Genomic DNA, 60,331 nt, shown 5'->3' with positions numbered 1-60,331 from the left:
ATTCCACGTTACTTAAACTAAATTGTCCCACGGTCTTTATTACGCCGAGTATGCATATTATGACTAAGTATAACCGGGGCTACACATAACACATATAAAAACATTTATTTAAAACTAGCTGGCCTGGCGGACATCGTACCGTCTAACAGTCGATTCTTGTTTTTTTTTAAATACTTATTCTGCTATTCGGGACCGGTGGTCTAGCTAAGATAAAAAAAATAAAGTTGATAAGACAACAAATACATTATGTCAAAAAATAAAAATTTACCTTGCCGGAACCCCTCCACTAACACTTGAACTTTATGTTATGGTATTTAAGTTCAAATTGACTTTTAAGTATTATTACGAATATTATGTATGGAAATATAGAAAAGTGTTGTTTTTAGACTTTTTTACTCATTTTTTTTAATTTTTCTCTCCGTAAGAACCATCCTCGTACTTCAAAGAATATTATAAAAATAGAATTGACCAAATTGGTCAAGCCGTTTTCATGTTATGTTGTGACAACGGAAAACGGGTTTCATTTTTATATATATATAGATATAATTAACCAGAACCACTTTGATTCTGGACTCCTCTCCCCCCTGGACCGCGGAAGCGTTTAGACGTGTGCATTCTATTTGTTTTATAACTTAAAAATCAAATTAAAAATAAATTCCGTGCGAATAAATTAAGGTGTGTACCAGGAGCGCATGAGTTGCGTTGCAGTAAGTGCATCTGTGCGAACGGGACAACACTTGTGAGACAGCTTAAGTTGTACGCTCCGTCTGCGCGCATCATCGATACGCAAGCTTTGTAAGTTGCCGTAATTCATAAGCGATAGCGGGTAGCGAAAATTTATAGGGGGCTGGTCCAAGTTTATTTTTTCGTGTACTCTGGTGTCATCTTTTGTCAGAAATATGCCTCTTAAGCGCACACCTCCCAGCACCCCCACTCCCGAAGACTTAAAGGAAGCTAGGTTGAACGCGCCGAAAGCTTCTTTTTCGGGCTCCGCGCCAGATTTATCTAATGAGGAGCGAAGCAATGTAACTATGAGGCGCAAGCAGGATGAGTCCTATATTAAAAAATTCATAACCGAAATTAAGGATATGCTTGCTAAAGCAAACTCTCAAAATGAAAGTAAATTCACCTCCTTGCAATCCTCCATGAGAGAAATCTTGACACAAAATACAGAAATAAAAGACTCCATTGCTTTTGTCTCTAAGCAGTACGAAGACATGAAAGCTAAATACGAGAAGTTGGAAAAACAGAGGAATGAAGATCGTCTGTATATTGATCAGCTTGAAAAGAAAATCGAGTCGCTGGAACGAACGTCTGCCTCAACTAAACTTGAACTAAGAAATATTCCTAAGATTACCGGTGAAAATAAGGATAGTTTATGTAAAATTGCTTCAAAAGCTGCAGATGTTATTGATTTTCCCATACAGAAACAGGATATTAAGGATATTTATCGTACAAAAAGTAAAACTGGACATGGAGCAATTATTGTGGAATTGGGCAGCGTTATATTGAAAGATGGTATTATTGAAAAGGCACGCAAATTTAACAAAATGAATTCTGCTAACAAATTGAACACGGCACACTTAAGTTTGGAAGGACCAGCAAAGCCATTTTTTATTTCAGAATGTCTATCACCCTGCGGAAAACGATTAAATTATCTGGCTCGTGCATTTGCTCAGGAAAATGGATATAAATTCTGCTGGACCTCATTTGGAAGAACCTACCTGAGACAAGATGAAGGTAAACGGCATATTAGAATTGATAGTGAGGGTGATTTAAATAAACTTCGTCTAAAACAATGACTTTTTGAGGCCCCCAGGAAACTCCGCCGGCCTACGATAACTTTCCTGTTTGTGAAAATCCGGCACTTAATTATTGTTTTTATAGATATTATTTTATTTTTTTATATATTATATTATTGTTTTACTTTATATACATACTTATACTCTGTTCATTGTATTGTATTTTACATAACTAAAAAATTATACATTCTTAGTCTAGTGATCATGTTGAAATCGAGATCTTATCTTTGTAAAAATGTCAGCATTTCTCAGACACGAGTAGCTGCGACAAAAAGCTTAATATTTTACAAATGGCTAGATTTATTGATAATATAAATAATGATATTGATAATATAACAGTGGCAACTGCCTACAGTTGTGATATAAATAATTGTAATGATTTAGTAAAAAAATCAGGAAACTCCCTAAAAATTATAACACAAAATATCCGTAGCGTTTACAAAAATATTGATGCATTCTTGGCCCATATAGCTCGTCTGTACTTTGATCCAGATATAATAATTTTAACTGAATGCTGGTTAAACGATAATAAACCCATACCCAGTCTCAAGGATTATAATTCTTATTTCACAAAAAAATGCTTAAATCAAAATGACGGTATTATAATTTATGCTAAACAAAATATAAATTGCGAAATTGAAGAACCTAATCCTAAAGATGCTAACTTTCTGCTAGCTAAAATAGTACCAGATATTGTACTTTTAGCTATTTATAGATCACCATCCTTTTACTACACTGAGCGCTTTTTGAATGCTTTGAATGATATTGTTAAATCTATAAAATCTAAGAATATATTTTTAATAGGTGATATAAATATCGATATAAAACCTGGAAACGGTGACAGAAACAGTAACTCTTACTTAAATTTAACCAGCGAATTGGGTTTTCTGCCAGGCCACACATATCCAACACGATTAAGCAATTGTCTCGATCATGTAATGGTTAAAACTGTTTTACAAACTAGTGTTATAGTTATAAATTCCACCGTAACTGATCACGACTCTATTCTAATAAATCTATCCCTTAACAGTAAACGGACTAATACTCAGTGCCCTTCCATTGTTGAAAGAGTAAATTTTAGTGAAGCTATAAAATATGTTGAATTGGCTGATTTTACTTTTATGACTAACAAGCAAGACGCCGAGTCTGCTGCGACTCGATTTGTTGAAATTCTGTCATCTGCTATTAAAGCTAACACTGAAAAAGTCCGTGTACCCAGGCGCAAAAAATCTCTTAAGCCCTGGATGACTCCGGGCCTACTTCGCTGTATCCGTCACCGGGATAAACTGCATCTTAATTTAAAAAGGGACCCCCAAAATGAAATTCTTAAAATAACCTATAAAAGGTACAGGAATTTTTGTTGCTCATTACTTAGAAAATTGAAGCGCGAACACGATAAATTCTTATTAAAAAGTGCAAAATCAAATAAAGAAACCTGGGCTGCAATAAAATATGTCACCGATAGTTCAAGTAAAAAATCTTCTGCCGATGAGTTAATTAGGAATTGTAACGCATTGGATGCGGTTGAGGACATAAATAGTTATTTTTCTAATGTTGGTAGAGAGCTAGCTGAAAAACTTACAGGGTGTAAGTATAACTACATATGTACAAGATCTAATTGCTTGACTAACTCCTTCGTACTAATGCCACCAGATGAGGTTGAGGTGGAATCTCTCATCTTAAGCTTAACAAATGATTGTGCCACTGGTTGGGACTCTATACCAGCTCGATTTCTAAAAATGGTAAGACATGTCATTGTATCGCCGCTTACTATCTTGTTTCAGACATGTTTTAGGGAAGGCTGCTTTCCAAAAGTCTTTAAAAGGTCTCTCATTACTCCTGTTCACAAGGGTGGGGCACGGGATTGTGTTGCAAACTACAGACCGATTTCTGTGCTTACAGCACTATCAAAAATCCTAGAAAAGATGCTTAACGTGAGGTTAATACAGTTTTTAAATCGGTACAATATTCTGTCCAGCTCACAATTTGGTTTCAGAATGGGTATGTCAACAGAAGACGCTGTGGGTAGCTTGATTGAGTTTGTCACAGAAAAACTTGACAGGAAACAAAAGTGCCTTGGTGTCTTCCTCGATCTTGCCAAGGCATTTGATACCGTCTCAATACCTATACTTGTGGACAAATTGGAGCGAATTGGAATAAGAGACTCAGCCCTGCTTATTTTTAAAGATTTCCTTAGTGGTCGGGTGCAAAGGGTTAAGATTAATAATTATATTAGTTCCGACGCAAATGTAACTTTTGGAGTTCCGCAAGGCAGTATTCTTGGTCCAAGTCTTTTTCTTATTTACATAAACGACCTATGTAATATGTCCCTAACTAGTTGCAGGTTGTTTACCTATGCCGATGATACGGCTATAGTTTTTTATGGGGACACCTGGACCGAGATACAAAATATTGCCGAAAGCGGACTGCAGAAGGTGGCTAGATGGCTCAGGGAAAATTTACTTACTTTAAATATTTCTAAAACTTCGTATATTCAGTTCCAAACTATTAATTCCCATATGACTGATATTAATCTTAAAATACACATATGTGTCTCTGAGCGCAATTGTACTTGCATTAATATAACAAAATCCAATACCATTAAATACCTCGGTATCGAATTAGATAATAAATTGAGTTGGCTTCCTCACATTGAGATTATAACGGCACGCACGCGAAAACTAATCTGGACATTCAAAAAATTACGTTATGCCGCGGAATTTGAACTACTCCGCACTGTTTACTTTGCCTTAGTAAAATCGGTTATTGGATACTGCGTGAGCGTGTGGGGTGGAGCGTGCAAGTCACATCTAATTCAGCTTGAAAGAGCCCACAGATCTTTACTAAAAGTAATGACTTTCAAACCCTACAGATTTTCAACCACACTTTTATATAAACAGTGTGAGCTCCTCAGTGTTAGACAGTTATTCGTCTTTAATATAATAGCCAAACAACATGTCCATACCCCTTATAACCCAGAGGTTTGCAGTAACAAACGCTGTATACCAAATGTACTCCCCACAGCAAAATTCCGTACTACCTTCGCAAGGCGACAACGAGCATATCTCTCAGTCTTTCTATATAATAAAATAAACAAAAAATTAAATTTCTACCCTCTTTCACTACATGACTGCAAATCAATTGTTAAGACTTGGCTTTTGTCCTTAAATTATGAGGAAACAGAAGATCTATTTAACTAACATGCTACAATAATATTTTAGTTATTTTGATTCATTAATTATGTGTATAATTTATATATTTATACTAGTGTTACATATACCCATATGTAAAATGTATAATTATGTATATTTATGTATTATGTATATTTATGTATTTTAGTATTTTATGTGTATGTACCTATTTTATTACCTATTATATTCATTTGTAATTTATACTGAAACATTTTTTTTTTTTTTTAATATATGTTATTTTTGTTTAAGTATATTGTGTGTAAGAAGATAATTAGATGTAATATCTGGAATTTACAAATGTCTATAAAAAGTATTGTCTTGTAAAATTTTGAATAAGCTCTCTTGACACTTGTTACGAATTATATTGGGAGAAGCCACTGACTCCTGAGATACAGGCACTAAAGCCTAGTTTAGGTGTCAGAGTCTTCATAGGATTTCTGTAATTACAAATATGTCAATAAAGATTATTATTATTATTATTATTAACAAACTATTATTACTTATTAACTTCTCTATGAAAATTTAATGTAGTCGTAACATTGTGTGGTCATCATTTGTATTACATATAACAGGTTGAATATCAAAGCATCTGCACTAATATTGCTGTCACAGTGCAACATTTCCAATAGTGCACACCGTTAGTCTCAGTTAACTAATTCTGTGTTCTACGTCCGTGAATTGCTAAATTAAAGATCTTTATGTGTATATATTAGCGTATTTGTGTCAAGAAAAGTATGAAAGCGCTGAAGATTAGACAATCGCAATTCTATAAATTGTATTAAAAATAATTAAAATATATTCGAAGACCTAGTTTTATTATTCATCAAGCGAGCGATTAATATTCATGTATTATGTTCACTTTAAACAGGAAGCGTTGCCAAATCACATCCAGTTTTTAAAACTGGATTTCGTGTTTGGCCTTTGAGGCCGCAAAACAATAAACATTTTAAAACTACTTATTCAATATAAAAATAATACATTTGAAGTAATGAAAACAAGACAAAAATCCACGGTAAAAAATCCTAGCTTAGTAATTGTTATTGTTAAAATTGGCAGCAAAAGCGCTCGGTCAGCACTTCAATCAATGGGCGTAACTCAAAGCCGTGTTCAGTTTTACAGTGTCGCTGACGAGGCGATTCTGACCGTTCAGCTAAATGTTAGCTTACCATTGTTTACCTGTCAACGACCGCCGCTACTCCTGTGATCGAACGGTACTCGTTAGATCCTTTAATACGCTCAACAGAATAAACTGTTTGATGTGTAAACTTGTAGCCTACACGCTAGTGTTAATTTCATTAAGTCTTTCGATTTTTGCATCTTTTTAATAGATACCTTGGGTTTGTAAATAAATTAAATTCATAGGCAAAAATGAAGTTTCCCATGCGCCACTTTTAATTTTTCTTTATATAGAATATAAATAATTACAAATTGACATAATTATCATCATTGTTGTATTCTGATAAAGGATCGTTTAATTCTATATAAAAAAGATAATAAAATTGAAGCTTAGTAATAAGAAGAACGTATAAACCAGAAGTCATAAATTCGATTCCAAACGAAACAATAATAGTTACAGGTTTATAGGTTTGCATATAGGAAAAGTTGTAAAACAGATGCAGAAACAGTTGTAAACAGAGTAGCGAAACTTAAAAGATTTAGCGTTAAGTATTATAATAAAAATACATTAAATGGCGGCTTGTAGCGTGAAATTAGGCATGAATCACTTTTGAAGAACTTCACTCTTGTGTTATTTCCTTACAGTATATTATTTACTCCACAATAAAAAATATTTAAACAGAATATAAGTTTTAATATTATAGATTGTCACAGAATCCGGCATTTTCAATAAAATATTGAGGAATAAGTTCTTCACAATATGAAAGCATAGATTGGATGACAAATAATCGATAAATTTATGTCCGACAGCGCTATTGTTTATCGGGAGAGGTTTTCATTAATACGACACCTTATAATGATTCAAAAGGTCCAAATAAATTATAATTGTACAGATTGCTTGCAAGAGCCAAAATTTTTAAAAGCTTACGGTGATTGTAAGTCTGTGCTGTATTCCTTAAAATAAACTCCATACTTCTTATTTTCGGTTTCTTGTTTTTCATTAATTAATAAGTTAAACACTTTTACATATTTGACAAGATTATGGAATTAATTCATTTGTTTTAATATCGAAACCTAGCTAAAATTTTAAGAGTAATAATTTCATACAATTAATTGAATATATTCTTCTTCAATTAAAATATTAATATTTATGAGGTATTCAAATCGTAGCAAAATTTTAACAAATTACAAATATTTCTTAATTTCTATTTTTTTTGCATCGAACAAAAAAGCTTCCGAAATTAAAGGACGCAAATAAAATCGATTTAGTTGTAAACAATTAAATATGTGAGGAAACAGGAATATTTAGTTCGTTTGCTTACATTACAAAAATGAAACATTTGAGGGATGATGACGGAAACATTATTTAAGTCGAAGTTTGTTGTTATTGTAACCATGAGTGCTTTACATCAGTCAATCAGGAACAGTCCCACTATTTGATACAACAATATCAGCCTATGAACCTTCTAGAGACTGTAAAATGGGTTATTAAACGCATAAATAGGAAAAAATCGGAATAATATTTTTAAAAATAAGTGAGAATGTTAAAAAATAGATTTCATTACACGCTTATATTATTTATTTATAAGTATAGAGAACCTTTTTATTTTTAATTAACAAAAAGAAGTCAACTATTATTTTATAATATTAAATATTGTATTAATGATAAGATTGTCAAAGTAAAATTATATATAGAATAATCTTAAAATATTGTGTCTGCTATTTTGGTTTGCTTATTTGGACAATTGGGCCCTACTAATAAAACTTCGGCGATGAAGGACCCATAGAATGTGTTATTTAATAACATAATATTATTAAACGTTGTAAGTAGGGGTTGGATGTGATATATTATTTTCGGGTGACTATGAAATAATCAGCGGTAACTAACATTTATTTTTCTAGTCACGCGCGTTCCCTTATACATATATCCTTATAAATATTACCCACATCTTTTTGTGGTCCACCCACAAGGATAAATTTCTCTTTATCGGTAACACATTCAAGTATATGAGTTATTTAAGTTGATATAATACAAAATTAAATTACGATTTCATTATTATTTATGATCCTTTATTTAACTGACATCAAAAACCTGAATAGCTCTGCCGCCCGTGGACAGATCTGATTTATCAAAGTGTCAAAAAATCAGATAGATAGTTTTCCAAATATTGGATGAAAGTACTTATAAAAATACTTAGACTCGCGCTTAACGATTTTGTATTTAAGATTTACGGCGCCGTACCGTAGTATTAATATAACAAAGAAAACGTTTCTTGTCCCTGCGAATAGAGTACAATCTCACAAAAGAATTAAATATTTCAATAGTCTATCTTTATCGACTTTTATTGGTCGTATTTTAATCCATAACTCCTTAGATTTAAAAACAAATACCTATTAAAGTTAAAATAAAGTGGAATAACATTGTCTTTTTATTCAGTGCACTGCAAGGATATGTCTTAAAAATGTAAACCAAATACTTATGAAACTCTATCAACTTGATTTTTAATCAGGAGAACTGAATAAGATACGCCTTTTGGGATGTATTGAATTTAAAAGTAAGAACACAAATAATATAAAAACATATTAATTCCAAACTTGTTTTCAGTGAAAACCTTATCTTTTCTTTAATTTTTATGTAGCGGATTAGCCACGAGAAAAGGCAAAGTTAGGTTGCTTTGATTATAAATATATATTGAATAGGCTTGCATTATATCGTATAAACCTAAAGAATTTCTAAAAGAGCAATAACAATGGAATGATAAAAAATCCCATTTATCGCGTGCTCCGTGAACGCTATGTTGAACCATTTCTCTACGTCACTGTACAAATAGTTTCAAAGAAATCCACTCGGATCCTACGAAGTCACTTGAATTTCTTAGATTTTTTATAATACTAAATTAGGTGAGTAAAAGTTGAGCCTAAAAGTTTTTTCTTCCCTTGTAAAATGTAGTAATAGAACCGATGGAAACATAGATATAAATCAAATTAAATATATAATCTGTCATAAAAAAATAATTATTGGAAACGTTTTAATAAGATCATTATGTAATTTGTCTTACCTTCCAACCTTCATGTGTGTTAATTTTTTACATATTGGATATTGGTTTACGTTTTAAACTACCAATTTAATTTATTAAATTAATGTGATAATACCATACTATATGAATCAATCTAACGTTATTAATTTGGTATCTGAAAAATTTATTGCATAACTATTAATATGGGTGAACATTTTATGAACCACAATCGGTACTTTAGTTAGAAGCATGTATGTAATAAATGTTCCCCCATTGAAACTTAGGTTTTGAGGGCGGGCAATTACCAAGCCCGTATGGCGTGAAATATTATAGAGATAAGACCATTTTGTAGATACGTTATAGTTTAAACGAAGTTTTCCTAACCTTATACTGAATATATGAGATTTTACAGCTGTACGACACGGGTCAAATGATATGCGAGTACGTTATTGATTTTTGCCAAATGATATTACGATGATTAATTAAAAGCCGCTAATAATGAAAGAATTAAATATAAACAGGTAAAGCAGATTTATTTTAAACGATCGCTCTTCAATTACACAAATCATTAACTAAAGTAAACTCATCTAGACTAAAGGACCCACTAATGAGTAAGTTACAGCTCATTTCTTATTACTAAAAATTATAAAAAATGTCTGAGTATTTTCTAGCAAAAGTTTTCACATTCAACATAACCGTGCACTGTAAACAGCAAAGGTGATGATGACATTTTGTTCATGTGTTCTTTTAATTGCTACGCTTGCCAAAACAACCCGAGCTGAGCTGTAAAGGCCCTTAAGGCAAGCCAAATTCCATTTAAAAAAAGAACAAACTACTTAATATAATAAATAACATTCAGTAAATTGAGCTACGGTACGCCTCTCGATCGCCGGCAAAGTAAATACAAACAAGAAGGCAAATGTTGTGGGTGTAAATATATTCTCTACATAATAATTTAGTTATATTGTTGTTATTCAGATTAAATTTCGGACAAACAGGCTCGACACAGCTGCACAAGTTGAACTAATTTCATCATGACATGACAAGGGTATTAGTCGGGCGACCCTTTTCATAACGGAGGTTTTTATAAGTCTTTAAGAACGGGTTAAATTTTTAATGTAAACTTAAATTAAAGGTTTACCATTATTGACGATATGTTATAAGACGTACAACTTATGTAGTCCAGTACATTTATAGGACTATACTAATACTGATCTTTATGAGTACACCCAATATATGTTAGTATAGTTTTCGGACACGTTTTACGTAACTCCAAAAAATATGAGCTCCTTCAACTAATCATACAAGGCAAAGTGGCAGGTAGAAGGAGACCTGGCCGCAAAATATTGTTATTAGGAACGCGAACTCTTATTTTGTATATAATTCAATATTCCACCAGTATATGGTAATATAAATTATAGAAGGGCAAAAATCACATCATTTTTAAGGTATAATTTTTTTTTTTTTTGTTTTTGAGTAAAATAATAAATAGTATTAAATAAAGAATGGTTTCAAAGTCTTAATACCTTAAAATGAATTCATATAACTGGCCATACCAGTCGTCTTTATCACTATCCACTCTGTAAAGATTTAAGAGTCATCCCCCGTAGAAATGAAAGAGATAACCCTAGATCTAAACTAAGCCCCTGAATTATAGGCTTTTGAGTCACCCCTCTCTTCAAGTTAAATGACAATGTATGTGAATTTATTTAAAGGAACATTCCTCAGAGTTCGTACAACATAATTAACTTGGCAATAATTGTAATGAAATGCTCCTAGCTCGGCAGTTCGTGACCCAGCTGTGTTGGATTAAGACAATATTAACAATTTCATCATGATTCAGGATTGTTCATGAGCATTTAACGTCTATATTACTGACGTTATTCCTTTGTAATAAATTGTTTAGATCTGCTGCCAGTTCTGCTCAAATACATTTAATGTGTTAATCGTTTGCCTCAAATCAATAGTGTTAGAAGTATCGCCATTTTTATAAGCTTTCACAATGGCCTAGATAAACTAATTACCAATAAAGTGCATTCATTCAATAATAATTAAACGTTATTAAATACAGATTTATTAAATATTATTGTTTGGATTATTTATACATTATCTGTCCACGTATTTAAAGTCTAAAACATGGCAATAGGATTAAATATTGTTAAAATCGTGAGTCAAATATAGTTCTACTAAATATTTTATTGAAAACCCTATACTGTTTTAATAAATAATATCTGGAAAAGATGTATAGGTTTCTTTGACAAATACGCGTACCGTTCTCATAAGGAATTCACCCCTGTCGCTGGCGCGAGGCGGTTCCGTGAATTATAACATCAGAATGGGCCAACTTTTTGTGTCAAAATTAACTGCGTGTTACGCGCCTAAAGTATTCTAATGAGATCGTGTCTTTGGATTTCTAAATTACTTAATGTTATACTGCAGACGATTATTACCGATAATTTCTGCTGATTCTTTTAGAAATCTTTGATTTAAAATATTGGACGTTTAGTCTAATGTAAAAATCTTTCATTTTAATCATATAAAAATATATTTTTTTGAAATCCTACAAATTAAATCGTACAAAATTGAAATAAAATTCGTAATGCCGTGATATCTGTTTAACTGCTTTAAATATCAGACTCTGCACTTTTAATGAATATGAAAGTGGAGACACAATAATCTTCCTTTGAAATATTCTCTGTAAAGCGATTCAAATTAACTCGTAATTAATACTCACAGATTCGAAATAATTATAACCTTTCTAAGGTTTATACAATACGTCTCGTATTCATAACTTTTTTAATATGAAACACTTCACATCGTATAACATTATTGAATTGAGTGTATAAAATACTTTGTACTTGACTTCGATTAATTAAGTACGTGACAAGAAAACATTAAATATATTGTGTTCATTTCACTTATCATTGTAAAAAAGGTCAGTTCTTTGCGAAAACCACAAAGCAATTTCTACGTCACATGGTTGCTACATTAATATTTAACCATCTAAATCTACAAAAAAGTAAATATTATTTTTTAAACTGCAAACATTGGGGTATGTTATTATGATCAGTTGAATAAATGAATGGGCATTTTGGATATTTATTTTTATTGGTTGGTTAGGTTTAATTTGTTTTAAGTGTTATACATGCAATGTATAATTGCACACTATACCACTGATGGTTTTATAAAATCAAAGCAATCTAATTTATCATCGAATTATACAAAGTAACGAAGATTACAACAAACAACAATTTATTTTCGACAAGCCACCCTCTGTTATCAATGTCAAACGCCATACCCTTAACAGCACAGATAATGCTTTAAACTGAAACGGTTCATCAGTATTCAGCGGCGAAGCAATTGAAACTACGGTGGTGCTCGGTCCTCCCACTCAATTTTCCTTGTTCCGACGGCTCGAGTTATTTGCATCACAAAAACACAATGTCGAGGGAACGCGGGACCATTAATCACGCGTAGCGGAACTTAGCTACCGTGAATAGCGTCAACCACACGCAAATGATTCAGACGTTTACCAAGTTTCGAAGACAACGACGCCAGAAGTACAGTGCAGTGTAGTTTTTGGCTAATAGGAGACTCCTATCGTGTCGTCCATGCTTCAGGTTGTCGTGTCCCTAAAATATGGCAAGGGGGCCGATGGCTGGCCATGCGTCATTCTCGTGAACGGATGCTACTTGTGGTGACTGGTCGAACTTGAATTCGTGCATGCGGTGATGTTAGTTATTTCGACTATGTATTTGCGTGTTGTTCCCACGAGAATGCAAGTGCTTGATCCTATTTCACCATGCCTACTGCTGATAGAGGACAAATCTTTGTTTTTATTTTTTGTATTATTAATTAACTATTCATTACTTAAAATGCCATGTGGAACGTGGTGTAATGGTTGCAGCTGCTTAATGTGTGTAAGACAAAAAACTTGGCGCTTAAAAAGAATGGCGAAGAGTTTATTTCCAGTTCTTCTCGTCCATTCTATGCCCTTGATAAGAGAACTGGCAGTACCTAAATGTAAAATTAGAAACATTTAGCATTTAATTTTTTTTCATTGACGTTCATACGTGTACACTGTGTTACCTAAATGAATAAATGATTTTCACTTTGACTTTGACTTCCTATAAGCCAAAACCAAAGTAATCCTCACAACGAGGACATTTCTTGTCCTCGATTATTAGGAATAATCAAATCATGACGTTATTAGCTGACGCTAGTGTACGTACCTAATGTTTAAGATATTGTTTACTTAAAAAATAAAAAGTAGCAATAAATAACGAAGTCAAGAATAACATAAAAGTTTTATGGCAACAATACACGAAAGCAGTTTTAAATTGTCGGTGTCCATACTTTAAAAGTTTTTTAAGTGCCGGAACAAGCAGTCGTTTTAATTGCGCCAACAGGAAGGGGGAACGATGAATGGAAAGAAATAGCAACAGCTTCACCAACATTATTAAAACTTGCGTCTTACATAACGATACGCCAGCAGCAATACAATTATCGCAGTGCGTTTACTTATAAAAATATGGTGTAGATAAAATATAAATTTTATTCAAAGTTTAAACGCGCTTTTCGCTTAATATCCAGGACATTAAATCTAACGTTTAATACGTTTAAGTACTTAGTTATGCAAGCATAATATGAACTATGATGAACGCTTCACAACAACTTAATTACGTAGAAAAAGCTCGCGTTAATATCAGCTCTGCAAATGAATCCAGTACTTTCCTCAACTGAACAAGCTTCGTTACGATAAAATACACCGCGCCACAAATAGAATTACGCCAGCAAAAACACGTGTGTTAAACTAATTGTTTTCTCGGGGCGTGAAGGCGCGTATACAATGTTTGTAAGTGGGGGCAAGCATGACCGCCTTATTACATTCAACGAACACCTTACAAAGCCTCCGCCGTGCCTTATCTGCGGTACCGCAAGAGCCTCATAACCGTAGTTACCTGAAAACATATTGTTACACATTATGCGCCAACGCGCTGACGACCCTACGCCGCTATCCGCACGTAATAACAATCTTGGTTAAAGTTTTCCTTTCGTTTGTTACATATGTAGTACGATGACAAACCTACAGCCTTTAATCAGGTAAACAATAGATTATTATTAGACGTACAATTCTATTTAATAAGTGTTATAACTTAAAACATACTCTGAACACTGCCTTCGGTTATTAAAGCTTTTAGGTTTCTTTCTTTCTTTATTATCCGTTCACCATACTTATTAGACTTGGGCTTTATGGTTTATAATTAATGAAAAACATATTTTTGTGTTTTATGTCTATTATAATTACAAATATCGGTGTGGGTAACACATGAGATTCCTAGGGCTTATATTATTTCCATGTATATAAAATTCTCGTGTCACAATGTTCGTTCCCACTCCTCCGAAACGGCTCAATCGATTCTTATGAATTTTTTATGCATATTCAGTAAGTCTGAGAATCGTCTACTATATAATTATATTTCAAACCCCTAAGTGATAAGCGTGGCCCATCCCTAAATATTTATGTTTATTTTTTAGACAAATTTTTTTGTTTTTATTTTTTTATGATACAGCATACAAAAATACATACGACCCCTATTATTTGTTATTTAAAATCTTACGATTTGAACTCTTGAGGTTTCTGAGGAAAAATTCGCAGAAAAACCTTAAAAGTTTTCATTCCAGAAAACCGAACAGTCTCTGGGGTAGCAAAGCAAAATGTTCCATGTTGGTATACTAAAAACAGTAGGTAGGCTGAGTAAAATCACATTAAGGAGAAACGAAGTTCGCGGGGGCATCTAGTATATACATATATGGCCGCTATTCGTCATAACCAGGAATCCATACAGAACATATATGTTCTCATATAATCTATTTCTCTTTAATACGAAGTTGTGTAGACGCGATAACATGTCGCTGCGCTCAGAATGCAAAACTAAGTTTTAACCTACTCCCGATTTTCAATTGGAACACTCATGTTTACTAACTCTACAGCTCCTCTAACGATACACAACTCAAACAATACTCACAATTCATCTGCTATCTACATACACATTTTTCCCTTTTATTTTTGAAGCTGGCCTTTTTGTTTGATTGCGTAGGTTTTCTAGTATAAAAGAAATAAACTGTGTTTGTTTATATGAAACAATATTTTACAATATACTTACGCATTATAGAGTGAAGTTCATAGTGAGAAAAAACAAGATATGACAAAATTCTGCGTTTGCTTTTCTCGTCATAGAAACGTATTATAGATTTTTGTATCAACAATAACGCAACATGTGTAACACAAATTGTTCAAATATAAATGCGTAGCAAGCAAAAAAGTTATCGTATTGTTATAGCAAAGAATTCTTGACAACACCATCGTAATGTTTGGGCGAAATATTCCATTATTTTTTATACAATTTGTTATACTTATGAGTATAAATCAAGTTCAGCGATTAATTCATTTGGCAAGTGAGTGATAAATGATTTTTTATCCTTTTAATTGTGCTCGGAGATTAACTGAAAAAAATAAAATTTCAGTCGATTAAGCACAAAATACTCTTCAACCGATACAACCTAGACTACAACCTACCACAGAAATAAAAATATTAACGAAACACTTGGCGAATAGTAGTAAAATTATCATAATACTATCAAGAAAATAACTTTGTATTCGAAATAGCACTCCTGTGCCAAGCATTGTACAATGTAAACTGTGCTTGCACATTTATATGCTTATTCGCAGCGACTACGAGCGTACGTACTCAAACTTTTCCTAGCTACGTACCACTGAGTGTACATATTTTTTTTTAATTTTTAAACTAAGAACGTATTTTCAATTAGTTTATGAAACCAATTTCTATTTAAGCAATTTCGTAACCATTAGAATTTTCATAATTCTCAATTCTTTTAAAACAGATTATCAAAATTGTTAGTATTTTTATTTCATTTAACATAGCGATACAAGTCGAAAGGATACTATAATATCAATTAAAGTAGAATTATGTATAGGTATCCAGACATATTAATTACATATACTCATTCGTCAATATGAGTATATGTGAGAAAACATATTTATGAATAAATAAAAAAGAGCATCCAATGTCCGCACCGACAAAAATGGGTGTCCATGGGCTTTTTGGGCGTCCCGTAGGATCGTTTGCCCCGCTATGCTATAAAAAATAAAAATAACGAAAGAGATAACACATAATCATATCCCAGATATTGTTAAACTACTATCCCTATTTATTATTTATTTACACGGTTTAGAACGGGCATCAATTTTCAATTAGTAACTTTTAGCCTTTACATAATAATCCTATTACAAAAGGCCAGTAGCCATTGGTCAAAACGTCAATCATTATACGGTAACCAAGGTTAAAACTGAAGGGTTGGATTATGAGGGTCTAATTCGAAAGGGAATTATTAATATTCAGGGTGGATTTAATTCACTTTTATTCCATATTTAATTTTAAGATGCTTTTGTAAGCTGTGACGATACATGTTTGTTTGTGTTTTGTTTCATGAGACCTTTGTACTTTAGTTGTTGTTTGGTTAATTAATTACCGGTACCCCGATGAAAATAATACATTTATTTGGAAGGTACAGAATGTTGACTCACTTATAATATAACCATACTTGTACCTTCTCGAGTTGAAGTTGTTTTTTGGATCGCGGTTTTATTCCAAGTCCACGCGATTTTCCGAGCCATAACCGGTGTTTTCTTAAACTGATAATTCAAGTGTGTACAAGATCTTGGCGTCGTGACTACTCGTCTTATTAGGGGTTTAGGCGTGAGTACCACACCACGCCTCTCAAGATCAGTGTCTCTGTGAAAGGCCAATATAAAATTTGCTTTATCATATTATTTTATTAAACTAAATATATATAATTGTAAAATCTTAAACTTTCACAAACGAAATATAGTTTATCATTCTTGTGAAAGAAAAATCAACCATTGCTAAAATAATTTCTAAAAACAAACATTGAAAGTAATAATTATCTAAAGTTTCTATTAGATAATTGAAAACCCTTATTTATAATGAAAATATTACGCTTCATGGACCTTTCCCTTAATTGACCCAAATTCAAGTAAATAGGTAAATTTATCTCCGTACATTCTGTAAAGGCATTCTAAACCATATTAGTGTAATCTAATTTATGCCAAGGCTATTTATAAAATAACCACTCGAATACCCGCGAATCTAATTAACTAAACCGTATACAGATTGCATGTTTGTGTTGTTATTATATATGCTCCAACATTTAATACACATTAAACCTCATAATATCTTTTCATTAAAATAATATTTATGCTGACGTACAAGTTCAGTTGCATCTTTAGTTATTTAACTAACACACAATCTTATTGTACCGAAGTTTAGAACTAATAACGGTAGAAAAACATTGAGCGTTGGGGGAGTGCTGCGGTATAATAGACTTCCACAAAATATAAAAAGTGCAGATAGCCTGGCAATATTTAAATTTAGATGAAAAGACCATCTCCTGAGTGATCCCAGTTACCTGCATAAATGAAAGTCCACCCAAGTTTTACTTCGATAATTGATCCCTGAAGCTTAAGCACGACGTGATAAATTGTATCTTTAGTATATAAGTTCTCATGTAAGTGACTATTGTCTGTTATGAGAATAAATAAATGGCTTTAAACCTAACTAAACTATAAACGACTCCAAAATGCTCTAAAAGTATTATTAGTTAATATTGTTTATTTATTGACATTGAATTACTAAGAGAATTAAATATGTCCACATAATTCAAGGGGTAAAAATAACGTTTAGAGTCGCAAGAATTTTTAAAAATCGAATTCGGTATCAAATAGACCTGACACCATCTAATTAGCCGTAGGGGATAAAATTGTAACACCACAAAAGTAATTGATGACTTCTTGTGAGGTAAAGTTGGGTTTGGATGTGTCAAATGAATTTTAACACCGTATAGATTAATACACGTTTCATGAAACTAGAAATTCAATAAGGTCCACTTAAATAGGGTCTTAGGTTTGCCTGGAAGAGATCGCTTATTAGCGATAAGGCCGCCCGTTGCATCCCTTATAATTTTTATGTTTTCTATTATTTGAGTTTCTTTTATTTTTATTGCAACGAAGTGTAAATAAATAAGTATGTCAAATTACGTTTAGAGTTGCAAGAATTTTTAAAAATCGAATTCGGTATCAAATAGACCTGACACCATCTAATTAGCCGTAGGGGATAAAATTGTAACACCACAAAAGTAATTGATGACTTCTTGTGAGGTAAAGTTGGGTTTGGATGTGTCAAATGAATTTTAACACCGTATAGATTAATACACGTTTCATGAAACTAGAAATTCAATAAGGTCCACTTAAATAGGGTCTTAGGTTTGCCTGGAAGAGATCGCTTATTAGCGATAAGGCCGCCCGTTGCATCCCTTATAATTTTTATGTTTTCTATTATTTGAGTTTCTTTTATTTTTATTGCAACGAAGTGTAAATAAATAAGTATGTCAAATTAATTATTTATTACAACCGAGCTGTACTTATGAGAATTTATACTTAAATTGAATAATTTAGCCTTTTGTTCGTTAATTTGGGATATGAATTGCAAATCGCGCGGAAGGTTGTATTTACGTGAAATTATTCAAGCGTTTCGTCCCTAACGAAGTATTTACTTTTTCTCCAAAGTTGCGATTTGAAAATATTGACTCTTCGCTAAGACTTGACGAGTGCACGTATTTTAAATCTGAAATATTACAAGTAGCAAACAACAACAAAAATTGCTTTTTAGATCTGCATGCCTTATTAATATAGTGTTAGCATGTTCCACACAAAATAGTGCAATAAATAGAAAAAAAAATGGTGCGTGTATGTACGCGCGTAAGAAGGTATACTTCTTTGGCTTTCTTTATTTTTTTAAAATATGAAATAATTAATAATAAATATTTAGCCTTAATAATTTAACAATATTTAATATTTAGTATATTATTCAATTATTCAAACTCAAACTCAAACTCAAAATATCTTTATTCAAGTAGGTAACCAAGTACACTTTTGAATAGTCAAGTTAAATTAATCGTAAATTTACATTTACTACCAGTTCGCAAGTCAAGGGCGTAGAGCGGGTAAGAAGAACTGGCAAGAAACTTTCCGCCACTCTTTTTAATCGCCAAGTATTGTCATACAAATTGTTTGAACTGGAGCAATTCAATCCCAAGGATTAGGATCATTTAAGTAGTCCTCAAATTTATAAAAAGCTTTGTTGATTAATTTTCGTTTAACGAGGACTTTGAATTTATTTAGTGATAATTCTCTAATTGCGCTTGGGAGTTTGTTGTAAAAACGAATACAATTTCCATATAAGGAGTGGTTTATCTTTTGGAGCCTGGTTGGTCGTACACTCAAATTAGTTCTATTTCGCGTATTATACTGGTGAAAGTCACCATTTGTTTTAAAATCGTTTATATTTTTTTGGACATACAACAAGGCTTCAAGAATATATTGACCAGATAGTGTCATAATATTTAATTCCTTAAACTTATTCCGTACCGACTCCCTCGGAGAAACACAACAAATACCCCGAACAGCCCGCTTCTGCAGCACAAATATGGATTGAACCTCTGCAGCAGCACCCCACAATAAAATGCCGTACGACATAACGCTATGAAAGTAGCTATGATACACAATTTTAGCCGTGTCCTCATCAGTAAACTGTCGGATTTTCTTTACTGCATATGCTGCTTTATTAATTAATATTAATAATAATTATTATTTATTATTTTATTATATTATTAATTCAATTTAATAACTAAGTATGTTTCATAACCTTTTAACCAAGTAACAATAGGTCTTTGTGAAAAAGCATTGCTTAATTTCTTTGAAAAAATAATTAAAACTCCTTTATTTGTTTAAAAGTTACTACAAATGTCATTATGGTCATTCAAAATTCTTGGCATAGCTGCTAACGTCACGCATATTCTATTTCTTTTTACTTGTAGATTGTCTTATCCCCATCTCGCTCGCGCACGCTCGGCGCCCATACTGATAATTTTGTGTCACGGTGCGCGCGCATCGTAAAATTTCACTCTCATAAATTTTTCATAACGCGCCTAAAGAAGTATGACTTCAGAAATTAATTCTTAACGTATTACATTTGTATGGCAAAACTAAAAATTTACAATTTAAAAAAAAATTACATTTTTAAATTTTCTAAAAACATAAGCTAATTTAGATGAGTCAGTAAATCTCTTGAGGCAAGCGATATATACCACCTTTTCACTATTACTTGCCCGTACAATGGAGTATATTTAAAAGTCGAGACAAAAGATATCTCCCTTGACGCAATCCATAAAATCCGAAGCAAATCTCAAGGTTGCCGTAGTGTGAAAATTCAAAGTAATAACTGTTCTACACAATGTTTCTGCGAACGGGATATATGGGTTTCATGTTAACGTAAGTGTATTTTCGGTTTAGATTTGTTAATAGTTTTATTTCTTTACATTAATTTTAGCAATACTTAACATTCAGTACAAAATAATTTCCTTGTCTGCTTTAGAAAACCTCTTTTGTTTTTGTTTGACTGATTAAAAATCCTTAAGGGTGATCAACCTACTACTACCGCGGTGAAACAATAATTGTTTTGCTGGGAATTGTGCCCAGCACCGCCAGCCACGGCTTTCACGGCAGATCATATTTAATATCTAAATCTTACACAAAAATTAATCTCAGGCTAAATCTCCTGAAATTTCAGCTGTTTAACATTTTTATTTCTCTCGCCGTGTGATAAGCGTTCTCTTGCAGTTATGTGCTTTTGTTTCGAGCTTTTTGAGCTTTCATAAATGCTGGCCATTTAAATTCATACGTTTCATTTTTCATTGCATTCCCGAGCTTCAGATTGTTTAAATACTTTTATTTAGATGCCGTTTGTTTTGTTACATTATGAAATGAATACTCTTTGTGTGGTAAATATAACAATAAGGCGACATATTTAAGTTATGACTTGAAAAAAATATTTTTATTTATTATGCGCCATTTGTAGTTGTACTTTTATACAATAAATCCTTGCGTACAGTACGCATAGAAGACAGACTCACAAACAATATTTTCTATATAATAAAGCTATTTACAAACATCAAAAAAATATAAATATTTTCTATAAAAACTCGATACAGATTTTATATTTTTCAATTCAATTTGTTACCCGTCTCTTTACACATTGTTACGCTAAAATCTAATCAACTGGGTGAAAACAACAAAAGACTAACTCCAATATCTCTTAATTAAAATCAAACCTTACTTTGTATCAACTTTATCTATAATTAAATGTAAATATTGCAGTGCGAAACAGTTAATCAAAACAAAAATAATTCTGTTTGATTTATTGTAACGAATTTCAACGCCTGTAGGATTTATTATCAAAATATAAGAGTAAATATTCAAAACGGAAATCAAAAATATTCAAACTGCTAGTACTGATTTAATGTCCAGACGTACTTCTTTATAAAGATTACTTTTAAACGAAATACAGAAGGTGATATTGAATATTTGTGACTTATAGTATATATGTGTAACTAGTAAAAAAAGTATTTAATTTATAGAAATTAAGACATTAAATTAGCAATAATTTGAATGCACAGTGCTTCTAGAATACGGGTTACACACTACTAAACACTGATCTAGCGCCATCTATACTTATACTAAGTATTAGCTAACTTGACATATGTCAGCGTCGTCTGTTTCCAATTATTGTAAAAGCCTAAGCTCGGCGGTATTGAATTCTGCCATTTATTAATTTCTTATCGGTTTCATCATTGGCTTCGCTATTGACAGTAACAGAGAAAGGGTGTTCTCATATCTAACCCCAAATTTTGGTAATACATCGTTCGTCATTTTGAATAATACAATCAGAATTTTCAATTATGATGCGTTTTTTAATTATGACTAGCTATCACAATCATCTATCTGAAGATCACCGTATATCTAGGACAAATAATATCATTTAAAGACCAAACAGATCTTGAGATAGAAAGAAGAGTGTCTTGCGCCTGTAAGAGATTTTAGTCCCTTAAGGAAGTACTTAAAAGTAGAGACTTCCCAATGGCAGCTTAGAAAAAGGTGTTCAACCTTTGTATCTCACCATGTGTCACATACGGCTGCCAGACTTGGGAACCTCAGAAACATCTTTAAAAGTTGAGAACATGCCAAAGATGAATGGAAAGAAGCATGGTGACGTCGAAAAAAAGCAGACGAGATAAGATCAGCGACCTAAGTAGAGGACAATATAAAGAAAATAAGGCAATTGAAATGGCGCTGGACCGGGCACATAACGAGAGATAGCAGGTTGAAATGAACTAAAATTATTACAGAATGATGAACCACGCGATGGAAAAAGGAAAAGAGGAATTTATACTGGGTATCAGCAATAAAGGCTTAATAATAATAATAATCACAATCATGAATCATTTACAGCTAAATTACTATTATATACTATAAGCTATTCACCAAAAAACATGTTTAATAAACAACGATAAAAGGTATGTTTTTAATTTTGTACTGCAGGTAACATTTATCATTAACCAGATTATTATTAGAATTTAAGGTATGAAATTCATATAACCTGAACGAATTTGATATCAATTAATTGACTGTAAAGTGAGTTCGAGAAAATCTAATTGATATTATCGTGCGAACGTACGTAGACGTCGCAAAAACTTTTACTCAAATATAAGTGTGGTAAATTTAATATTTCTATGTAAATTTGCAGTATTATTAAGAAAAGTGCATTTTATACAGTTTACATAACAATTAGACGGGTAAAGAGGTTAGAGATGCTCTTAAAACCTCTAATGGTTGAGGCGGTGGAACCAAAATTAAGCTTTAGTATGACTTTTATCACTTGCAGTAAAATGGAACAAATAAGAGTTTTATTATAAAACTGGAACTCGACTTTCAACTTATTATGAAAACATAAGTATATTTTCATCATTGTTTGAAAGCAATTTCACAGATTAAGTTCATATATAAGAAGCGCTTTTCACAGATTTTATTTAAATGTGAATGGCAACGCTTTTATATGTTTACTTATATAACTGTTACATACGAATGCGTTTGTGCAGTCGTTAAATTTTCTTCTTATAATAAAATTGGGATACTTGCATTCTAAGATGGACAATATGTTGTTGTAATATTAGATTTTATTTGGGATTCGTAATCAACAACGTATTAAAAATATGATGACACATGTCGTGTAATTTTTTACCTGAAATAACACGTTATTATATATTAACACACGTTACAAATATAAAAATGATGTATGCGATTAAATAATTATGTTTCCTTTCAAAACTGCAATTTTCAAATAGCCAAGTCGACCGTGACTACTTACAAAACAAAGTTTACAAAATTATTTTTGCGAAGCTTATCTATATTATCATTTAAATAGAATATATTGATAGTTACATTTCAAATGTGATTGTTTAATTAGTCAGCATGTATTACAACAATTAAGGACTAGTATTAAATACACCTCAACCTCAATTTTCGTTCGGTCTTAATATTTCAGAATAAGTATAATACTCGTCTCAAAGCATTACCCTAAGTGTAATTGCGTTTCGTAATAAGTAATTTGGGAAATTCTCCTGCTCGAGGTTGCTCGGCGATGGCATAATTAGATATGTTATTAATTAGATGGTAGCTCTCGGGGAGCACTCAGGCCAGCGTTCGTTTACTTTAATATAGTGTTCTGAACGCCATGGTTTTGTTAAGAAACCGCAAATATTATTATAACATTTCACACCATTTGGACTCTTTTAGAAATATAATATTCGCGATCAAATAAAACTTGACCTGCAAAAACAAACAAATATTTAGTATGAATAGATGACTTGCAAAATCGTCATGTTAGCAATGATATACGCCGAGATACACGGAATGACTCACCTATGGAGGATAATGAATTACATTGTGATGAAAAGCACTCATGCTAAATTATTTTGTAAATCTGAATTGCCTTTAGTATTTCGTCCGCCAGTCTGTCCATATTATATTTTATCAATAAAGCAGTGTGCGTAATAACATCCTATAAGTCACATAACCACACGAATATCATCTAAAAATATTTAAGCTAGCAGAACGTAGCGTAGGTACACACAAGAAAAATGGATCGTATAATTTTTCGCGAACACATGGCGTCGTGGGAGGGCAGGGGAGAAAGCTATTTTGTTAATGGAAGCACAATGGAAAAGAAAACTCAATCAGGCGCAATAGTCGCTGTGATTTCTGCGCCTAACTACGAGAGATATATTGTCGGGTCGGGGTCGTCATTAGCGCGAAACGCTTTGCGGAAATTCTTCTAAATAAGGTATACGTAACTTTTCATATTAGCGGAGACTAATTTGGCGACTCGCACGGATTTCCTTTCCACTGGGGACCGAAATCGAGAGTTCGGAACAAGTGTCAATATTTTTCAATTAAGGTTTTTCGGAAAACAAGTCTAAATTTAGACACAATTCTTTTTTTTCTTTTTTTTTAAAGACAATTCACACCAATTGACCTAGTCCCATGCTAAGCTGGTGAAGCTTGTGTTATGGGTACTAGGCAACGGATATACATACATATTATAGATAGATAGACATAAAAATACATATTTAAACACCCAAGATCTAAGCACAACACCAAATGCTCATCACATCGATGTTCGTCTCAGCCGGGGATTATTTAATTATATAATTTAATTAATTAATTTTTATTCAATTCTTATGTCTATGTTATAATTTGTTTGAGAACTATTTGAACTGGGTTCATTCCCCAGTGAAATAATCAGCGATTCGTGTAGGCACAAAGCTTATCAACAAAACAGCTGCAGAACCAATTCATTTGAATTATTCATTGCAACAATTATTTTATTAATCTTTGAAATTGACGTGAGAAATTGAATTGAATATTTTTGTAGTTCTTTAGCCATATACTGATAATTTCTAAAACGTATAAAATCACAAGTTTGAATAACATTTTATAAAGGCAAATGTTTAGTAGGCGCATCACGTAAGCACGATCTCGGTTGAACTGAACGTGGCGCAATGCCTACACTCATGACGGACGCGGAATTAAAAATTAATTAAAAACCAGCCCATATTTCAACAATTCACAATGGGGTTGTGTTGATGGAAGCGTTGCGTATTCGCTGTTTGATATATAATGTACTCTATTTTGATCCAAAAACAGTGTACTTACATTGAAGTATTCCCAAATTGTATAACCAATAATAAGTTCATATCATAATACATTAAAAGCTTTTCCGAGTCGATAATATAAATGTAAAACGCACCAACAAGTGGATTTCAAATCGGTAACATCTAAAACCACTTTAGCCCTTTGTAAAAAAGTGGACTTCTGTAGTTGTTACAAAACTCGTAATCCTAAAAAACGTCTGTTCCTAATTTCTTTTCTGATTTTAAAAGAGCCATCTTTCATTTACGACGACATTTAGAACAAGGGAATTTCGGGCTTCGACACGAAGTTTTGGTAATTTCCGCACTTGCTGCCACTTTTTTGTGACCCATACTTTGTCGTTAATCTTGAGAACAAAAAGTCGTCTATGCTCGCCGCCTCGTTATACTCCCTGTGTAAGACGACAGATTTAAATTGGCGAATTGAAGGTCGGAGAAATATCGATGTCTTAAGGATTCTTAATTGGCAAGTTTGAACAGAGTACTTGATGGATACCTTTTGGTTCATAAATCACTAGCTGGCCTGGCGAACATCGTACCGCCTAACAGTCGATTCTTTATTTTTTTTTAATACTTATTTTGCTATTCGGGACACCAGTCTAGCTAGTAAAATAAAAAAAGAAAGTTGATAAGAAAAAATTGTTGAAATTAAAATTTACCTTCCCGGAACCCCTCCACTAACACTTGAACTTTATGATATGGTATTAAAGTTCAAATTGACTTTTAAGTAGAATTACGAATATTTTGTATGGGAATATAGAAAAGTGTTTTTTTAGACTTTTTCACTAATTTTTTTTAATTTTTCTCTCCGTAAGAACCATCCTCCTACTTCAAGTAATATTATGAAAAAAGAATCAGACAAATCGGTCAAGCCGTTTTCATGTTATGTCGTGACAACGGAAAATGGGTTTCATTTTTATATATATAGATTTAGCGGTTCCCAGAAGAAAAGTTTGATTTTGTAACTGTAATTTAAATCTACATCGTATCGTTGTCCTTTCCAGGTTTTATGCTATTATAAAACAGTTTCCACGAGATTTTATATAACGGCTGTAAGGCATCGTTCACTCTCTCCATTCGAGGTTACATTCGACCCAAATTTGTCCAAATGCGGACACATTTTCAGCGTCTCCCAAAACACTTTTCGTTTTATTGGAATGTATATTTCAAAATTCCATCGTAACTTTGCACTTTCTGGTATCGAATAAAAATACTCTCAGTGATCATATTTAGGTTATTATTTATTTTATACTTGTCTATTTAAGTGTTTACCATCAGTTTTGATGATCAATATTCGTGATTTTGAGAACTATACATTTTAATAAAATATAGAATTCTTCATGATTATTTTCTTAGTATTAAAATCACATGTTCAAGTTGTTTTTGGTTATATTGATCGAATATAAAACGCGGACAAGGAAAACATTTTATCCATATAAACGCATATTTGCACCGCACTCATCCCAGATTGAAAATTGGCAATTCGATTAATTTTTTACTACATCGAACACGATTTAATTCAGTAATCAACCGCGGACCCAACGATATAACGTGATGTATGTACGTAAAACCCTTAGCCAACAAATAAATGTACCAGCAAAATTTTATAGAACATATATTTAATAATATATATAATACTCATTTTATCAAGAACTGTGTTATGCAGGATATACATAATAGCGATAACTTTGGCAATTCAAAGTAACATTATTTATCCTCATATATGTTATTGAAGGACATTTTTATGCTGAGATAATCCCTAATGAATACAAAATACATGTAATTTTAAAAACAATTCCCTTGCTGCTCTTCACATAATTTCCATGAATTTATGGTTAGGGTAATAAAATAATTAATGCATAACGAAAACTGGAAGGGACTTGAAACTATTATGATAACTACAGTTTGGTGGCAATAGTTCGATCATGATTACGAGTAAGGACAACTTAATCGGTGAATTCAATTTATAGAAATATATATACAGCGCTGCACCAAATTCGATAATGTGAAGCTAATGATAAATTTATTTCCTTAAGTATCAGCCTTGCGATTCTGTAACTCACTTTTCGAATTCACACAGCGGTTTTCGCATCGGCGGTGGCGCTCAAATCAGTCGTAAAGCAGTCATTTTATGATTTGGCATTCTGATAAGGAGGGAGCTTGTAGTTTATTGTTTATCAGAATGCCAAATCATAAAATGACTGGCTGGGCATACACAAGGCTGCAGTCATTCTTTTACATCCCAACCAATAACAGAAGACGTAGAATGAACATGGGTGGTCTTACTGATTAAAGCAACCCACTTAAATACTCATATATATAAAACAATCTATCTATTCGCTGTATAGTACGAGGGCGTAAAAAATAAAACCGCTTCACTACAGTACTATTTGTCCAAGTTTGAAAATATGTTATGTTAAAAGGTTGTTCAAAATCTCACGCTACTTAAGTATAATATCGATGCCACTTAATTTAACGCTACGAACTAACCAAGTTTCGTAATAGCGTATATACTCGTATATACTTCATAACGTTGTAAGACCCATATCGGAAATTGCTAAAATATTACTGGGAAATTTTATGTTTCCGTGCTTTTTATAGAGCCATATATTGGAGCTTATTCTACACTGAAACCGTTTTTATGGTCATAGCGATCATAAGTAGGTGTTTTATCGTGGTTCGATGAAAAATTTCGCCTTCCTCGTATTATTTTTAATATTAATTTATTAATTACTAGCGGAGTGTAATGATGTATATTGTATATATGTAATAGATGGCTCGGCGTAATAGCTATATATACGTTATCCGGTTGGCGCGTTTATACATTCAAACTCTTTATTAGTGTAGATTCGTTATTTATTTATTTATTTAATTATAAGTAATCTTACAGCTAACATACAAAATATTACAAAACAAACACTTATACAGTACAAAAAGCCAAAACAGATTACATAGATATACAATATTATATAAGAAAAATGTAACAAATAAGCGCATCAATAGAAAAAATATATGCAGAGAACTGAAATTTAATATTTAAAACAAAAAAAAAAAAATTAAAATTAAATTAAAAATTATAAGATACAATAATCAGTAATAACTACACCATATAAATATACAAATAATAGTTGATATCGTAAATTAAGACAGAAAATGTATCTCCTTATAACGATTAGTTTTAGAAAATACCCGACCTACACATTAGCTGTATTAGTGTGGTTACTATTAGCTATTATACTTAATTAAGGCCAAAAAATCATTTATTCTGTATAAAATATATAATATATATAAATTGAATACGCTAATAATAACACGAATAATTGTTGAAATTCAATCGTAAAGCTAGCGATGTTAATGACACTCTAAAGGTAACTTCACATTTAATTGAATGCTATTTTGCGGACAGTACGCGAATATTGAAAAACGCATTGGAGCGCATTAGCTTTGGGAATACACGCTGTGCAATTAATTTAACGTCACGCATGTTCTATTTTATATCACGGACCAAATACAATTTTGATTATTCGATTTTTTAAGTATTTCATTCGCGATTCCAATTTCCAATATCGATATTAAATTTTTGTAGAACTTAATTTTAAGTAATTTATGTTAAATATGTTAGAATTTGCTACTTCGCTAAATCCCAAAAGATCATACCAGTTATTATACTATATAGAGAGTATCAAAATTTCTAGAATTAAGACTGAATATAATAATATAATATGTAATATATATATTCATAATTTACTTTTTGTCAAATCGATAAAAAGAAGTTATATTTTTTAATTAAGCAAAATATTTATGCTCAAAACTAATTAATAGGCAGAAACATTTTACAGTGGTAATTATAAGGGTAGTTGTACGCTCGCAGTACACTCGGTTTGACCTTTGACCACAGCACCAAGATTTCGTGAGTCCAGTAGAGAAACAGTGTATAAATAAAATGTAAATAAAGCTAAAAGGCAGCTTTTAGCATTATTAACGGGCAAGTAACCGATGATATATCATGAAAAGCATAAGCAAGCTCACAATTATTTTTTTCTTTAGAGAAACCCATGCGCTCAGCGCAGTAAAGTCATACATATTTCACCGGAAAAGGAATCTAGTACCACTAGAGTATCGCAATATTGTGCCGCACCATAAGAACATGTAGATTATTAATGAAACCAATTAAAAATACTTTTAAATAACCGTTATATGAAACACAAAGGAGTATTTTATTCATAATATGCGATCTGAAAGCACCTTTAAGACATCGTTTCACGGCTTGAGTTTTCACGCAATAATGGATGTTTTTATTCAATTTACAAGGCTTACTTAAGTTTAAAGGGAGTTGGGATACAAATCTTGATCGATAGGTCGTACAGGGCCTCATCAATTTTCACCCAAAACCCGCATTTGCACTTTAATGGCCACAAGTAAATTAGCCTTCATTCCAGAAACTTTCAGGTTTAGACAATTTAAATATGAACAATCGCCACTGTGGTGTATTTGTGCGAGCTTTTCCTCAATAAAAAAATGTTACGTTATTCATTAGGATGAAAACTGAAGAAACTATATATAAACTTTAATAGTAAGTTTTTTGGCGTCGGGACGTGACGACCCCATCGCCCACTGGTTAAATGCAGTGAAATGATAGAGGTTTTTTCACCAGCACAGTCAGTCAGTCACTCAGCGCAGACACTACTTCACTTCGGGCCACCGCGACCGCTTGCAACTCTATAACGCGTACCGGTCTTGACCGTATTCAACGAAGAGTTATACGTATCGTCAACGAGCAGTCACTTTCCAAACGGCTTGATCCGTTGACTCTGCGTAGAGATGGGGGTCTCTCTGCATCATCTACCACATTTACCATAGATAGTGTTCGAACGATCATCGGACGCCAAGGCAGAATACAAAATTCCACAACTGAGCCTGTCTTAAGGGGGAGGCGCTGGCGGTAAGTTTGGACATAGCGAAAGCCTTCGATCGGGTGTGGCATAGAGCACTGCTCTCGAAGCTTCCAGCCTATGGGCTTCCCGAGAAATTATGCGATTGGATCTCCAGCTTTCTGGCCGATCGGAGCATCAAGGTCGTCATCGACGGAGCATGTTCCGACCTTAAACCCGTAAACGCTGGGGTCCCACAAGGCTGTGTTCTATCCCCGACCCTATTTCTTCTGCATATCAATGATATGTTGCAACTTAGCAACATTCATTGCTATGCGGATGACAGCACTGGGGATATTCTTTACACTGGCCGGGCAGGTATTTCTCGGGCAGTTGTTGATGAGTACCGGAACAAACTTGTGTCTGAAGTCGAAACTCTACTACGTGGAGTCTCAGACTGGGGCAGACAAAACCTAGTCCAATTTAACCCCAAGAAGACACAAGTTTGCGCGTTTTCCGCTAAAAAAATACCCTTTGTCGCTACTCCTCTTTTCGAAAACACTCTTCTTAAAGCCACAGCCAGCATTGGAATACTTGGCGTTGACATATCGAACGACGTTCAGTTTCGCGGTCACTTGGAGGGAAAGGCTAAATTAGCCTCCAAAAAGCTTGGTGTGCTCAGCAAGGCGAGGCGGTGCTTCACTCCGGGCCACCGCATGCAACTATATAAAGCGCAAATTCGGCCCCACATGGAGTACTGCTCTCACCTCTGGGCGGGGGCTCCCCAGTACCAGCTCCTTCCACTTGACCGTATACAACGCAGAGCGGTTCGAATCGTCGACGACCAATCCCTCTCCGATCGGCTTGATCCTTTGGCGTTGCGTAGAGATGTGGGGTCACTCTGCATCTTCTACCGCATTTACCATGGAGAGTGTTCAGAGGAGTTGTTCGGATTAATACCTGCAGCTGAGTTTCATCATGGGACGTCGAGGCAGAATACGAAATTCCACCCGTATCACCTCGACGTCCGCCGTTCCACAACTGAGCGTTTTTCAAGGCAGTTTTTGCCGCGCACCACCACTATGTGGAACCAGCTGCCCACTGAAGTATTTCCGAACCAATTCGACTTAGGGTCCTTCAAGAAAAGAGCGTACCAATTCTTAAAAGGCCGGCAACGCACTCGCGAGCCCTCTGGCATTGAGAGTGTCCATGGGCGGCGGTATCACTTTACATCAGGTGAGCCTCCTGCCCGTTTGCCCCCCGTTCTATAAAAAAAAAAAAAGTTTTTGCCGCCCACCAGCACTATGTGGAACCAGCTACACACTGATGTATTTCCGAACCAATTCGACTTAAGGTCGTTCAACAAAAGCGTACCACACTTGCGAGTCTTCTGGCAATGTGAGTCTCCATGGGCATGTCACTTAACATCAGGTAAGCCTCCTGCCCGTTTGCCTTATGTTACATTAAAACAAAGTAAACGGAAAATAATAACAGCTACAGATGTCCAACCCCCATGGTGCATATTCTGAAGGTCCGAAGGAGGTGGATATAGTAATCCGATCGATTATTAACCCTAAAATGCGACCATCATCTTGTCTATAAAAAGTACCATTTTTTTCGGATATTTGAACTTGTTTCCAATTAAGACGGAACGGAAGATTTTTAGTACTCACATTAATTTAATGTAAGGATGATTTCTATAAATAATTGAAAATAGTAAAATACCAAAATTGCCGTCATTTTTAAAACCACATTTCATAGAGTCTGGCTAATAAAAGAATAGTATAAAATATATCCAGTAATGTAGAACTTCATAATATTAACCCCACCAACACAACATTTCATCTGTGCGATACCGAGTTGCTAATAATTAATATTAATTAATTACTAGCTAAACAATTGGATGATGTTCCAAGATGCTCTCAATATCAATAAATTATTTACACATAAATGGATATAACTGAGTATATAAATGTATAATATTTTCCACTAAAGCCATCGTAAAATATTCACATTTATTAAAAGGTTGGCCACTAGGAATCGTAAACGCCTACTTACATCTGATCAAAAATTCATCATTATGAAAGCAAAATTGCCTTACCGTTTAGTGGGTTAACCATTTGAATATTAAAGGCAATGTATTTAGTTTATCTTCCAATGGGGCCGTCTGCTATGGATAGATGCCGATCATTATGGTTACTTTGAGTTTGGTTTCCACGCTTCTGAATAATGCAGTGAAAGCACCAATGCACATTCGAATATTCTTAACCAGGACATACGTCTGCGGCTATACGAAACTTTTTATTTGGTCATAAAGAATGCCTACTCTTAATAGGTTTAAATTCTGTGAATTTAAGGGCACAGTTCAGGTAGATAAGGGAAACCCTTATTATATAACCTTGGTGCAGAAATAATACCGTCTTCTGGTTAGGCCATAGGGATCGTCAGATGTCGTGCGCACATGTTTTCGCCTAAATTATGGGCTTAGACGACGCTACCAAACTTGCTGTTTTTGTTTCCAAGATTAACGATGAACTACGCCTCGGAAAAAACGTCACAGAAAACGGCTGTTGCTTAAAACTTTGATGTATAAATCTTTCATATTTTACGACTCCCGCAACAGTGTTGATTACTTGTTTTAAGCTCTTGTCAATGGATTGAATAAACTATTAAGAAATTAATTCTAATTTACAACTGGTAAATCTAATGTAAAACTGTAGATGTATTACAACTATTTTGCTCGTATTTGTTAAGCCTTTCATTGCACTGTTTATTATGTAAATACAATTATAAAAGCTCCATTGATTTGTTTGCATTATAATCGGATTCATTTGTGTAAATTCGAGTTGTTTCTGATTTCAATGCTATAAAACCTCATAGTTAATTTCACGTTAATTGTTGCTTAACATTCAGCCAATTCAGGCTTTCATGTTTACACTTGAGGCTACTTGCCGATGAATTTTGATATTTATATTAAAAAATGTGATAATATCAACAAAATGTTACCCTTACTAATATGTGCGTATGGATTGTAAAGTTCGTGAGTCATCGCGAGGATGAGCTTTTCTACGACCCAACAGTAAAACAGTAATTTTGTTTAATTGTATAATGTCCTCTTTGAACCTTTGACCTCGTATATATTGATGACTATTTCGAAATTATACATTATACATAGCACAAAATTATTAAATTTTACACCACTTTTTACTGTTACTTCAGTATTCGTTACATTGGCCTTTATTTAAATACATTTCTCATTTTTTTGAGGACTTACTTCCTTAATGGCGTAACTTAAAGCAATAAAAGATATCAAAAATGTATTAAAAAGGGCGGCAGTATTCCAAGCAATAATGGAGCGCGAGGTCCGGTGCAACCATTAACCACCGAATTATCTCGTCTCTCCAAGTATTTGGACGTTTATTCACTGTGCAAATGTTTCGAAACAAAATTGTTTTAAATTTTATTATGCGGCCCGGTTATTCAGGTACCTTCCTTATATGGAACCGTTTTTAAAATAACGTATACAGTTCCATTATTATAAAAGGAACCGTATTACTAATTTAACAGATAAAATTCAAACTTAACAATTGAAATACTAGTAATAGTTTACACAGATTTTAAAAAGGTTATTGAATCACTCCACTCCTATGGGTAGTAAACTAGGTAAAGTTTTGTACACAAGTGGTTCAATCAAGTTCAATCTCATAAATTAAGATTGAACCTGTGCTGGTACCAATTTTAGTGTAGTAAATAACCACTTACTTTTTCATACATCCATAATATATAATATAGGAATGTAAAATATTATGTCAACGTCACTTAGGTATAGGTAATAAATATGCCACTTAAACTCTTTAAGAACAGATAAATATCTCAAGTAACAGTTTTTTTTAGTCCAGCGTCGCAACCCTTAGTTAGGGTTGTATCCTACGCAACACTACGGAAAATTGTATGTAAGTTATAAGATCTTGTGCCCAACAATCGCTACTGAACTTGCGGTATGATTCCAAATGTATAAAGAGGCCACAGATAAAGAAACTCTTACACATAACATACAGATATCTCACTTTCGAATACAGGTGCTTCTTAGCAAAAATAATAAACGAAAGTCCCTGGTGAAACAAATTACTTAAAAATAACATTTGACGTCAATTGTAATGAATATTAAACATTTACTTCTAATTACGACGGCTTAATGGTTTCTTTAATTTCAATTTAAAACGTTCCTCATTTTGACGTTCTCAAGTTAAATAATATATGAGATTACATAAAATATACTTTTAATAGCTTTTTAATTAATAATATGAAATATAATATTACATTGTTGAAATACTTAATAAGGGCTATTTCTTGTACGCAGAACCTCTTGGCCTAAATCTCAAAATAGTCTAGTCGACAAGTTGAAAATGGTACAAAATAGAGATACTGCTCTTATTTCTAAAATATTAATAGTTTGTTAAATATTGGCAAAAAACGAAATGCCATTTTTTTTTCATCTTTAATTGTTTATAACTTTTGCAATTTTTTATGTGCTAATACACGCTTTTGGCACATTTTTCTAGACGTCATTCCGGATCCAATGAGCTATCGCACATAATTTTAAGAGCAGTATCTCTATTTTGTACCATTTTCAACTTGTCGACTAGACTAAAAGTGATAATGTAGGAGATATTATAGAAAGATATTTTTAGTTTGAGTATAGCTTCTAATTGTATCCGTTAAAAAGATATCAAGAGGATTAGCAATCAGCAAACAATTCCAATTGTCCGTAGCAGATAGTTTCACCTGTAATTAAAGTTTGTGGTGCAGATAATATCGGCTCTGATTGCCGGGAACTACTTAATTACGAGAAGGTCCCGCTCCCGAGGGAAGGCGATCTGAGACGAGCACTCAAGATTTACTGCTCTTGACCCCACTTGATCCTCCAACTGACACCCGATATATCACGATACATGTAATTACAACGTTACTAAACAGTCTTTAGGGTACTTTAATACGTGAAGTCACCTCGAAATCGTTTTTTCGGTTAATGAACAATAATTATTTCTCATTTCAGAGATGCTGTTTTTTCACTTCAGTTATACTTCATAGTTTAAAGGCTGGCAACGCACTCGCGAGCCCTCTGGCATTGAGAGTGTCCATGGGCGGCGGTATCACTTAACATCAGGTGAGCCTCCTGCCCGTTTGCCCCCCGTTCTATAAAAAAAAAACAATTTCAATTTCTAAAAATCGTTTCATGTTATTAAATATTTCTGTGAAAGGATTGGTAAATATATAAATAAACGGTATATTATTAAATTTGCTATGGCCTGAAGGTTCATTTTCCACGAAAATAAACTCTAAAACTCTAAATGTCTAAATAAATAATTCGCTTATTATCAGAAATGCGCTGTACGATGCAAGCATCAATCGTGTTCCACGAATAAATTCTATTCGCCTTCATTGCAAAAGCCCTTAAGATATTTAGAATATCCATCCCACTATAGATTAGTAGGTATGTTTTTGTCAGTGTTTTAGATAAAAATCCTCGTCAGTCATCCTCAATTTTATGTTTTTGACTATTAACTAGGTATACTATGAATAAAAAGGAATTCGTGCGTTCTTAATATATCCGTATTAGCTGTAGTTATTTCAGACCTGCCCTGCGATTCAGTAACTCACTTCACACACCCTCAGCGCTGATTTTTGCTGTCAAATCGTTCGTTTCGGTGTCATGTTACAATTTGGTATTCTGTTAAACAATAACCGCGACAAAAGCGCCGCTCAAATGAGATTGTTAACATTTGGAACTAAAATTTGGCACTGCTACACTTACGCTCCAAAATTGTTGGTATTTGGTATTCTGATACATACCATTTGACATCTCATCTCACTTAAATGTACATTTTGTACGACAATTGACAAATTAAAAGTTGCTCTTCCCTCGCTGAAATCGTCATTTACCAGTGAGTTAGCCATTTTTAGCGAAGTTAAAACTTGTTTTATGTGAAAATATTCTAACATAGGATAATCTATATGTATCTTGGGGTAAGTTTATAAAATAATATTTATCAATACAGCATTATTTTACGAAAAAAATTATATATATAAACATTAAGCTTCGTGAAATTGAACTTTGTTATTGTTACAGAAGACCCGTTTCCACTTTTAAAGTTTAAACCTCTATTTCAAGAAATAAATGATGTAATCCATTAAAAAATACTTAATATAATATCTATAGATGGCGAAGAAAATGTAGGCACGAAACGACCAATTGGTTTCTCGGCGTTGGTTATTATCGCTTTTTTCCAATACTCAATAAATTATATGGTATTGACGAAACCTAGAACATATGCTGCTGAGATGAACGAAGAGTCTAGTAAATACTAAATAGATGATCTAAGGTAAACATTTTGATTACTTTAGCATTAAAAATATAATTTTTATCCAAGAACCAATTTTTCGATGCAGTCTTGATCATGTCTTGTCTCCAGCAGAGATAAGTCGAACAAAAAACGATAAATAAGATAGGTAAATATTGTAATATATTTGTATTTTTCTACTATACTAAAATTATAAATCTAATAATTTCAGAGATCCCCAAATGTTCAAAATTCCTGATAGAAAAATACATTCTGCCTTTGAAGAAGAAGAATATTACATGTGTATCATACAACAAGGCCCCTGGATATAAAAAGACACAATAGTGCAGACATTTTCAAATTATTGAATTTCGACTATCCTTCAATTTATAATAAATGATAACACAGTACAATTTCGGTTCCTATATTTTTATAAAATATATTGATATAACATTAAGGTTTTGGATAAAAACATTATTCTGCTTTACACAAGTATGAAATACCATCATTACATACATGATGGTTTAAGTACTTATTAAGCTTTTTTAAATTTATCGTTCATAACTATTACTTTTTACAAACTAATTAGAAAATATATTAAAATAAATATATTTATCTACAAAATAAAGTAGATGTTATTGATTAGCTCTATGTGAGGCTGTGTTTTAATTAGTTTTTATTATACTTAAGTTTGTTTTACTGAAAGTTATTTTGTAGTGTGTTAAAAGTTTACTATAATCATTAAATTAAATGTTTAAAGTTATTATATTGTTCTTTTATTCACCTATAAAGTAACATGGCTTATATATTTTTCATTTCGGCTTAGCTATGTATTTAACTCGGTTACTACGTTTACTATAGGCAGTCATTAAATAAGTGGTAGATTTAATTAATCATTTTATTAATATAATATTATTAGATACAAAAAAATTATTATGAAGTACACAATTATCTTACAACACGGTAATACAATTTTTCATATAAAAATCATAGTTGTCCAAACTGCATTCAAAATAGATTAGTGGTCTCGGTTTAATATCTCTTCTTAACATTTCAATAATTGGTCATTTTCTTCCTCATTCTTGACAACTACCACTGATGGCTGTAATACAATGATTATCTGTTAAAATTGTAAATAGGGAAATGTGGTAGGTCACTGTACTGACACAATAATATTGCATAGCAATTTAATTATTGTAAAGTTAAGGTAAATAATAAAAAAACTTGCATAAAACACACAAAAACTTATATATGGGATATCTTTGTATTTCTAAGTAAAGTATCTTAAAAACATGTTTGATAATATTATAACTAAGCCAAATATTATTAAAAGTTTTATGGTAACAAGGCTTAGTAATTTCGCACAGTATTTGATTCAGTACTATGAATAAAAAAAATCTTGAGCAAACCTATATTTAGACTCAAAAATCCAAATCCAAGTATGTACTTTAAAAACAATTATTTATTAATGAAACAAATCCAAGACCCATAAAGGGTATGTTTAGTTTTAAAGTGTAGTCAGCAGCAATAACTATCTTTTGATTGCTTCATTAAATAAGTTATGGCAATGTTGTTTCCAACATTTAAAATTAACGTTGATCACTTGAAATGGTATGAATTTGAGCAATTGAAAGCTTATATATTTGATCCAACATACCTAACATGATTATTTATACTTGTATTCTGAAATCTGAACAATTAAATTAAATTCAACTTGATCAGTTAAAATTAATACTTCTTATATTTCATGAATGGAATTTGAAGTTAGGAAACCTAAAAATATTTTTTTATTTGACATTTTTAACCAACAATTTCATTATTCTTTACAATGTCGCTTCGATTTAACCTATTACATTTGACTTCAAATTTGCCATCAAACAAACAAACTTTGTTAACTGTTTTACTAGTCACTACTTATTCCTATTTATTTACTATGATAGTTATTATATTTCTAAAATAGTTTTAATAGAATTCAGTTTTTATGAGTGTTAGTAAAAACATAGGTAATATTGTTGTTGTGTGTTTGACCTCTGAATCACTTAAAAAGGTTGCAATAGTAGTTTCATGGCATCTAAAAAGTACCAACACTTGCACTTACACAAATGAATAAATATATAAACACTAATTTTTCTTCTTTATAGATAGGTACCCTTTTATTTTATAATTACTCAACAAAATATTATATGAAAACATTGGTATTAACCTTGGTTACCTTTAGTAACATTTTGAAAATTTAAAACACCTATCCATCCTGTTTACTTTGAATCCGTAGCCCATTTGCTGAGAGAATCACTTTTAGCGTGACATCATCTTTTATCTTTTTGTTAAGATAATATTCTTAAATTTTTTACAATATATCCAGATGTTAGGTATCCCTTGTTTCGTGCTGAAACATAATTAATATTTTTAAGTTTCTGTCGGTTTATCTTTTTTTTTAATATTTTTTTTAATTCAAACGTCGACCATTTTGTTTTATTAAAAATATTTTGTTTATGTAAGATGAAAATTTTGACAATTAACTCTTTTTATAAAATAATAGTTATTCCGTGAGTCCACTACGCAGTAACAGCGCTCCCTTCGTAATTTTTGGAATCTCATGGTATTCTGTTAATAAATTTTACATTACGTCTTGATAAGTGGAGGGAGGTAACCTAGTGAGTTGTTGTCTATTAATATCGTGACAATTGACTCATTTTATTTTATAAAAAGAGTTAATTGTCAAAATTTTCATCATACATAAACAAAATATTTTTAATAAAACAAATAGGTCGACGTTTAAATTAAAAAAAAATATTAAAAAAAAAGATAAACCGTGAAAATATCTCAAAAATGATTTATCTGATGGAAAATAATAGAATAGCGAGGAAAATTATTAAAACCCATCTGGCAATGGGGCCGCTTAAAGGTAAGTAGTGAGTTTATTTATTAGTCAATCGTAAGTTACGTATTTTGTTTATAACTTCCAATTAAGAGTTTATATTTCGTATTTACCCGACAACTGACCAGCCGTGGTGTATATGAGCGACAGAAACTTAAAAATATTAATTATGTTTCAGCACGAAACAAGGGATACCTAACATCTGGATATATTGTAAAAAATTTAAGAATATTATCTTAACAAAAAGATAAAAGATGATGTCACGCTAAAAGTGATTCTCTCAGCAAATGGGCTACGGATTCAAAGTAAACAGGATGGATAGGTGTTTTAAATTTTCAAAATGTTACTAAAGGTAACCAAGGTTAATACCAATGTTTTCATATAATATTTTGTTGAGTAATTATAAAATAAAAGGGTACCTATCTATAAAGAAGAAAAATTAGTGTTTATATATTTATTCATTTGTGTAAGTGCTAGTGTTGGTACTTTTTAGATGCCATGAAACTACTATTGCAACCTTTTTAAGTGATTCAGAGGTCAAACACACAACAACAATATTACCTATGTTTTTACTAACACTCATAAAAACTGAATTCTATTAAAACTATTTTAGAAATATAATAACTATCATAGTAAATAAATAGGAATAAGTAGTGACTAGTAAAACAGTTAACAAAGTTTGTTTGTTTGATGGCAAATTTGAAGTCAAATGTAATAGGTTAAATCGAAGCGACATTGTAAAGAATAATGAAATTGTTGGTTAAAAATGTCAAATAAAAAAATATTTTTAGGTTTCCTAACTTCAAATTCCATTCATGAAATATAAGAAGTATTAATTTTAACTGATCAAGTTGAATTTAATTTAATTGTTCAGATTTCAGAATACAAGTATAAATAATCATGTTAGGTATGTTGGATCAAATATATAAGCTTTCAATTGCTCAAATTCATACCATTTCAAGTGATCAACGTTAATTTTAAATGTTGGAAACAACATTGCCATAACTTATTTAATGAAGCAATCAAAAGATAGTTATTGCTGCTGACTACACTTTAAAACTAAACATACCCTTTATGGGTCTTGGATTTGTTTCATTAATAAATAATTGTTTTTAAAGTACATACTTGGATTTGGATTTTTGAGTCTAAATATAGGTTTGCTCAAGATTTTTTTTATTCATAGTACTGAATCAAATACTGTGCGAAATTACTAAGCCTTGTTACCATAAAACTTTTAATAATATTTGGCTTAGTTATAATATTATCAAACATGTTTTTAAGATACTTTACTTAGAAATACAAAGATATCCCATATATAAGTTTTTGTGTGTTTTATGCAAGTTTTTTTATTATTTACCTTAACTTTACAATAATTAAATTGCTATGCAATATTATTGTGTCAGTACAGTGACCTACCACATTTTCCTATTTACAATTTTAACAGATAATCATTGTATTACAGCCATCAGTGGTAGTTGTCAAGAATGAGGAAGAAAATGACCAATTATTGAAATGTTAAGAAGAGATATTAAACCGAGACCACTAATCTATTTTGAATGCAGTTTGGACAACTATGATTTTTATATGAAAAATTGTATTACCGTGTTTAAGATAATTGTGTACTTCATAATATTTTTTTTTGTATCTAATAATATTATATTAATAAAATGATTAATTAAATCTACCACTTATTTAATGACTGCCTATAGTAAACGTAGTAACCGAGTTAAATACATAGCTAAGCCGAAATGAAAAATATATAAGCCATGTTACTTTATAGGTGAATAAAAGAACAATATAATAACTTTAAACATTTAATTTAATGATTATAGTAAACTTTTAACACACTACAAAATAACTTTCAGTAAAACAAACTTAAGTATAATAAAAACTAATTAAAACACAGCCTCACATAGAGCTAATCAATAACATCTACTTTATTTTGTAGATAAATATATTTATTTTAATATATTTTCTAATTAGTTTGTAAAAAGTAATAGTTATGAACGATAAATTTAAAAAAGCTTAATAAGTACTTAAACCATCATGTATGTAATGATGGTATTTCATACTTGTGTAAAGCAGAATAATGTTTTTATCCAAAACCTTAATGTTATATCAATATATTTTATAAAAATATAGGAAAGGAAATTGTACTGTGTTATCATTTATTATAAATTGAAGGATAGTCGAAATTCAATAATTTGAAAATGTCTGCACTATTGTGTCTTTTTATATCCAGGGGCCTTGTTGTATGATACACATGTAATATTCTTCTTCTTCAAAGGCAGAATGTATTTTTCTATCAGGAATTTTGAACATTTGGGGATCTCTGAAATTATTAGATTTATAATTTTAGTATAGTAGAAAAATACAAATATATTACAATATTTACCTATCTTATTTATCGTTTTTTGTTCGACTTATCTCTGCTGGAGACAAGACATGATCAAGACTGCATCGAAAAATTGGTTCTTGGATAAAAATTATATTTTTAATGCTAAAGTAATCAAAATGTTTACCTTAGATCATCTATTTAGTATTTACTAGACTCTTCGTTCATCTCAGCAGCATATGTTCTAGGTTTCGTCAATACCATATAATTTATTGAGTATTGGAAAAAAGCGATAATAACCAACGCCGAGAAACCAATTGGTCGTTTCGTGCCTACATTTTCTTCGCCATCTATAGATATTATATTAAGTATTTTTTAATGGATTACATCATTTATTTCTTGAAATAGAGGTTTAAACTTTAAAAGTGGAAACGGGTCTTCTGTAACAATAACAAAGTTCAATTTCACGAAGCTTAATGTTTATATATATAATTTTTTTCGTAAAATAATGCTGTATTGATAAATATTATTTTATAAACTTACCCCAAGATACATATAGATTATCCTATGTTAGAATATTTTCACATAAAACAAGTTTTAACTTCGCTAAAAATGGCTAACTCACTGGTAAATGACGATTTCAGCGAGGGAAGAGCAACTTTTAATTTGTCAATTGTCGTACAAAATGTACATTTAAATGAGATGAGATGTCAAATGGTATGTATCAGAATACCAAATACCAACAATTTTGGAGCGTAAGTGTAGCAGTGCCAAATTTTAGTTCCAAATGTGAACAATCTTATTTGAGCGGCGCTTTTGTCGCGGTTATTGTTTAACAGAATACCAAATTGTAACATGACACCGAAACGAACGATTTGACAGCAAAACTCAGCGCTGAGAGTGTGTGAAGCGAGTTACAGAATCGCAGGGCAGTTTATCTTTTTTTTAATATTATTAATTTTATTTCAAACGTCGACCATTTTGTTCTCTATTTTGTTTTATTAAAAATATTTTGTTTATGTATGATGAAAATTTTGACAATTTACTCTTTTTATAAAATAAAATGAGTCAATTGTCACGATATTAATAGACAACAACTTACTAGGTTACCTGCCTCCACTTATCAAGACGTAATGTAAAATTTCTTAACAGAATACCATGAGATTCCAAAAATTACGTCAGTGACGAAGGGAGCGCTGTTACTGCGTAGTGGACTCACGGATTAACAGTGAGTTACAGAATCGCAGGGCTGAACTTTGAGATAACAATTAATGAAGAAGTTAAATATCGCTTTATCAGCTTAATTAGTTTCCAAATCGATGCCTGCGATTAAACATCCAACTCGGATTTGTAGCATCGGCTAATATGGCCGGCATGCTATTATAACTTGCTACATTCAGAGTGCATGAATGGTGTTTGATGAATTCGTATTCATAATTTATAAAACACCTTTTCTATTCGCCAAAATTATCTCCAAACCACTCTCCCAATAATTGCAGGGACACGATATTCTAAAAGATTTAACAAGTTAAGAGTGGATTTTTCTATGTTCGTACTTCTGTCAGGCCTAATATGTTATGAACTACATGAACAAGTTCCATAAATCTGGTTGCTGGTGACAATGATCCCACATTGTACGTTGCGATTTTAATTGTAATTTTTTTACTGTGCTAGAGAGTTGTTCCTTTCCCCCACGAGGACCAGGCTTGGTATAGATTGAAATATACATATATATAATATATATTTTAGATACTAAATAGATCCGAATACACCTGAAATTCTAAATTACTACTTAACGAAATAACATACCATTATTAGGAGGCTCTTGATTAAGAAACGGAACCATGTAGAAGCCCAATTGAGCAAATTCACAGCAGGAAAGACAAGCCTCAATATATTTTATTATTTCTCTACATCTTCATTAATTGTCGTAAAGTCCAAAAAAAACACAAACTTCAAGAATATTTGTTTAATTTAACACATGAAAATAAACGAATAATTTAGCTACGAGCAACGAGGTAAAGGTGGGGATGCATCACCTAATCCTGCTTGAATACCGAATCCTGGCGATGGTGGACATCCGCATAACGTAGTAAGTCCTGTTATAGGCTCTGCAGCAAACCTTCCACTCCTTTTATAAAACAAAAGAAAATTAAAAACCGAGACTTATGTCTTATACTATTCTTCGAATTATGACCTAATTTGATTCACTGGATCAGCCTTTAACACCATTATGAGCCCTTCAATATGTCCTCAAATTTACTATGTATGAAAAAAGTGTAAAATAAATATAGTATTTGAGTTTATGCGCTAGATTATAAACAATACGACAAAAACATAATTAATAATAAACGTTTTGAGCAAGTTACTTAGACAAATAAGTAGTCTTTAGTACAGATTAAATACGTTTTATGTTTCTGATAGGAAAATGAAATATTATTTATTTATAACCCTTTCACTGTTTCCAAGCTGCCTTGCGATTCTGTAACTCACTTTTCGAACTTTCACAGCGGTTTTCGCAACGGCGGTCACGCTCAAATCAGTCGTGAAGCAGTCATTTTACGATTTGGCATTCTGATAAGGAGGGAGCTTGTACTTTATTGTTTATCAGAATGCCACCGCCGCTGTGAAAACCGCTGTGAGAGTTCGAAAAGTGAGTTTCAGAATCGCAAGGCTGCTGTCAATATGTTTATTGCGCATAATATAATATTAGATGTCTTATATTAAATTTGCAGACATACAAAAACACTGCGCCCGCCTAATCTTAGCTTAAAACTTAATAGAATCTGGATATAATTAGACTTACTGCGGTCCACAAGGCGGTATACCTCCACTTTTTAGTGTTTGTATAATGTTGTGGACATCACATACATTTACATCCTCCTAAAATATTATTAATAATGTTAATAATAAAAAGTTAAACAAGTATACGCATATTACGTGTATCTACAGATTCCGCGGTAAAGTAACACAAGGGAATTGGAATGTTAGTGCACGTAAAATTATTAATAATATTACACTTTTTTCAGATCAGACTGTTTGTATTAGCATTGGTTTTTGAGATATAATTAAAAACTTTAGAAAAACAACAAAACATTTTCATGCTTGGTTTGATTCAAGCCATCGTGTGAGCATTCCAACATAATACCTATATCATTAGGTAACGTTCCTCCAGAGTTTAAATGTCTTGATGAAACCGTTTTTTTACTCAGATCAAGATTTTTAGGGAAATGGTTCCAATCTCTGTGTAGGTAGTGTACCTTGATGCTCATACCAAGACCAAGCTACTTGAAGTGTGAAAACTACAGTTCAATATATTTTACATATCTTTCATCCTTTTTGTTTCCCGGACAATTTTATACAGTCCAAACGAATTAATTTCTAGCATTTTTTCAATATCAGTAATGTAAGTAAAAGTTTTGATCCTTTGTCGACCTTCTTATTTGTGGACCATCAAACATTCCGGGTCTAAGTTTCTCTGTGTTCAAATTATAGAACCTATGTCTGATAGCTGTAGCTCAAAAGCTGGTACATAAAAAAAGGAAGATCGAAATCATCGACCTCAAATTAGTTAACAACAGGCATAAAATTCCAAGCAACAAAAAAAGTTTACTTTTGTTACTTTGCGTAATGATGGCTGCCAAATGAAGTACCTACTGAATACACAAGCCTTCATTTAATTTGACTACACCTTAGTAAAACGGAAATTGTTATTGATATTTTATAATACCTGTATCATTGCAAAAGCTCATCACGTATTTTCAAAACGGAAACTTGAAAAATTACCTAATACGAAATGAGAAATCGAAAATTGCCCTTTGAATTGGAAGCCAGTTAGAAACACACGTTTCGGTAAGGCCAATCATCGATAGGCCGAGATAATCTCCTTGATTCGATTTAGATTGGCGTGCATCCAGGCTCACTTACATAGTAATCATCATCAACAACCAGAACCGGGGCATTAGCGCATGCGCCCTGGCACTGCACGACGTCGACACCGAACATACGATCAGCTGATAGGCTCCCGGCGCAGCAGCACGTCGCCTCTTCGACTGCTTGAAGAATGACATCTGAACCACGAAGCATGCAGGGCGTCGTTACACAGACCTTCACGTTGAATTTGCCTCTGTAGCGCCTGTAGAATTCATAGCAGCACTTAAAGAGCTATAGGCAGATAAAAAAGAGTTCTATTTGCACATGTGAACAACTTTAGTACGAGATCATAAATTAATTTCGGAATCGAAAACTCTGGTATTAATCTTTGCTTTTCCCCTATAACTAATCAATATAAATGGAAATTAATCGTAAAATATGTTGCTACGCGCAACACTCGAAGATGGACGAAATCGAGTATTTTTTTATTGAACCTTGAACTCTAAGGAAGGTTTTATGGAGAAAAATTGGGAAAATTGCACGGAAAACCTAAAAACCAGTTTCATATTAAGGCAAAACCAAATCCGCGAGGGCAACTAGCTCTTCTACGTAGCATTAATACATACTTTGCTAATTACCTCTTACACATAGTGTAAAACGTAGCCCACTCATACACCCTCATCCGTGGAATACTAAGCACCTCAGCCACTTTATGCATGGCTGATATGGGAATCCAGCCAATCTGTCTTTGAACTATATCCATAGCCGCAGAGATAGCTGACCGCTGACAGCCCTGGGGATAGTTCTGGATGATTGCACATAATCTCTGAAAAAAATAATAATATATACTGATACAGTTGTTAAAATTATGTGTATGAATCCCTAACACACATCGTCAAATTTTAAGTCATAACGGTTACCGCATTATAAGCAAGAGCTACTACGTAATATGTTTTTTGTTATTATCTTTTTTTAAGATACATATTCTCATAGATGACTACAACGACTATCCTTAATAGGACTATTATTTTTCTTATATGAAGGTTTCATGTCAAACTTCAAGGATGAAAAATTAGATTAAATTTTACTAACCCGGAGGTCTCACCTTAAATATGTTGTTTAATCGAATTATAATCGCTTTAGTGTAATGTTCATACCTACACATACACAATGTAAATAATAAATTATACTTAATGTTATTACTATACGTTACAGCTAGAGCGAAACGAGAGCGATGGTATATAATAAAGGTCTACAAAATCCCACACGTTATTGGCGTAGTCAAAACGAAGGAATTATTTATACTAAGATATAATTTTTCCCTTTCCGGTATATTTTATACCAAAAGTACAATTTTGTTTGATCACATTGTGACACTTACAAAATATTTTTTTTATAATTTTACTAAAGCTTCAAAAACGTAATCACCGTCATGTTAGCTTCTGTAAATTCAAACGGTATCTGCGGATTGTTATCATTACTATCACGGTGTACAAAGAGCTCTTCGCTTAAAAGATTTTTGGAGCAGGAAAAATTTCTTACAATTTGTGGTATCTGGAAAATGTAAATAGGTAAGATAATGGCGCGTACTTTCAGAAAATAATCCTATTAAGTATTGCAATACAAAGATACCTTTTGTACCACCTTAAACCTATTAACAAACATAATTATAATCACAAATATAGTTCCAACTTTTGTTGATACCTACGAAACGTCAATGAATGTGACAAGAATATTTTCGGTGACAGATATAATAAAGTATAACAAATCTTTACTTTATGGAGTTTGTTAAACACTATTTGATGTTCCGCGTAGGTTGTTTTTAAGTTAGTTTCATACTAAACGTATCTGAGTAAATAATTATTGTTTGCTTCCTATAAAAGCATGTTTACTTTCCTTATAAAACAAATTACCATATTAAGAAAATTACAATCTTGTTGCGAAAACAGTTTCGATTTTCAAAATAGCCCATGCGCTGTAGTCTGTTGCCGATCTAAAAGTCGTTACCTGCACGGGCGATATTACCGGATATTGGGAAATGATGCTAAAAGATGGTAGTTGTCGGATCAAGACGACTACTAATATCGGTGGATGCAATATCGGGGATCATTCCCATAAAACCGCCCGAAGCGAATATCGGGTACGTTATTGACCTCATAGAAATTCACCGATGAAGCACATAGCTTAAGCGATTTTAACATCGTAAGTGTAAAGAGATGTTTATCGGTGCAACCTAGTGACCCCTTTGGGCGAGTGAAGCCAAATAGGTCAAACGTTATCAAAATCCTTATATTATAGCTGTCTCACAATTAATTAAGCACGTGTTTATTTTATTACGTATTATTTCGACTCGAAGGAAATGTTAATATTTCATCCAAAACTCAATTTGTCGTTGACTTCGCGCTCGTTCAACTTGTGTTATTGAAACATTTTTCAAACAACTACAAGTATTTTCATTTTGAACATGATAAATGCGGTTAATTCTGTCATTTGCAGTACCACTTTTCCTTTGTTATGGAAACGTTTCGTTGTTTACTATAAAATAAACGATAATAACAGTGAAAAACAAATGTTAATTTACCATTTATAGTTAGGACATGAAAAAATAAAATATAGCTGAGAAGAAAAATGTAATTGTAGTTATAACTGCATAAACAATTTTAAGTCACAGATGTTAGAGTATCCTAAGACTGCGTTTTCCCACTGTGACCATTACTCAGGAAGACGTAAGCCAGAGCAACGTTATATAGATTATACTTTAGTGAGAAAAATACGGGTACTATAGAGCGGAAGAACTTAATACACGTTTTATATCTTTTGATTTATACTTACCCCAGCTCAGTCAAATAAAGTATTGTAAATAAATTACGCCTTATTCAATACATAATATTTTTCCCTCTCCGTGCGTGAAATACTAACGATTAAGCAGTGGTTATACTTTCGATTCTCAAACTTATTGTCGTGCGTTCATATCACGGCACCGGTGGATTGATATTTACGAAATTTATTTATTTATATATCATCAAATTTACGAAATGAAGTCTTTGAAACCATTGTGAGGAGTAAAGAGAGTAATGAGAGCATGCCTTAAAAGTAGAAATCATTAGACTAATAGGGACCTATTAGGGTTTTGGGAGAAGTTTTTGCATAAACAATTCTAAAACAAGTTTCGGGTTGATGTGTCAAGCGATAAATATGTAAATTGGACGCAGAAATGTGTCTGTGCCATGCCTAACGGTTACTGGACATCACATAAATATGGCTATTACATTTGCGCTGATTATTGAAAATGGTTTTATTTTATAAAGTATGTGGCAAACGGGCAGGAGACATGGACACTCACACTGCAAGAAGGCTCACCATTGCGTTGCCGGTCTTTTAAGAACGCTCTGTTCTAAAAGACCCGTAGTCGAATTAGTTCGGAATACTTCAGTGGGTTGCTGGTTCCAAATTGCTGGTGCGCGGCATCACTATCTGGAACTGCCTTAGCGTCCGATGATGAAACTGCTCTGTAACCCGAATAACTCTACTGCCCATGGCAAATGGGGTTTGTAAAGTAAAATTAAAATTCCCTTTTCATGAAGCGATCAATTTCATATACGATATATCCAGAGATATAAATTTTCAAATAAGCAATATTTGTAATATGCAAAGTGCTTTTCGAAGACATTTCTAAAATAAAAAACGTTTATCTAAAGCCGGGTGAAATTATTTTATCCCGGGCTAAAGCTGACGCAATGAAAACGAATCTCCCCAAAGTGCCTTGACATCAGAATCCTGTGAGCCGCAACCCTTACTCATTACGTTATCGAGTTCCCTCGAACCCTTTCTTTCCTAAGACTTATGCCCGTAAAATAAACATATACTTGATTGAAATGAAGTTTACACGTATCAAGTATTGGCTAGATATTGACTTTGTTATCATACAAGATTATTTTACATAATTGTATAACATGTGGTGGTCAAAAAAGAGAATCACTGCTAGGCCAGAGTTAAAAAATAAAATAGAAAATAGTTAAATAATAATAATTTATAATATAAATTAAATTGGTGCTTAAAAATATGAAAAATATAGCTATATTTTTTTTATGGCTCTGGTACGATTTTTGCATTAGCCAGCGTCAAGTATAGGATTTTGTTTTTATAATTCGTGCTTGTCTTTAGAAATTCAACCGTGTCCTCCATGTACGGTTTAGGCACTCGCCCGGTACCGCACAACCCTCCCAAAGACCGAGAACAAATTTAAATTAAATTAAAACTTGCCCTCGAACCGGGAATCGAACCCGGTACCCCTTACCTAGCTGCCACTTAATAAGACCGCTAGGCTATGAGGCCCCTTAGCTATATTTTCTTTGTGCCTGTAGAGTAATACGCATGACATACATTCTTAAAAGATTTAGAACTGATGTTTTAAAAAAAACTACTTTCATAATAAATACGTTCTTATATGAACCCCATAAGAGTAATAAGAGTAGGAGAAAGTAGTAGATGGTACTTGTCTCCTACCTCATATATAGACCAGTATTAATTTTTAACGTTTTTTTCAACATACGCATTACAGTGTAAGTTCTCCCTATCCTCTGTAAAAGCAAGGGAAATCCCATATTATTTCTGGAACTTAATTGTTTTATTTGAACGTAGGAAAAGTGACAACAGTGAAACAGTGAAGTTTCATTTGTTTTATGAGACCATAAGGAAAAGAACGAATAAAATCCGCAATTTTACTATTGACATCTTTAAAAATACTGGAGGGAACTCATTCAAAATGATTAGTCAAATATCAGCTATATTTATTGTTTTAGTCTAATATAAAAACCACAACTTCGTATAGAAATCATAAATTTAGTGTAGGCACCGCTATAAAATATTCGTTGCCCAATATCAATGTTTCTATTCAGACTTGCATAAACCTGTTAATCAGATTTTTGTTAAAGCATAAACGCAATTGAACATTTTATTTACACTAATACATAACCTATTTTATTTTTTGAAATATAAATAAATAAAAATATCCATCATTAAATATAAATTGAACGAGAAGGATCAGTTTAAAGTGCGGTCTAAAAGAAACTTTATATAAAATAAAACTTAAACATTTTAACAGTGTACTACGGCGGCTTGTTTCTCAATAACTTTTCCATTTAAACTTGGTGCAACTTCCTTAACGTTGCATCAACCGATTGTAACCACATTTACCAACAATTTGTAGTTACAAAAAATCGTCCAGGTGTACTACAACGTTATGTGCTTTAGATTTCGACGTGATTCCTTGAGCCTTTTTTTTTGTTGCGAGGCACGCCACGGTAACAGTAGACTAGACCTAGAGCTAGTGTTGGCGATGCGACGCCATGAGGTTTTAGAGGGTGTATAATGTATATACCCTCTACTCAACTCACGGCGGCTAACCCCACATAAGTCTCCGCCCCAATCAGTCGTTCCGCGGAGGGCATGCATATTCACATAATTTTCCTTCACCAGTTTAAACCAGTATTATCTGCGCACATTAAATGAGAAATCCACAACCAAGATTCGAGCGTCAACCCTTAGGTTGAGCATCGAATGATAAATCATTAGGCTAAAACTGCCTTTTAAAAAAATCTTTATTATGAAGATTAAATCAAAAAGTACCAAAGTCAAAGTCGAAATCATTGAATCATATAGGTAACACAATGTACACTTATGAACGTTAAAAAAAAGAAAAGTATATAAAATGCTTCTAACTTTACATTTAGTGCCAGTTCTCAAATCAAGGGCGTAGAACGGAAGAGAAGAACTGACCATAAACTCTCCTCCACTCTTTTAATCGCCATGTTTTTTTTTACACAACGTTTGTAAGGAGCTGCAACCATTACACCATGTTCTACATGACATCTTAAGTAATTAATAATAATAACATAAATTAAAAACAAAGACTTGTTCTCTATCAGCAGGAGGCATGGTGAAATAGGAGCACGCACTCACACACTCGCGGGAACAACACGCAAACACATAGTCAAAATAACTAACATCACCGCATACACGAATTCAAGTACGACCAGTCACCACAAGTAGCACCCGTTCACGAGTATGACGCATGGCCAGCCATCGGCCCCCTCACCATATTTTAGGGTGAGAGACAGCCCGACGCATGGACGCCGGCCAGCATTACACATAACGTAATCTAAAAATGTCATTAACGCATGCATATTAATTTTTGTAATTTCGAAAAACGTACCTTCGGTAATAACATTGTTGACATGTTGTTGTATTATCACTTTGATGAATGATGATGTAATATCAAAATTGCGAAGCCTTCAAAAGGTTTTTGTATGAGAATACTTATGTCTTTCTAGACCCTCGTCAACGCCAAATGTTTTATGAAGAAATTAATTTTTCATGAGTGAAATTGATACAAGGAGCGTTAAAATGAACGTTACCACTAATGACCAAAGTAATCCTGTATGTGTCAAAACGGAGTCTTATAATTCCTTTTAAAGAAATATAACTGATGTATTTAACGCTCGCTTATACCGTGAAGGAAAACAATGTGAGGCAAAAACATGTCTTAGACCCAAAAAGTCAATGGCTTGTGTCAGGCACAGAAGGCTGATCACCGACTTGCGCATTAGAAAAAACAAATGACACATATCTTAAAACTACCTCACAGAGATTAAATGGTCTCGTTTAAATTTAAAGCTTAAGATTTTGTTCAGTTAATTTGGAAAATAGGCCGGGGACATTTACAAAAAGTAAAATCATCTCAACAAAGGAGTTAGGTACAAATTTAGGATTTATAAAATAAGCTTATCTTAGACCCTTATAATCCGTACTCGTAACTTTGATCCTCTCAAAATGAAGGAGACCAACTGGGATTGACATTTACACCGTTATCTGTCTCGGCAGGCACTTTCTGTTTCCGTAAAATGAACATTTTATGCTTAAGAACTAAAGGGTTGAAAAGACAAAGCTTGATATGACTTAAGCATCATGTAGTTTTTAATCCAAACTAGATTTAAATTATTATTGCATATCTACCTTATATTTTCTAAGAGTTTTATTGAGAGTGGTACATACGCTCCATTTGTTTTTAAGGGAACGAAAAAGAAATGTATTTCTTTAACATTCTTATTTCTTTTAATTGTTAGAACGATTACGAATTAATTAAAAAAGAAAGAAGAAAATATGAACTAAACTTACTATTATTCATAAAAATCTAGCTATTTATCAGTTTTTCAGACCAGAACTAAGCGAACAGAAAACCTATCCGTCAATTAACAGTAACCTATTTTTTGATAAATATGAATTCTGAAAAAAAATCACAAATAAAAACAAATTTACCCACAGAATTCAACCGTTGGAACTCGTCAATCTAATCTTTTACTTAAAAGAACGCTTTGATGAGAACTTTGAGAAGTATCTCAAAGAAATAAAATTGAAAAGTTCTAAAGGATTTTTCATTCTACTCGTAACAAAAACGTCTAGCCGTCTCCGTCCTATTAAACGCTTTTAAAAAATGTTTTTTTTTTTTTTTTTTTTTTTTTTTTATAAAACAGGGGGCAAACGGGCAGGAGGCTCACCTGATGTTAAGTGATACCGCCGCCCATGGACACTCTCAAAGCCAGAGGGCTCGCGAGTGCGTTGCCGGCCTTTCAGGAATCGGTACGCTCTTTTCTTGAAGGACCCTAAGTCGAATTGGTTCGGAAATACCTCACTGGGCAGCTGGTTCCACAAAGTGGTGGTGCGCGGCAAAAACTGCCTTGAAAAACGCTCAGTTGTGGAACGGCGGACGTCGAGGTGATACGGGTGGAATTTCGTACTCTGCCTCGACGTCCGATGACGAAACTCAGCTGCAGGTATTAATCCGAACAACTCCTCTGAACACTCTCCATGGTAAATGCGGTAGAAGATGCAGAGAGACCCCACATCTCTACGCAACGCCAAAGGATCAAGCCGCTCGGAAAGGGATTGGTCATCGACGATTCGAACCGCTCTGCGTTGAATACGGTCAAGTGGAAGGAGCTGGTACTGGGGAGCCCCCGCCCAGAGGTGAGAGCAGTACTCCATGTGGGGCCGAATTTGCGCTTTATATAGTTGCATGCGGTGGCCCGGAGTGAAGTACCGTCTCGCCTTGCTGAGCACACCAAGCTTTTTGGAGGCTAATTTAGCCTTTCCCTCCAAGTGACCGCGAAACTGAACGTCGTTCGATATGTCAACGCCAAGTATTCCAATGCTGGCTGTGGCTTTAAGAAGAGAGTTTTCGAAAAGAGGAGTAGCGACAAAGGGTGTTTTTTTAGCGGAAAACGCGCAAACTTGTGTCTTCTTGGGGTTAAATTGGACTAGGTTTAGTCTGCCCCAGTCTGAGACTCCACGTAGAAGAGTTTCGACTTACATTTTAATGTATAATATTTTAGATGAATGTGTCGATAACAGTATATGTAGTTTACATTTGAGGTAACATTTAAATGATTTAATTCATCTAACTCTTACTCGCATGTAATATATCTTTTTAGTTATTACCACTTCGTAATTAGTTAATATATTTTATATAGGAAACAAATGTATACACTATACAGTGATAATAATTATGACCCGTGAGAACAGTAATCATTTAGAGTTAACCATTTACGGTTAACAAAGAATACATCCTCCACATTGCTGTTAGAATGTTCTCCACCAGTAAGGCACAATATTATTATAGATTTACTATTTCTCATGTCTATTCCACTTAAAATGGAACCATATATAACTACGAAAAACTGAATTGCCACTGAACTGTGAAACGATTAAACGAGATCATATTTGTACTTATAACCAATAGGTACATATTTGTATGGAAGGCTATTTACATAAATTAAAAGCACCGCGAAGCTGAAGTAATTTTCGGGAAAACCTCAATTTCCTAGCATAAAATTTAATTCATTTAAAGCTCCTTATCGTGAATACTTGAAATTCTTATCGGATGAGACATGGTAAACGAACAGAATTCTAAGGCTAAAATCCCCTCGTCTTGACGCAATGCGTCTTCAACGAGTTCCTCCCATGCGTGAAACATTAACGAGCTTTTAGTACTTCTTAATTATTTCAAACCAAGTTTAACCAACGGAAAATCGTAAGGTATTAATTAATATACTTAAAGGAGAGAGTCACGTTTTTTAAACGATATCACCACTAGACATTCTTTCTGAATTATTTTTAGGTGAGTTTGTTCTGGATAAAAAGTAATACTTAAAAATCATAGGTTTATTTTTAAAATTATGACTGCAGCTATGTTTAGGAGGCAGGATTATATGAAAATATGTAATGAAACGACGTGACGGCGCTTTCGTTTGATCGTCGTTTGATAACTTAACTTATATTACTTGAAATATATTAATACTAACATCGTACCGCCTAACAGTCGATTCTTTATTTTTTTTAAATACTTATTCTGCTATTCGGGACACCGGTCTAGCTAAGATAAAAAAAAAGTTAATAAGACAACAAATACATTATGTCAAAAAATAAAAATTTACCTTCCCGGAACCCTCCACTAACACTTGAACTTTATGAAATGGTATTAAAGTTCAAATTGACTTTTAAGTATTATTACGAATATTATGTATGGGAATATAGAAAAGTGTTGTTTTTAGACTTTTTCACTCAATTTTTTTAATTTTTCTCACCGTAAGAACCATCCTCGTACTTCAAAGAATATTATAAAAAAAGAATTGGCCAAATCGGTCAAACCGTTTTCATGTTATGTCGTGACAACGGAAAACGGGTTTCATTTTTATATTTATAGATAACGTTCGAAAATAAGTACGCAAAAATCAAATGTTTATCTAATAAATCTAATTTAAAAAATGTATGGCCATAGGCTATTGAAATATTTATTTTCCATAGACTATAGAAGTTGTGCGCCTGGCATAAAATAAAATGTAATTAAAATAATTCGTAATTAAAACTTGGTTGAATTTACATATTAATTATTCTCACCAGTATCGTGATGAATATTCTTACAACGTTTGTTAGCTTTGAGCAGCAATTTTATAGTTGTTTAATTTAATAATAATTAAACTCATTTCGATACCAAGTGTACACTGTACTGTAGAATCGTATGGACTTTCCTAACTTAAATATTACCATTTAAAAGTAGACTAATGGTATCAAAATCTACTTACAAAACTAAGTTAAAATCTCGACATATTCGTAACTTGTATGACCGTATTAGTACCATTATCCCTTAAATGATAAACCTTACGTTAATAAACACACGATAAACTTAACTCATAGCAAGTACGGTGTAAACTCTTTATAACGAATTTCAAGGGACCTAGCATTTTTTTTTTCGTTATAGTTTTGTCTTTCTTAGAAATTTCAGCACCTCAATAGGATAATTTTGTAAGCTGATTATAAAAACAATTACACTTAAATATGTTGTTGATGTCTAAATATGAAAATATTTCTTCGTAAGAATATCTGTTGAGCTATAAAGAGTGAATTATTGTATGGGTTTTGTGTTAAACCAAACAAATTTAACTCATTTTCTACGTTATAGAGAATGTTTCGTTATAAAGAGTTTACAGTGTATTTACGAAAGCGTATATTGAATTTAATATTTGTATTGCGCACCTGAAGGTTGAAACAGTAATCCATTTGCTTTGACCTCCTCCTGAGACTGCGGTAACCCTTGTGACATCTACGTTCAAAGGAGCTTAGTACAGTCTAGCCTTAAATGTGATCATTGCCATCTACAAACTATTGTAGTTAATATATAAATCTATGTTAGACAATAAAAGAGAGTTGATGTTCATTGTGCAGTAAATGAATAGGATTTAATGGACATGTTTAATCTGATTGTAAAATCAATTTTTTTTAATATTATAATAGGGGGCCAAACGATCCTATGGGACGCCCAAAAAGAGCAGTCATCGCAGCCCATAGACACCCATTTTTAGTGGGTGCGTTGCCGGCTGTTGAGGGAGGAGTACACTCAAATTTTGAATGATCAGGTCTGATGTTGAATCCGCACGAAGTGCTAGTGGTTTTTAGTCCTGACTATAAATACAACATCTTGAAGACCTCTGGCCAATATGGAGACTTCTTATAATTGCGAAAAAATTGTTGAAGTGGGGCCTTAAAGCCGGTCATTCAATGGTTCGGCGCTATTTTGGCGCATACAATCTCCTATGTACAAACAGTTGTATGCATAAAAAGCTTGCGGTTATTAAAAGGCCGACATCGCGAACCCGGGCTACCCCGACAACGGTAGTCTATTATGTGTACACGTATACCAATTAGCGAATGATCAGTAACCACAACTAAATCAGTAAGCACATTCTACGATTTTCAGTCGATGCGGATGGTATAGGCCTAAACTAACTTAAACTATTCTGGTAACCTAATAAAGCTAATTATTTGAAATTGAGTTATTTCTGTTCATGAAGTTTTAATTAATGTTTCAAGGCATGTTTTGCAAATTCTACAAAATGCCGGACACTACCTCCTAAATATGACAGTTTTCTTGCTTCTTATTTTTATGTCTGAACCATAAATTTTGTAGTAAAATCGTCATCAACATTATTTAAATATTAATAAAGTACGTACACACATAATATTATTATACATTTTACGTATCTCATAATATGTTCTACAAAATAAATTATGCATTCCTCATTCTTTGTCTCATACCCATTCTATTACAATTTCTTGCGAAGAACGTAAATAAAAGAACTCAACAATCGTAAATTATAGCTCGGAGTAAGACAGTGCACGGAAGCTGTATCGTGCGTCAACTATTCATATGGGAATGATGAAAAACATTCCTTTATTCTCTACTATAATAGAAAACACCCGGTTTTAATCCCATATCTGAGAGTGAACTGGCAGTCTTGCAATACTAAGCCTTACGGCAGATTTTCAGTTTCCACGAAGATATAAATGCTCTTAAGTACTTATATAAACTATAAGTCATTACTTGAAGTCAAATTCTATATTAAATATGTAAAAGAGATTTTATATTTTCACAGAATGACATCCAAATAAAAATTTGAAATTTTTAATAAGATTTATAAATTCATTGTATTTCATTTTCAGTAATGCCGTTGTCACATTGTAATCAGTTAATCGACATACAGAATAGTTAAGTGTTAAACTTTCTTAGATATAAAATAAAGTAAAAAGATCTTAGTATTTGCATATTCTTAATTCAACAGTACCTAAGTTAATAAAATTAGAGACGCAATGAAAAAAGTAATTAAGTTTGAAGCAGGTCACGAAAGGATTTATTTGTCGTTAGGGATTTAACGTTTTAAGTTTATTAAAGGAATTTAGAGTCTTCACACTTGTGTTGATTCCTTTATCTTGTTATATACATTTACTTATTTTTTTTTACAATTAAACAGAATGAGAAGAGTATATCCAAATATAACAAAGATAAATCCAATATACATTATCCACAGTATTGTCCTCAAAACATAGGATTTTTATGTTTGCCAATAATTAACGAAAAATACACCGTCTTACCAATTTATTAAATACTGGCCACATTCTCTACCGTAAATCTAATAACTGTCTGAGGCTACAACTAAATAAATTAACGTTATCTGTAAATAATTAGGTTTTACATCTAAAATTAATTAAGATTTTAGAGGCAAAATCGGAATTTAATTTATGGCGGCTTGTGTTCATGTCAGTGATCATTGCGTTAAGATTTTGCTATACCTATATATTTTTATCTTAACCCTACCTGTAATATCGAATTTCAGGTCAGCTTTTGTGTATTTTAAACAAATGAAGTATTTATTTTGTTCTGATTTATTAATTAATGTGCTATCTACACTCATTGGTCATTACATTTATTTATTACCATAGACATTGGCTGGACTAGATACTGACCTGACCTAAGTAGATTTATGATAAATTCTTCCGGAAGCGCAATTTCTTAAATATAGACAAACGAAGTATAATAATAAGCTCTACCGACTTCTAACTAGACGGAGCAGAATTAAGTACATTAAAGTAGGTACTTATTAGCTTAACGTTAACTAATTTCTTTCCTCGGAAACCATTAAATTTAAATGATATTAACAATAGCTTTTCCTTTCAGAAGTAGTTCAAAAGTTTGTACTCCTTCTATATATATATAGGCTACACATATGTCTAAGAAATTAATAACTTTAAGACATCACTATATAGATTTATCTTAAAAGATCATCTATTTTAAGATTTGTTACAAAATACCCTAAATAGTTGCTGTTAAAGACAAGCACAAACCAAACCTTATAATGTTTGTTCAGGTACTGGTACTGGACTTTGGTGGACTGGCATTATAGAAACTTCATTATCCACATGTTGGCGGGATGAAGATATTTAGTTCTTGGTATTATTTATACTATATTAAACTTAAGTCTGTATAATATCTTATCTGGTTTTATTGGAAAATCAAATAGTGGCCTTGTCATGCATTATGGAATAAATTGAACAACAATAGGAGGTTCCTGAGGGTAGGATAGACATCAAACAAAAAGAGGAAATTAAATTTAATAAATTATAGATTATATTATAACAAAATATGCATTTGTTTATGTTTGTTACACGATTCAATATAATATAATCACCTCACAAAAATAATAATAATTAATTAATATTAATTAGTATTGTTTTGCCATGTATATTATTTCTATGAAACATTTTAGTTAGTTCAATAAAAATAACTATCTACGATAATATAAAATATGGGATGATGGTAGAGGGGTGACAATCGAGGGTTGTATGTATTTTTGTATGTTGTATCATAAAAAAATAAAAACAAAAAGTTTTGCCTAAAAAATAAAATGTTAGGGGTAGACAACCCTTATCACTTAGGGGTATGAAAAATAGATAGTAGCCGTTTCTCAGACCTACTGAATATGCATATAAAATTTGATAAAAATCGGTCAAGCCGTTTCGGAGGAGTATGATTTGGCATTCTCATAAGGAGGGAGTTTGTACTTTATTGTTTATCAGAATGCCAAATTGTAAAATGACTGCTTTACGACTGATTTGAGCGCGACCGCCGCTGTCAAAGCCCGCTGTGTGAGTTCGAAAAGTGAGTTACAGAATCGCAAGGCAGGTACTTATAAATGATAATAATACTGGTATTATGTCGTAAAGTGCACTGTTCGAGATATACCCTTTAAATTCTGCAGCATACGATTAATAAGACATATATCGTATATACTTTTATTTCTACCAATACTTTATTAAAATACTTGAGAAAATATTTAAATTTTTGCTCGAGACTCAAAGGGTTCACTTTGGCAATATTAAGTTAGTTAAATACCAATGAAATTACAAAAGTTTTATCTGATATTAAAAATTACATTTATAATAACGCATCCGAATTTTTCTCGTTATTAAATATTTCTAAATTAAACATTTTTCAGATCTATATATTAATTAATAATAAATAAGTACGAAGACTATTATATAGCCGAATTCCATGCAATGAAACTCGAAAAATAAAATAATATTATCTAAAGGCTAAATACAATATTGAGAAAAATTAGTAGCTAGGTGCGCGACCCTGAAATCTGTGTGTCCGAATCCCAGCTGACTGAAATAAATGAATGAATCTATGAGCAGGAATAATACTTGCTTATACAGTGAAACAGAGCAGTGTTGGTTTAGCGGCTTCAGCGTGGGACTCTCATACCTAAGGTCGTTGGTTCGATCCCCGGCTGTGCACCGATAGACTTTATTT

The 60,331-nt window shown here is 32.6% G+C and overlaps 1 protein-coding gene and 2 long non-coding RNA genes across 5 annotated transcripts; 1 reads left to right on the top strand and 2 right to left on the bottom strand.

The window, feature by feature from the left end:
* Window positions 1-37,616: 37,616 nt before the first annotated feature.
* On the bottom strand, window positions 37,617-38,977 carry LOC125050643. 2 transcript variants are annotated; one of them, XR_007117162.1, is made up of 2 exons: window positions 38,748-38,977; window positions 37,617-37,646 (listed from the first exon to the last, which is right to left on the bottom strand). It is a non-coding gene; the product is annotated as an uncharacterized LOC125050643 (long non-coding RNA). The 2 variants fall into 2 exon arrangements; XR_007117163.1 differs by having other exon boundaries at window positions 38,757-38,977.
* A 478-nt stretch (window positions 38,978-39,455) lies between these two features.
* On the top strand, window positions 39,456-40,914 carry LOC125054579. 2 transcript variants are annotated; one of them, XR_007117730.1, is made up of 2 exons: window positions 39,456-39,774; window positions 40,885-40,914. It is a non-coding gene; the product is annotated as an uncharacterized LOC125054579 (long non-coding RNA). The 2 variants fall into 2 exon arrangements; XR_007117728.1 differs by having other exon boundaries at window positions 39,456-39,783.
* Window positions 40,915-43,717: 2,803 nt separating this feature from the next.
* LOC125053070 (NADH dehydrogenase [ubiquinone] flavoprotein 2, mitochondrial-like) lies at window positions 43,718-47,361 on the bottom strand. The gene is made up of 6 exons (XM_047654275.1): window positions 47,263-47,361; window positions 47,059-47,184; window positions 46,269-46,456; window positions 45,685-45,892; window positions 44,564-44,640; window positions 43,718-43,888 (listed from the first exon to the last, which is right to left on the bottom strand). The coding sequence occupies exons 1-6, from the start codon at window positions 47,293-47,295 to the stop codon at window positions 43,762-43,764; spliced, it is 759 nt and encodes a 252-aa protein (XP_047510231.1). The 5' UTR covers window positions 47,296-47,361; the 3' UTR covers window positions 43,718-43,761.
* Between the last annotated feature and the right edge of the window lie 12,970 nt (window positions 47,362-60,331).

Source organism: Pieris napi, chromosome 1 (genome assembly GCF_905475465.1).
Source record: "Pieris napi chromosome 1, ilPieNapi1.2, whole genome shotgun sequence".
NCBI lineage: Eukaryota > Metazoa > Arthropoda > Insecta > Lepidoptera > Pieridae > Pieris > Pieris napi.
Note: the sequence above shows the minus strand (reverse complement) of the source record. Positions and strands in the feature narration are given on the sequence as shown.

Excerpts from the sequence above, each read along its gene's own strand:
- LOC125053070 (XM_047654275.1), bottom strand. The coding sequence starts at position 47,295 with ATGTTTGTTAATAGGTTTAAGGTGGTACAAAAG. Across the intron at positions 47,185-47,262 it reads GGTTTAAGGTGGTACAAAAG|ATACCACAAATTGTAAGAAA; the intron begins GTATCTTTGTAT and ends TACATTTTCCAG. Across the intron at positions 43,889-44,563 it reads ATACCGCCTTGTGGACCGCA|GAGTGGAAGGTTTGCTGCAG; the intron begins GTAAGTCTAATT and ends GTTTTATAAAAG.